This window comes from Physcomitrium patens, chromosome 4 (assembly GCF_059467195.1).
Source record: "Physcomitrium patens ecotype Gransden chromosome 4, ASM5946719v1, whole genome shotgun sequence".
Classification (NCBI taxonomy): domain Eukaryota; kingdom Viridiplantae; phylum Streptophyta; class Bryopsida; order Funariales; family Funariaceae; genus Physcomitrium; species Physcomitrium patens.
Genome location: NC_143413.1, coordinates 9,148,971 through 9,221,059, shown reverse-complemented (window position 1 = coordinate 9,221,059; position 72,089 = coordinate 9,148,971). Strand labels below are relative to the sequence as shown.

Here is a 72,089-nt window from a genome sequence, read left to right as displayed (position 1 = left end):
AAGTTGATGGAGTTTTTAAAAATAAATGTAAAAAAAGAAGATGTCATATATAAAGTAGTAGTTTAATTACTCAAGTATATAATGGTAGGTATAAAAGTTGATATTAAATATGCATATAACATTGTTAGTCAATTCATTTTTTAAATTAATTTTATATATTAAATAATAACAAAAAATATAATAAGGTCTCTAAAAGATATGTTAGATCCAAAATTATATCTTTGTAATAAGGAATATTTTTTTAAAGATATTTTATTGAAAATTTGATTGGAGATATTAATGATAGAAGGTCTATAATAAGTTATACTTATTCTATTACACTATATTCTATTTTATAAGGTATAAGCAAGATATAATCTCTTATTTTTTTTATGCTATAAAGAAAAAATAAATAGTAATAAGTCATTAAACAAAAAAAACTAAAGATTCTTGAAACTAGACTTAAAGCAAGAAAGGAGTTCATAAGAATAAAGAGGCCTTTTTCTTGCTTCTATATATATTGTCTAATAAAAAACTAGATGGTGGCATTCTATAAGACCTCAAACATGTATTTAACTTGCAAGACAAGTTCCATACATGTGTGCCACATGCCCAACTTGTACTTCAAGTAGCCAATATATGCAATATATGGCCAACTTTTTGGCTTAGTTTTTAACCTTCTAATTACCTGTAGATACATATAAAAATAAAACTATATTTATGTAGCTTCTAAAAAACTTTTTATAAGATATTATCAAGTTTATATATTATTACATAGTTTTATTTACTCATATTAGCTAGATTATAATTATAATTATAATTATAAGAGTAAGTATAGATGTCCATGACATCATCCTCCTTTTTAAAGACAAGTTCTACAAGTAACAATAATTACTTATTGAAGAAGTTGAAAATGTAATAAATTATATTTATTACATATTCTATTAATTTTTTTCTTTTTAAAGCATTTAATAAGTCATCTCAAGTATTGATAATATCTCATATTATGACAAAAAGACCACCTTTATATTTGATCATTATTAAAGCCTTTATAACTCCTTTCAAACAAAACATCTGTAATACCATCAAAGGTAGTTCCTACCTCAAATAATATTAGCAAACATTGAAAGTCTCTTCTAAGGTTGTAACATCAAATACTTTGTATTTCACTATCTATTTGAAGAAGAATATGCTATTCATGAGGGTCTTCATCTCTATTATGGCATCTTATAAGTTACAATCTTTTATTAAGTAACTTAGCAAATGATAGCTTTTAAGTTAAATCTATTGATTGTTGATTTTTTTATTATTTAGCTCTAATAATATAAAAAAACTAAAAACAAAGATAGATGATAGAATGTAAGTTTTTTTTTTTTTTTTTTTTTTTTTTTATTTTAAAGCAATGGTTGCTTGATTCTTTATCTTGATTTTGATAGATGTTTTGAATAAAAAACATTATTTTTTTTTTCATTTGCAAGATTGAATCACTGTTATTTTTATTTATTAATATTATATTTACATCAATGTATAAGATATTCCAACCTATTCCAGCAATGTTTTGAATCTAAGACTACTTCAACATCAAACTCTTGATTATTATCCACTTTTATAGAAGGATGTGGCATTTATTATTTTTATAATATATCCACTATCTTGTATGGCTAAAAAAAAAAGATATAAAACATATAATTAATCTTTATGGATTTTGATAGGTATAATCAATAAACAACTAGATTAGTCTATTTACAAATAAAAAATGATCAAAGTCTATTATAATTCAACTTGTTACAAGAGAAATTTGTCTTAATATTATAATAAAATAATTTATTTTATTATAATATTCAAAAATAAAAAATAATTTATTTTATTATACTTTGTTGCCAATGTGGAATTAAGGTTAATTTTTGTAATAAGTATTTTTATTGATTATTTTTTATTTTTGAACTTTCTTTAATTATGCCTTCATTGTTGCATATAGATCTAATAAATAATTTGCTAAATCTTTCGTGATAAGTTTATCAACTTTTGAGAAGTTAAAAGCATCAAGTTGTAGATGATAATCAAAATTAATTAAAAAAGATATTTGTTGAATTGAAGAATATATTATATTATTATAAAAAAAATTTGCTAATAGCAAAAGACTTATCCAATCATCTTTATGGTAATTAATGATATTTTTTATATATTGCTTCAAAACTTTATACACATGTTCTATTTATCTATCAATTTGAGGATGAAAAAACAAAGATAATTTAATGTTTACCTTCAAAATTTTAAAAAGAGTTCACTAAAATTTTAATTTAAATTAAATCTCTTCATTTAATATAATATTTTTTAGTAATTTATGATAATATTAGATATTATTAGAAAAAAGTTTATTTCTATTTTTACATATTATAGTTTTTGTATATAGTATAAAATATACTAACTTAATGAAATAATCCACTATCACAAATATAGAGGCATAAGAATTTGAGACTAAAAGATTCGTAATAAAATCTATATATACAAAAAATCTTAGTTGTTTTGGTATAGACAATGACTAAAAAATCTATAATATTGATGATGATGAGTTTCAAATCTTAAAAAAATATTACATGATCGTACAAAAGCTTTAAATGACTTTTACATTTGAAGCCATTAAAAAACTCTTGAGATTAATTCCAAGGTCTTTTTATATTAAAAATGTCATGCAATTAGAAAGTGGTGATGAGCTTGAAAAACATGTAATCATGCTTCACTTGCTCAAACATATGAGTATTGCTTGAAATAAAGTAGATTATTCTTAAACTCTAATTTAGAAGTATTGTAAGATTTAAATGAACTATTGTAAATATCATGAATAAGACGATTTGAGTACATATTTCATTAAAATTGTATAAGAAAGGTTGAATCAATAATTAATGTTTATTTCATTATTTAAAGATAAAATTACTTTAACTTCAAAAAAATACTTTATTATTGATTAAAATTTGTATTGCTTTCCTTTATTACTAGATAAGAATGTTTAAAATGAAGTATAACAAACCTTTTTATTTTTCCTAGATAATACATGATCTTAGATTAAAATCTTGATAAAAATATGCTCTAATGGACTTAGCAACAATATAAAATACATGTTAGCATAAAATATTTCAAATTCTTGTCATTTATATAAATAATTATCAAAATTAAAGTACCTTTTAAATAATGATGTCATTCTTGAAATACATCTGTAATTAAAAAAAAAAACTTTATTATGCATCTTGTTTTTAATCTTTGCTATTATTATTATTTTTTTTTAAATGAAAAGAAAAAGGATGAAGTTTATTATCTGCTCTAATTTATAAATCTATGAAAGTTTGAACTTTCTTAGACTCTATTATAAGACCATTGTTTGAAATAATATATTCTAAGAAGTCAATTTGAGTAGTATAGAATATATAATTTTCTACTATGGCATGGAATCATGCATTTCTAAGTTTTTGTAACACATGACAAACATGAAGTTTATGTTTTTTTTGTATCTTTAGAATAAATTAAATTGTCATTTAAATATTAGATGATAAAATCATTTAAAATTTCTTTAAAAACATCATTCATAAGATGTTGAAAAGTAATTGGTATGTGTGTGAGTTTAAAAGGCATAATATAATATTCAAAATATCCATATTTAATTCAAATGCAATCTTTTATTCATTAATTTTTTTTGATACATATGAGATTGTATGCTCTACATAAATCTATTTTTATATAGATCTTGACTTGATTCAATTGGTCAAAAAATTAAGATATCAAAAGTAGAAGATATGTATTTTTGATGGTATACTTGTTGAACCTTCAATAATCAACAGACATCTATAGTAATCCCTCTATTCTTTTATAAATAAGATTAGAGTTCTTTCTAGAGATTCTAAATGACTTATGAAATTTTTTGCCACATTCTCATTAATATATTTCTTAAGTCCAACCAACTCATTTTGTGATAAATTATAAATTAGTCCAAATGGCAGTTGAACTCCTATCACAAACTTATATATTTATATAAATAAGAAGTGCTAAGTAGAAAGTAAATATATGTAGATTTGATATTATCTTATGACAAAAATTCTTAAAAGCTTTATAAATACATATTTGACTTAATATATATTTATAATTGATTGATATGTTAGAAACTTGGCCAATAAATTAGCCATGTATGACATATGTAGGTAACTTGTAATACAAACTAACAATTTGGTGTACATATAAAAAACTTGCCTTCCAAGTTAAGATACATGTCATGCAAATTAAACACATAATAGAGATCTTATAGAATATTGTAACGTAGCTTTTAGTTAAATAATATAGATTGAGGCAAGAGTGAAACTTTCTTTACTTAAGACAATGTTTAAGGATTAAATAAATTGAACATCAATTTTTTTTACTTCATGTTATAAATTATAGAAAAATTTGCTAATAAATGTAAAATTATTCTACTTGATATTAGTTGTAATTTGTTAAAATAATAAATTATATAATATTATTGATTGATTACTTTATCACAAAATACAAATCTTATTAGTTGCTATACAAATTATATCATGCTTTCTATATATTGATCAAAATTCTACTAATAAGGTCTCAAAATTATCCAATTATTAAATCATATTATTCAAAAAAAGATAAAAACTACAATGAAACAAAACTTGAAAGTAGTATTCTAATAAACCTGACTTGTGGTCTTTACATTGTACAGATTGAGGTTGAAGTTCAATCACCAATTGTACTTGGTTGATGAATTTATAAAACTTTGATCTTAAGCCATCAAACTTCTTAGGCAAAACGACTTTTGATTCTCTAATAATTGAACAACGCTTTATTGTAAGAAAAGTAATATGATTTGGTACAAATATTAAAGTAGCTCTAGTCATCTCTAAATCTTCACTTCCTATCAATCTTATTATTCTTTGAGATGATAAATTGAGTTGATGTATTACATGCTTTAATTTCTTTATTTTCTTTTGCATTTGTACCATTGCACTCTTCATTTGAATAAGCTCTAGCATGATAACTCATTAGAAAAAAAAAAAAAAATTAATATCATTCAAGACAAGTAAAAAAAATAACTTAAAAAAAAATCTAAAAAAGAAATTGAATTTAGAAGTGGATAATCAACAACTTCTAATATATTTATGTCTTATGTAAAAAAATGTTTAATCTCTTCATAATGAAGAAAAGATAAAGCATTGATATTATAAGTATAATCTAATCAATCTATATTGATGTCTATAACAAAAAAATAATTTGACTAAATTAATTTTTTTAACATATTGGGCTTATAAAATTAGAGATAATTTTAGTTATATAAAATAATTATAAATACCTTAAATATTTAAATAATACAAATTTTTATTCTTATATAAAATATATTAATGTATGAAAATATTTTATTAAAAAATATTAAAAATAAAATAACAAATTTTAAGAGTTATATAATAAAATATAATATTATGGATTTATTAGCAATTTCTTTTAAAAGCTAAGTATCTTTATTTAATAGATACTTCAAAATTAATAAAGTAGTGTAAAAAAAATTACTTTGATTTCTATCTATAAGTATTTAATAAGATAAATTTCTATTATTAAGAAAAATCTAAAATTCTCAAATAACAATATGGTACTTAAAAAAGATAACTACATGATTTTTTTAATAAAAAATGGCCTTAAAGTAGATAATTATGTGGTTATTAGGATTTTAAAAGGACAATTTAAAAATCATTAAATAGATGAAATCTATCTATATAAATATGGAATAGCCATCTATAAATTATTTTATAGAAGTAAGATATTATCTAATTATTATTATTTTTAATATGCACTTCATGGTTTTTTAGTATTTTCTGTTATCTACTTAATTATATTCCATTCTAACCTTTAGTGGTTTAAGCAATTTATTAAAAAGTCTATTTATTGCTCAGACTATAAAAAATTTACCCTATAAAAATCTCTTTGAACTGAATTAAAAAATAAAAATTATAACTTAAAATTTAATCTAGTCTAAAATTGCTAATAGTTGTAAATAACTCAAGTATTAAATACTAATTTTAATAATATACTAATAAAATAAAATTTTAATAAAATACTAATAGATTTGTAACCAATAAAAATCAACCATATTCATTATAATTAACATATTCTTCATTAATAGTGGGTTTATTCAATAAAAACATGGATCTATATAAAATTCTCCTAAGTGTAATATTATAATATATATTATGTTAATAAAATATATAACTTAATTTATCTACAATAAGATTTAAATAAAAATATATTTTATTAAATTTAAAAATCACAAATTAACTTAAATTCTAATTAATTTTATATTTTTAATGATTATTAGTTAATAATTTTATAATTTTAGTGTTATAATTTAACCATTATAATTCTATTTTAACCTTATTATATTTGATATGACTTCTTTTTTAAATAGTCTATTTTTAATGATAATTACCATATTGAAAACTAAATTTGAGAAGTAATACATTACACATTTTATATTACATTCATAAAAATATTTATTTAAAAATGTGAATATATTGATAGTAAGTTTTAAAATTAGAATTATAACAACCTTTGATAAATATAAGTTGTTATTGTTCAATTTTTTTCTTCTAAAATTCAATTGAAAATTATATATGTATTTCAAATTAAAATTGAACTTTAAATTGATCTAAATACTAGATATAAAACTGTCTTATATATATATATATATATATATATATATATACCACATGAAATATTTTTATTCAAACTTTCCAAAGAAATATATAAATTATACTGTTGAATGAAATCACATTTCATTTAAATTTATATTATTATCTATTTTTACTATATATATATATATATATGAACTGTTGCCAAAAAGATGTAACAATTGTTCTTTTTTTTCTTTACATTACACATTGATAGTATTTTTGTTTCCACCTGTAACCAATACCCCCCCCCCCTCTATCAATAGTACAACATGTGAGACACAAGGTTGGGTTTTGAATGTTTGGATGGTTCCGGAATGGGTGCATGATGGATGAAGAAGGGCAATAGTGGGTGCCCCCCCTCCAAGGAGAGGGAAACTAGGGAGTAATTGCCAGTGGTCTTCACGGCGAGTCCACCTTACCTGATGAAGAAATGGCGGCTGGTAGAGAATAAATCATGCAGCAACTGATATAAAAAGGACATGGATGCGAAGTGGGTGGGAAATAAAGCAGGTGAATGTTATGCGTAGCCAACAGTGGTAGCTGCACCGCGGCAAGGCAAACTCGCCGCCACAGTGATACGGTCTTGGATCAGGGCCTATTGAGCAAAAAAGGAGAAGGGGGGGGGGGGAGAAAGGTGTAGTACCATGCATGCGGCAAAAGCCTGCTAGGGTGGTGGTAGTCTTGGTGCTGGCGTCGTTCTCATCGATAGGCGAAGATAGAGAGCTGGGAAGGTGACATTCTGTGTCCGACAGTGGGTGCAGTGGCACTCGATGTCGTTGCAGGGACAGTCCCATAAAAAGAGGGTCATCGAAGAGGAGTAAAGTAACGGGCAAAGACCTGGCCTGAGGGGTGGGCTTCGTTTGGAGAATCCCAAAGAGACAGTGCTCTGACCCGAGTAAAATCAAATCCGTAGGGAATTGCTTGCCAGGGAAATGGGAGGATTTTACCGCCCGAAGCTGCTGGAAAAAGCGGGCACAGGTCGCCTCCTCCGAGCTGACTCTGACGACATGCTGAAGATCCTGCAGTAGTAAAATTTTCTCATCACCCTAGGTCATGATCAGTGCCGATGTAATATATTCTTTACGCACAGATTATGCAGTATTAAGTAATTTTAATACAAATTCGTGATTTTCTAGTAGTTCTTTGAAGGAGTAGGCAGGAGTGGGGGGATAGAACAGAGTACCTGCGAAGAAAAAGCATTATCAGGGACAATAGCACAAGCGCTGCCATGTCCTGTTCTGACCTGGCTGGATCATATCCACGCACAGTGCAGGCAAATTGCTCGCAAACTGATTGGTGATATGCCAAAAACTGGAGCAATCGTAACTTGGAAAATTTATTATACCCATTATAAGGGAGCTGATAAAAGAGCAGTGCCTCTGCCACATTGCTGCATGCAGATATCCGGAAAATGCTCTCCAATCGAATACTAGTTTTAATTGAAACCATGTGATGACGTCAGATGTCCCTGGATGGAACCATGTGAATCAAAGAATGTAATGAGGAAAAGGAACTACCTCCAAAAATAGCTACCTCTGTCAATAATGTAATTAATGCGATACAGAAGGGTAAATGGGCTTAATATACAAGTTCCCACAAGTAATTCGGTAGATCCTGAAAAATTTGGCCTGTGGTCAATTGGCTGGAGTGTTTTCAATAAATTGAACTGCTGGCTAGAGTTTGATTAGAATGATTCTTATTGTCCTCAGCAAACACTCGGGAAGTGCATTTGCTCTTTTAGACTGTGACATGAGAAGTTTGAGGGAAGCAGCTTACGATTGGTGCAGCATAAGATTCTGCTCAGAACTTAATTGTATTAGAGGCAATCGATTAGACTAGACAAGATTGCAGTGGAAGGGCTGAAATGCCTCTGTAAGAATTGCGAGGTCCTCAAGGGGACTTGTCACACAGCCCAGAGCAAGTCCTACCACCCTTCGTACATCTGAAGACAGCCCAATATCTATGTCAATCTGGAATCAACAAAATTTAATGGGTTAGAGAAGCCATTTGTAAGAATCAGGATCAGGTAGATTCGCTACAGAAGCTTTCTTTGCCTTTTGTAGAGAAACACCCAAAGCATTTGGATCTGAATCACGCACTCAGCTCTCAGAGACAGAAGCGACAGTGGAAGAAGGTACCTCAATAAAGTTACCTTTCTGCAGATAATTGCAAGAGACAGCTTTACCCAGCAAACATACTTTTGTTCGAACATCGCGCTTCACCATCCAATAACCCTGGAAAACAAATGAAATGTAGGAACTCGACCTCACATCATTCCAAATGCAAAACAAGACGATGTTGAAAAATGCTAGAAAATTGAGGTACGGGCGTCGTTGTGAACGTAGCAGAAACCCAGTCGAGGCATTCAAAGGCTATGAACAATACAAGGTAATACGAAAGCATATTTCTTCATAACCGTGGCTTGCAATGAAAACAATATTTATGTATTTATCTATTGCTAATATATGTTCCCCTGCAATCCCCAAATCTGTCAGTACAGACCTCCACAACACTGAGTAAAAGTTTCAGCGGATAGTTCCACAAAGTATCATCTCCATTGGCAAATTGACTGAGCAATGATCCTAGTTGAATTGGCTAATCGGCAACGAAGTACACAGCCAAGCTATAGTTGGGCTTGACAGTAACCTTTTGATACAATAATATTGCACAGCATCTTCAACAGCAAAACAAACACGATATTAACTGTAGATTGATTACAAGGATGAAAGGTGCATGCTTTCCTGCTATTGATTGGAACGGAGCCCATAGGAGACACACCCCACACAAGCAGTACCTCTTCGCAAATTTACCAAACAAATTACCAGAACTCTTTAATAGAGCGTAAATTTCCCTACTATAACACGTTCATTCTAAGGAACATTCTTCAAATCACGTGCACGCAGCAGCTAGATTGCAAACCAATATGGTCGACCCCATGATCGGACTTCAGCCAAAAGAGGTTCCCTACCAGACGTCTATTTAGCAGTCACAAAAGTTTTCAACGTCAGCTGTAATTTATAAAGGAGTAACCAAACGTGGACACATCCTCAAACTTTAACCTCATTAGCAGAAAATGTGGACGAATGGCTTTAAAAGGAAAACAAAATAAAGACATTACTGTAAGCCTGTAGACTGTCCTCGAACTATGAATGCCTTACCACCATTATTAGACCATCCTTTGGCGTATTGCTAACTAAAATTCCTGTTCAATGATGAAGAAAATAACGTCTAGCCCCAAATCGATGCAAGCCAGTCAAGCTCTTGGTTTCATCTAGCGGCTGCACAACGAGGATTGACACGGAGCTTCCAAAATTAGTACATTGCGAGAGGATTGGCAAAGAACTCAGAAGCCGCAAAAAACTCAAGTTCTTTGAACCCCAGGAGTATCACAAACTGAATTTTCATCTGTGATGTTCCATAATGCCTTACGAAGCGTCTAAAAGGAAAGTTCAACTGGCAACTTTTTGATTGATAAATCAAGTACACCGCGAGTACATTCTTAAAGCTTCAAATTCGAAGTATATAAATTCATGCAGGAAGAGTTCATGAAGATTAAGGTTTACAACTAGAAGACTTGAAATGCCTCAGCTCTAGTCGAGAACAATCGGCGTCTGCTGGTGCAACAGGCAAGGGAAAGTGCAATAGAAACTCCAGTTGATGTGAAAACCTCAGAATGCCCATTCTCCATCTGGACTAAAGTGGGTATTGTGATTGTCATAACCATATTCTATGCAAAGAACAACCTCATTAAAAGATCTGCTGCCATCGAGGAATTGAATAACCACATACAAACGACACACCAGATGTTTGCTAGCAGGGCCGTTTTCTTCACCTTCGTCGCCTTCGTCTTCTTCTTAATCAAGCATCATCACTCATAATTGTCAAATCAAGCATCATCAGCCATAGATGGAGATGGATCACATTTATCTTGTGTCATAGCCCTGATGGCAATGTGCTCAACAAATACCGCATCTGCAGTGTTCAAACGTCCAGGATCAAGTCCAAGTTGTAGACTTGTGATAAATCAAGGATAAAATGGGTATCGATTCTTCGACCAGGCCATCTTTTGTTTATATTCGGATGCGGTTCCGGAGCTGTTTACAACATGGTGCACGTGGGTACTTCAAGGGCTGGCGTCACGCAACGCTTTCTCGGAAGGAGCAGTAGCTGGGATTCTAGCGCGGAGACAGGCACTCCCCGACATCCACTGCAGGCACATGCTTTGTTGACTTGTTTGGCAGTTGCTAAACTTGGTTGTGTAATGTTTTTCTACGGTTTTTTATTTGGTTGGGTTGCTATCTGATTCAGTTTTGCGTGTTTTTTTCTGGGTTGACAGTGAACAGCTTAGCCGTGGTCCAATATTTATGTCATGGGCAATGAGAAAAAGTGCCTTTCTTAATATAAGTGGGTATTTGTTTATTTGTTTTTGTTTTTGTTTTTTGTACCTTGGAGCACATTGCTACGATTGAGTTGAAGTGGTGGTTGTTTACATGCTTGAAAATATGAAAATATGTAGTGTATTGAATCATTCCAAAAAGTGTGTAATTTACACACATAGTGAACTGAAGTTGATGGGGATGAATAAATGCATTACATACATCATGATTAATATATATATATATATATATATATATATATATGTATGTGTGTGTGTGTGTGTGTGTGTTTGTATGTTGTAAAATAGAGTTATTAAAGGTATTAAAATAAGCATTAATTAAAATAAGTGATGGAATTTATGTGTATGGAGATTTTTGATGTGGAATGTAAAATAAGAAATAGCATGATTTTTAGTTTAAATTATGTGTGTTGAAACATATGGAAATTGTGTTTATTGTTTATATTAAAGATTTTCTTTTTAAAAAATATTGTGTCAAATAAGGTATAAATATGTTGACATGGCATTAACTGCTTTTTGAAGCTCTTTAGATATTTTTCTTTTCTATGCCTTGTGATTATGTATTTCAACTTTGATGTTAATAGCAGTTAAATACAACATGCCATAGTGTTGAATGAAAGTCATTAAGCTTGTCATTCTTAGAAGCTTTTAATGTGTTGTAAATATTTTGGTAAAAATATTGATTACTACTATGCTAACATTGATGTATTGAGACAATTTCCATTATTTTGAATAGTTTATTATACTTACACATGTGATATTTTTTTTTCTAAATTATTTTAAAGAATTAATATGGAATAAGATTAAAGCTATGTGGTAGCTTAAAGAAGTTTTGTGGATATTATAAGAATTGTTATATATCTCTATCTATTTCCAAACTTCATATTAATACAATCTTTAAGTATATATATATATATATATATATATATATTTTTTTTTTTTTTGTATTTTTTAATGAAGAAAGAAAAGAATATAAATTTATTATAGAATGAAGAAAGATGACTTTATTTAAAATTTTAGAAAGAAGATGCCAACTTTTAAAAATAATTGCAATAGAGATTATTCTACAAATTGGAAGTAGAATATGTTATATGCATGATATGAAGATAATACATTGTGATCTAAATTTTGATAATATTATTATAAATTTAATATAAACTCTAAAAATAGATAATATAGCAAATATATATGTAAAGTTACTTAATTTTGGTATTTTAAAGGTTGAAGTAAAAAATACTTTGTAAGTATGTATAAGAAGAAGAAATCTAGGTACTATTGGATTTACAATACTTGAGGTTATAAAAAAGAATGTAGTTGAAGAATCCTTGTTAAAGATAGATGCTTTGAAAGCCAATGTGTTTAATTTTGGCATAATATATACTAAGGTTACATTGGAAATAAAATCTTTTAGTGGTGAATATCTTCTTTGTATTTACCAAGCAAATATAAAAAGTGGTAACATATATAATTTTTCAAATACTTATTTTTAGAAATAAAATATATCAATGAATAATTTTTGGTCTTTGAATCTACTACAAAAGTCTATATTTCTTGAAATCTATACAAGATTGACAGTATTAAAAAAAAAATGCTCTATGGTCCCTTAGAAGTTAGAGTCTTTAAGCATGAAGCATATTTGTCATGGATTTGTATTGTTTTGGATCCAAAGCAATGGTGGACAAGTCTCAAAGAAAATTTGTAAGGTGGTTTATTCCGATGTTTTGCCTCTTTTGTTCAATGCTTTTAATTCTTATTCTAAAGTGGAGAATTTGATTCTGCTATCCCAATGGTAGTTTACCAAAAGAACTTTGGTTTTTTAAAACAAGTTATTGACAAAGAATATATTATGTTAAAATTATAATACAATTGCTATAGATGCTATAATGTAGTGAAATATATGACTTAAAACTTGATATATATGAAGATATTATTATTAAATAAATTATTATAGTATTCAAATTTTAAATCTTATAATTTATTATAGACCAATAAAAAAACTACAAAATATTTGAATTTAATTAGTATAGAGAAAATAAAGTGGTTGAATTAGAAAAAAAATTATAAAATTTTGAAATTTGGGAATCATTGAAATGAGTGGAATTAGTAAATAAACATTGGCTAAGGCTTTAAGTAGCTACATCTTCTATAATTTTAAAGCAACATGCTATGTAATTGACTTCAAGGATGGAAAATGTAGACTCATATTAAAGATTAAATTAGAAGATTTGCATGAACAATTTAAAGTATATTCTTTGTAAGAAAGATGAAAAAACTTAAAAAAAGTTTAAAAAATAAAAAAGGTTATTTTTTTTGGATGATAAGAAAAGAAAAAAATGATTGGATGAATTATTGAGTATTGATAAGTTTAAAATGATAATGGTAGTAAATTAATTGCAATTAGTTGTACTTAGAGCTCTTTAGAATAATATGTATCAACATATAAAAGAGCAGATATGAATATCTTTGATAGATTCAAATCTATAGTTTTTTTTTTTTTTTTTTTTTTTTTTTTTTTTTTTTTTTTTACATATATATTTTTAATGAAAAATATATATTTTTTGTATTTAAAAGAAGTAACTATTTTTATTTTTTCAAATAGAATTTTATTGAATTTAGAAATTATATGTATTTACTTGTATTAAAACCAAAAACTAACAATATAAGAGTACACTTTGTATAGATTGTTGCAAGCAAGATATGATGAAAGAAGTGATGAAAATTTTAAGAAAATATTAAAAATTAGCTTTGATGATTTAAAATTTTAAGATTTTATTTATTTATTATAGATATTTCTTTTTATTTTTTGTAATAATTTATATTACATATAAATATCTAAATAATAATAATAATTTATTATAAATAATTATGTTAAAATTTTTAATCAAAATTTTAATAATCTCAAAGAAAAATTATTTATTAATATTGAATGATAATAAAAATTTTCACATACACAATTAGTTGCATGATATAGTTAGTGTGCTTGTAAAGGGAGAGTCTTGAAGATCTTAAGATTGAAGTTAATGTTTGTTTATATTTAGAGATTGAAATAAAAAATTAAGTATTATAATATTAACTTATCATATCTTATGCTTTTCATATATAAAAATTTGTATGTTAATTATTTGTACTTTAAATATAGATTATTAATATTATTTTTTTTAAAAAAATATTTTTTATTAAAAGAATTTTAAAAAATATTAGTAAATCTAATTGCTTTAAAATAATTTATTATTATAAAATATATTAGCTTAAAGATAATAAATGATAGGTTTAAAAACTTAATATCTATAGAAAAGCTATACATATATGAATATGAAACATTGAAGGAGTTTCTAAGTGGCAATATTAAAAGACATAATTATCTTTAAAGACAAGAAATTAAAAAAATTACTTCAAGGATTTGAATGCTTAATATGTTTGAGGAAGTTTAAGATGTAAGAATCTGAGGCTTTAGAAGAGTTTTCAAGTAAATTAAAAGTTTTAGATGCATTAAAAGAATTGTGGTTTGAAAAGTATTGAAAATTGAAGAAGTTGTAAAAGAGATTTAGAACCTTCACATGTTTAAAGAAGCTAAACATATAGAAATATAAAGCTTAGAAAGAATTCCTAAGTAGATTATTTATTTATTTTTATTTATTTATTTTTTTATTTTTTTTATCTTTTAAGAATTAAATTTTTTAATATGTAGAAAATTAAAAAAGTTGTTGGAAGAATTTAAAGCTTGTCATGTTTGATGGAGCTAAACATAGAAGAATATAAGGCTTTAGAAAAAATCCAAGTATATTATATAATTTAGTAGTATTAAAAAAATTAGAATTTTAAAAGTTTAAAAAACTAAAGAAGCTTCTAGACGGTGTAAAATAAAATAAACCTCTACTAATTGAGAGCCTATTTTAATTCATATTAATTTTAATTATCTAAATCTTCAAAATGTTTTTCCTAAATATTGATTTAAGTCCAACAAATCTAGTAATTTCTTACTTATGAGCCAAAAAATTCTCTAGTTTAAGTGACTTATTCTAATTCACAACTATTAATTAATATGTGAATTGATTACATAAAATTTCTTCTTAATCCTTCATAAAAGAATTTAAATTAGTTGATTAATTAAACTCATATTCGAACAATTGTAAAACAATAATTTCAATATTTAATCAATTCAACTACATCATAATTGAAAGAAGAAATTTTTATATGGTTTTAATTTAATTTAATTTTTTCTTATTAATTATCATCCAAAATTAATAGTTCATCTAAGAAAATTAAAATTTTATCCAAGAATAAATGAATTTTCAACTAATAATGATTTCTAATCCATAAATAAAAATTTATCTATTTTTAATTAATATTTATTGATGTATTTTCATCCATAATTTCCATCCAAATTTAATTTATGAAATATGTTCATCCAATTATTATACATGAATTTTTTTCATCCAATTGTATTAGTTCATCTAAGATACATCCTAAAAATTTGAAAAAACTAAGAGCTGTCACCTCCCAGTCCTTGGTAGTAACCCCCTTGCACAAAAATAATCACCACTTTTTTGAAGAGTTTCTTGGAGCAATCCTTAGCTTTCTGGAAACTAGACTTAAAATTTCTCCTTTTTTGATAAATTTTGCCTTCAATTTTGGTTTTTTGCCTCTAATATTGCCTCTCAAAGTTAATGCTTTAATTTGGCAAGGTAGCACATTCTTTTTTATGAAATTGAGCACCACGTCTTGGTCTTTAATTTCCCATTATTAATTCACAGTATTTTAGAATCCTAACTTTGAATGGCACCTCCTTCTAGAATTTGAGCCCTTGGACTACTTCAAACCCTCTAATCTTGTCCTCTAAAGTTGTGCCTTTACTTAGTTGCTTGAATTTGGAAGCAACAAACCCCCTTCTATAAGAATGAATACTACTACCACTTTTTGAATATAATCTGGTTGATTCTTAGTTTTTTTAAAAACTAAACTTCTTCAATTATCTAACATAATAATCTTTATTACTTTTTAGCTTATGAACAATAAAAAAGAACTCTCTAAAATAGAGCTACCAAACCATTAAGGCAAAATACCACTCTTAACTAAATTTGAAGTTTCTTCATCATACAAATTCCAAATTCTAAGATATTTATGTGTAAAAAACTGCAAAAAGATACTATCTTTATTGAAACATTTAAGAACTAATTCTAGAAAATAAAAGAAAAAAGCTAGAACAATTAGCCACATGCAATTTCTAGGAAAAATTTGGCATAGCTTCATCCATCAATAAAGAAAAGAAAGAAAGAGCTTAGGCAACTAAGCCACTCTTATACAATTGGATGGGAGCTTGTAGGAGGGATGCCACATCTCTACTTTTCATTTCTAAGATCTTTAATCTAGATCTATGGCCTTCATTCATCTAAGAATCAAAATCCGAGATTGAAGTTGATGGCCATTGAATGAGCCCTAGAAATGACTTTTTGGCCAAGCTAACTTCACCATTATATTTAAAACACATTTTCTAGTAAAGATTGACTGCTTACATATCTTAATCCATAAGAATTTGAAATACTTATGAAGATTAAAAGTATTGCAATTTGGATTGAATTTAATTTATTCCTAAATTACTTCTAATTTAGTTCTAACTTAGTTCTAACTTACTTATGACATCATTATTAACATAATTTAAATTAAGGAATTACTATAACTAAGAATAGATAATAAAAATAATAAAGATTAATATTGAATCAATTATTGATCTATTATTTATACTCATAGTTTTTTTTTGAGAATAGAAGTTTGAATCTTGTACTAATACTAATTTTATTTCATCTAGAGTTTTTTAAACTGACCTTCACCTAATAATTATAATTTGGTATTCTAAATTCATCTTTTTGTTTTAAAACAACTTGTGAGTTGATTTAATGACTTACAAAGGATTTGAAAGCTTGACATATTTGAAGAATCTAAATATATGAAAATAAAAGACTTTAGAAGTTTATTTAAGTAGATTAGAGAATTTGGTTGTATTCAAGGACTTGGATTTTGTTGAATTGTAGAAGATTAAAGAAGTTTTTTTAAAGTATTTGGAAGATAGATATATTTGAAGAATTTAAACTTGTAGAAATATAAGACTTTAAAATGATTCTAAGTAGATTTGGAAATCTAATTGTATCAGAAGAGTTATAGTTCTATAAAAGTAAGAATTTAAATCTTTCAGAAGAAGGATTAAAAAGCTTTAAATGCATAAAAAAATGAAATAAATGTAATTATGAGATTTTAAAAATTCACCAAATAGAGTAAAAAAATTAGTTATATTAGAAGAATTAGGTTTTTTTAAAGTATAGAAAATTTAAAAAATTGCTAAAATTGTATAAAATCTTGATATATTTGAAGAAGCTAAATATTTGAAATTATAAGGATTTAGTAAATTTTCTAAGTTGATTGACAAATCTTAATACATAAGAAGAATTGTGCCTCTATTATTGTAAAAAATTAAAAAAATTAATCTAAAGAATTTTAAAGTTTGATGTATATAAAAAATATAAATTTATAAAAATATAAATTTATAAAAATATAAAGTTATTAAGAAATTTTAAAATAGATTAGAGAATGTAGTTTCTTGAAAAGAATTAAATTTTTTAAGCATGGGATTTAAAAGAAATTAACTTAAATATTTTTATTATTCATTTATTTAAAATAATTATTCATTAATAAATATAATAATTTAGAGGTATTTTTGAATAGCATTAGAAACTTTATTGCACTAAAATAATTGATTTTTTTTTAAATACAGAAAATAAAAAAATATTAAATAATTTAGAAACTTAATTTTTTCAATAAACATAAACATGTATAAACATAAGACTTTATAATAAGTTTTTAGTAGATTATAAATTTTGATTTCATCGAAAGAATTTAATTTTTTAATATATTGAAAAATAAATAAATTTATAGAAGGATTTAGAAATTAGAATTTAAGGTTACATGGATGTTTTTAATTTTTTTGTATCTTTAAATTTTAATATTTATTTAATCTATCTCATTTATCTTACTTTTAGGATTTAGATTTTCAATAATATTAATAACTTGCAATAATATTTTTGACCTTAGAAGACATAGTTTTTTTTAATTTTGACTTTGTATTTTTGATTTTTTAAGATATTAGGTATTTTAAAGTTTAAAGTAGACCATTATCTATCTTTTAGAATTACTAAATATAAATATATATTCAAATTATTCTACAAGTACATAGATTTGTAGATATTAAGATGTTTATCATTTTAATTTTTGAATTGAATATGCAAGTGATAAAGTTTTTACGAATTTTGATTTGACTTAATTATCTATTTATGGAATCTATAGATCTAGTCATAGACTTGAATGGTTTATAAGTTTTTTAATTTAAAATATATAATCTTTGACTTTTTATTTTTTCATCAATATTTTTAACTTTATCTTTTTTAAAATTTGAAGTTAGCTTAATTTTTTTCATTATTGATGCTTTTGATTTTAATAGTATGTTTAAATTTTTTTAGTAAGTCTATAATTTAAAAGATGTGTGGCTTTTAAAATTTAATTTTTTTATTTATACTTATTTATATTATAATAATAAAATAGATAGTTTATATAAGAGTATATTTATGCCATGGTTACAAACTTTTAAGTTGTAAGTAAGATTTGTTTATAGAATAGTTATATAAATTAGAATTTAGATTTATAAAATCTAAGGTAGATGGATAAAATAGTCTAGAATAATATTTGGTATTATATTTTAATTTTTAAAAAATATTATTTTAAATACAAACTACAACTTATATAAGTTAAATTCTTGAAGAAATATTAAAATAAGATAAAATTTTAGAATAATTTCTAAAAAAGTATATATAAAGTTTTTAGTTGTTAAATATTAAAAATAATTTAGAATAGAAATTTAAATTTGAATAGAATATATATTATTATTTTTTAATATTTTTTAAAAGTATTTTAATACTTAAATATAAATTGGGATTAGAATTTAAGATTTAAGATTTAAGATTCAAAATTTTGAATTTAAGATTTAGTCTTTACGTTTATAAGGGCTTCTTAAAGGATTTTTGCAATTTTTTTAAAATTTTGAATTGTCCTGTTTTTTTAAATGTTTTTTTTATTTTTTATTTTATTTTATTTTATTCTATTTATTCTTAAGGTCTAATTAAAATTTTAAACATGATTTTAGTTTTAAAAATATAAAACCTTAATAAAAATAAATAAAATTTCGGAAAAAAATTATTTAATTTAATTTTTATTTTTTAGACTTGTTCATACTATAAACACAAAATAATTATTTTGAATTTTTTTTTATACTAGCCATAAAATACTTAGTTATTAAGTGTATACAATTAAAATAGATATAATTTAATTAATTACGATATATATATATATAATGACATTGCATTTAAGTTTAGAATTTAAGATTATATGGATATTTTTTTTGTTTAGATAAATGCCATTTAGAGAATTATAAGGACTTATGTAAAGTTTCAACTTATATTTTTAAAACGTCAAAATCTCTTATATTTTAATATTTCTAACTTTATTGGTATACTTTGAAAATTAAATATATTTTTGTTTTAAAGGATATAAAGGTTTCAAAATGATACAATGGCTCTTTTCATACTATACTTATATAATAACTAATTCCAAATTAAAAGATTTGATACTGTAAAAATTAAAAAAATCTCATTTTGACTACTTTGTATTTTATTAAACAAGTTCTAGAATCTAAGTGCAAAACCTATGAAAATTTTAATGCAAAGGAAGAAAGAGGATGTAATGAAGCTACAAAGGTCTCAACTTGTTTGGGCTATTAATTTTTGTTGCAAATTACAAATCTATTACATTGAAATATGCATCAATTTCAATTCTTTCTTGTGAATGTACTTGCAATGCAATTTCACTACAAAATCTCTCTATTATAAAGGTTGTAGTACATAGTAGAGTGGAATAAATTTTTAGAGAGAACTTTTAGAGTTATATTTAAAGTACATAAATTTACTTTACTTTTGTACAATGGCAAGATCACTTTTTTATTTAAGTTTTGTTAAGGAAAAGTTAGGCCATATTTCTATTAATATATCTTAATAGATCCAATTTCTATTAAATTGGAGGCCTAATTGATTTTTTTAAAAATTGTAATAATATAGAAGTTATAAAATTAAAACTGATAGTGGTTGTCATAAATATGAAAAAGCATGCAAAACTTCACTCTAACATTCCAATGGCTAAAAAGGTTTTGCCAAAAAGATACATTTGCAACAACACAAGGTTTTTCTTGCATACTACCATATTGTGAGTTAAAATCAATTAATAGGTTATAAAACAAGAAACAATTTACTTACAAAAGTACAAAATTATAACTTGTTTTATCAAAAATAAACAACCTTCTTATATTTTGACTAGTTGGATTGAGTTAATTACATTGCAAGTTAGGACTTTGGTTATTTTGAGTTAGAACCTTTACAAAGAGTTTTTTTTAGGTGCTCAATTTATAAACCACCACTACTTAGAAACTATTGATGTTAATCTTCTACTAATGAAAGTGAACTATTTGTATCTTATAAACTTGGATTTTTGGATTTTACTATAATTATCATAGAAGCTTCAAAGTTCTACTATGGATTATGCTTTGGGAGTTTTCTAAAGAGTTTGTAAAAGTAACAACTCTAATATTCAAAGGATTAGAGATCCTACTTGGAAGCAATATTCATAATGCCTTTACTACATAATAATATTTATGAATTGCTAAAGAAGCTAATATAAGATGAAAAATGATGCTCTTAGTTACAAATGAATCAATAGAGGATATATCACAAATTTTGGTGGACTATTACAATTTACTAATTTGATATAGATTTTATTGTAACGCCACTTATTTAATCAAAGAGTGTAAGTGCACTTGATTGATAAAAGATTCTCTAAAAGAAATAGAGTTGAAGACTCTAATAATCTTAAAAAAATATATCTCATTGATGCAAATCCTACATTCCTATTGCCTACACCCAATGCCACCTTTAACAATCTCCTCTTCTTCCTCCCTCCATTTTCTTCTTTCGTCTCTGCTAGTGTCAAGTCATAATCTAATAATCCTAGTAGACTAGTCCGGATTATTATTCAAGTGCTTTAAAAGTAATTTGGATCTATTAAGCTAAGATAAAATTTGGTCTATTAACTATTATTTAAATAATAAATAAAGACTTACACCATAGTATAAGTAGAATGGGTCGAAAAAAAATTTATTGATAGAAAAAATCCTTGTGTAGAGGACTTTCTTTAAATCAAGCCTCAACTTCTCCAACTAACAACTAAAAAAGTTATAAAAATATAATAGTCAGAAGGGTTAATTTAAGCCATAATCCTACCATAGCACACACCCTTCTTTAACTCAAGATATAGTCCAAATCAAAGATGTCTTGGATAGTACAAATGACACTAGTTATGTGACTATCCCTCAAATTTTCAAAAAATATGGGCTGCATGATTCCTTTCTTATGAATAATGAAGAGGAAAAAAAGAGGTAAAAATATGGTATGATCATCTATACTACACAGAGTCAATAAATGCCATGAAAATGACAAAAGGCTAAAACTTCTTATTTCAAGCATTGCTCCAAAAATTGATCTTAATCCATCACAAAGACTAGTGACTTTCTTCCATGTAGTGAAATAACATGTGATTATAGAAATATTTACGCTACTTCATGAGAATCCTTTGATATCTTTGATAGTCATGCCAAAATCCTCTATAAGACCAAATATAGAAGCTATGATTTAGATCTTCTTTGTATATATTACTGTAGATATTACTATGCCAAATGAATAAGGTGTCCATTGCCTAGAGGAATTGGATGACCAAATACATCCACCTACCTTAATTTAGGCAAGTATTGTGGAAAAAGGGGATATAATATAGGTAATAGTCTTTCAATTCATTAGACCATTACTAACTCAATTGTAGTACCTTTGATGCCTCTATCCATATAACATAGATAGTTTCTTCCAGGGACTAGAAGTATCATATTGGAGCCAATACATTGTCTTTTTATTGATCTAAATGGTGTAGCTTCCTAGCCATTATTTTAATATACAGTTAACCTTAAAGATATATCATTTATATATTTTTTAAACCTCTAAATTAATATAAATGGATAATTTATTCCTTAATTTAGTGCTTCTACATGTGGGACATCTACTAGATTTGTGAATAGAATCTTAAAACATTTGGACTCTTAATTTTATCATTGGCTCAATATTATGAATATCTTTAATATCAATTGAAGATTCTACATACTATAATTATAACACTTAATTGATTAGCAATTTAAATACTATCAAGACATCTTAATATAGAGACATTATCAGAAAGATGTATTTTTATAAGGGCAAAGAATCCTAAAAGGTGGTACTACCACAAATTTCAAATCAATTCAACTTTCCTTGGAGCTGAGCAAGGTGGAATTTGTATATGGCTCGTACTTTAGTTCTAATGCCTAGTAGTGGACTTGGACTACTTAAGATGTCGCAAAGCAATCTAGATAAGATTGAAACATGTTATAGAAGGTGATGTAGTAGTTCTTAATTTCTATGTGTCGACACTATTTATAAAATGCTATGCAATGTAGGAAGAGCTAACAACCTCTTTTCTCTGAGATTATAGATAGATAATATATGGCAATTGGAACTTTGTAGAATATAGAAGCAATAAGTCCATCATATAGCAAGTTGATATTAAAAATTAAAAAATAGTCCTTCAAATATTTTATTAAGTTTCTTCAAATAAAAATTTATTTTTTAGTTATTAATTGAATTAAATTTATGTAGGATAATTATTGTTAAGAAAATATTCAAATTTTGGCTTGTCTTAACCATGTGTATGTTTTCAAATTGATTTGTAATAAAAAGAGCCTAACAATGGGATAATTCATTTGAAAGGATTGTATTCAAGTAGATCATCTCCTAATAAGTTGCTCAGTGTAATTGGTTGCTTAACAACAATAATATTTTTTATTTAAAATAAATGCCTCACATCTAAAGGATGTTTGAAGTATGGATCATGGTTTTTCATATATGGGCTACTATCAAGGATAAAAACTAGATGAAAAAAAATAAATACATGATATTTTTTTAAAAAAATATAACAAAATAAAAATAAAGAAATATATATATATATATATATACATTATAAAGAAATTAGAATGTCTATTGCCAAAAGACAAGAAAATTAAAAAATTCTTGAAACTAGAGTAGAAGTAAAAAAAGAATTAACAAAAGTAAATAAAGCTTTATTCTTGCCTCTATATATACTATTTATCTAAAAGATATGTAGTAATGTTATATATGGCCTCCAAAACATGTTGATTTTGCACTTTATGTATCTTAACTTATAAGAAAAGTTTTTTATATGAACACCATATAATTAGCTTGTTTCATAAGCTACCAACATATGTAACACATTATTAACTTGTTGACCAAGTTTCTAACCTACTAATCAATTATAAATATAATTAAAGTCAAAGCAATATTTATGAGGCTTCTAAAAAGTTGCTCTAAAAGATATTATGAAATTAATCTACTTTTATCTATTTCTATTTATTTATATTATTTAGATAATAGTTATAGTAAATATATATGTGTGACATTATCTCCTCTTTTAGGAATAAGTTTTATAAGGAGTAGTAATCACATATTAAGAAAGTCTAAGATGCGGCAAATTATATTTTTCATGTACTTTGATCTTTGTTTTCATTGAAGGTAGTTCATAGGTCCTCTCAACCATTAATAATATTCTATTTCAAGGTAAGAAGATTACTTTGTTATTTGATCATTATTGAAATCTTTGTAACTTCTTTTAAACAAAATATTTATAATATGATTAGAAATTATTCCTACCTCTAATAAAATCACCAAACATTAAGACCTTCATTCCAAATTGTCATACCAAATGCATTGTATTTTACCATTTATTTGAAAAAAAATATATTACTCTTGAAGGTCTTCATTCTTATTATGTCATCTTGAAGGCTATGATAATTACAATGTCTCATATGATAAGTCAACAAATGATGGCTCTTGAATTGAATTTATCAGATATTAATTTTCTATCTTTTTAATACCACAATTATATAGAAACTACAAACAAGGATAGAAGATATAATACAATCTTTTTTAAATTATATTTATTATATTGCAAAGATTTGCTATCATTTATCTCAGTTTTGATCGATGTCATTGATAAAAAGCTTTAATATTCTTTGATGTATTTGTAAGATTTTCTATTGGCTTCCATATGTGTTTGCTAATATTGTATCTAGCCAAATGAATAAGACATTTTAATCTAAGTCAGCATTGCCTTGAGTCTAAGATTTCTTTTACTTCAAATTCTTGTTATTGAATTGACGCTTTTAGATATTTAATATAAAATATTTACTTAATATGCTTCAAATCATAGATTTTATAAGTGAATAATATAATTTTTTTAAAAAAATAGAAAATAGATTGTCAATAGCGGATATGCAGCCTAGGGTAGAATTTATTAAGACAAATTTTCATAATGAATAGATCTTTTGTATTTAATATTAGATAATGGCTAATGAGAGTATCTCTTGTTGTCAAAAAGAAAAAAATATATTTTATTTATAATTTATAAAATATATATGTATATATGTTATAGAAAAATAAAAAAAATAAAAAAGATAAAAAAGATTAAAAAAGAGAAAAAAGTGAAAGAAAAAAAAAAAAAAAAAAAAGAAAAAAAAAGAAAAAAAAAGCAAAAAGAAAAAACAAATAAGCAATCAAGATGGGATGAGAGGCTATTTTGGAATGGAGGAGCTTCTTTGTCGATAAGGTTTTGGTCACCTAGATTCTTCTCTCTTTTGTTTTATTTTGTTTTGTTTTTTTTTTTTTCCTATTATTTGATTTATATGATATATTTTGGAGGCTCCAATCATGATAATATTTTTATTTTTATTTTTATTTTTTATGTCAATGTGTAGCTACAATTGTTTATTCATTCCATCAAAGTATTGCAACAACCATTGTAGCAAGTGCGTATAGTGAAGGTTGCCATGTTGTGGAAGTGGCAAAAGAAGACATGAGGCAATCTTCTTCTTTTGTTATTGTAGCGGATAGTGATACCTTATATATCAGGTATGAGCATAAGCGTCAAGGATGACTATGTTTATTTTGATTTTCGAGAGTGCAATGCATGAGCGACAACTAGAGTCACAACTATTGTCAATTATTTCTATTTTTTTCTTCTATTATATTTAATGTTATCAATGGCTCATAAGCGACATCAAACATTATTTATTTTTAATTAGGTGGACATGGAGGTATTAATTACAGAGATAGGAGGTATTCAAAAGGATCATATTGCTACGCGATTGGTCTTAGAAGAGCACCAAGAATCTTCTCACTTTGAATGTAAGCAAGGTCTTCTTCCATTACAAATTAGGTGTAATAAAAAAAGCTAGCAGTGACGCAAAGTGGCTATTAGATCTTGTAGTGGGCTTCATTGATGAGAGGTTCAAATTGGTAGTCATGTTCTAGGAATTCTTATCATTAATAGTTTTCCTACACTACAATCCAAGTACATAAGCTAGATGTTGACTTTGAAGAGCAATATATAAAGATTGATAAGACCAAGGCTCCTTCTCTTACAACAAGATGGTGCTACAATAATTGACCCTCCTCTCTTCTTCTTATTCCTATTTTTTTAGTATTTTTAAAGCTTTGTAATAGACAAATCATATCTTTTTGTTCTTTGGTTAAAGAAAAAAAGACTTATCAAATATTTCTATATTTGATAACAATAGCATGTTAGTTACTACAAACGCAACATGATATGTGTATAATATTGTAATATGTGATGTCTTCATTAAAAATGCACCAAACATCTTACTTTGAAAGGTAAAGTTGTATTTCACAAATATCCAAAAAATATTAATAGATTTTATCCATATAAGAAGAATGCAATTTTAATTTTAATTCAAAAGTCCTTAAAGCTAATAAAAAGTTTTAAAAAATACTCTTCTTAGTAACTTCAACCATACATAAATTCCAATTGCCTTATTAATTTCATAATTAGGCAGTTTTGATTTCTCTTTGTAAGCCCTAATCCTAAATAGTAAGCTTTGGTGAGCTGTAATTTCTAAGTTAATTACCCACTTGATGTAAAATTTTGCATAAAAATGCCACTATAAACCTTCTATATATTTTAAAAAAAATCAATCCAATCCAACTTAAATATTTTGAGAAAAAGTCCAAAATCCATATTGATATCATTTGGCCACCAACTTGAAAGTTGATGCAAATATTCTAGTAGTGATTTCTCCTTTTTAAAATATTAAATTTAATTATAAATTGATATATAGCTTAATCTTAAAGTATTCTAAGACTATACCAAATTTTACCTTGATCCGACTAGTAGATCTTTAGATATCATAGAAATCCTATCCGACTCCAAACTGCCAACTTCTAATATCTTCTTGTATCAAAACCTAGATATTTTTCAAGTACACCATTAGATTAATATAAAATTTTATATATACTTAATTCAATCAAAATTTGAATTATAGATGTTATACTAATTGCATATATTAATCAAGAGTACTAGTCGTAATTGTATTGCATAAATTCCAAATTACCAATATAAATTTTAATTTTGAACAATAATTGTAAAGCCATTTCAAATCCTTTGAAAACAAGCCTCATACTTCTAAAATCAACTTAAAGCTAGCTTGCCAATTTTAATTGTTGAACTTTAAATGCTCTCTCCTTACTTTATCTTAAATAGTCATTTTAGTAGCTAGAGGTCTAATTTTGACCCTGTCTTACAAACAGTCAATCCTTGAGTATCAATCTAATCTATCCTAAGGATTTTTTAATCCAACCCTACCATCAACTTAACCTTAGTATTAGCCATGTTAATTATTTAGCTCTTTCAACTTGTTTTGATTAATTTATGATCTTTTTAAGATAGTAAAAGAGTTTCTAGAGCCTAGAGGATAAAATTACTAATCAACCTTTAATCTATTAACTATTAAGTCAAGAAAATAAACTAAAAAGCTTTTATAAAAGCCAAATTTAAATATCTTGAATTATTATTAAATTAATATGATTAGATATTAATTTAAAATTTATTTTTGATTATATTTTTACCATTTAGTTATATTATAATATGAAAATGGCAAGGATCACAACATATGTATTGCTCTGATTAAGATAGAGCTACATTGAGTTGGCTAATTTTTATTAGCTTTAGCCTTTGAATTTGATTTTTATTTGTTTTTTTGTACCTTCTTTTTTCTTATTTAATGGCTATACCACGGTTGTGGAGCTACAAATTACTATTACATTGTGGCACTTCTAATTCAAGCATAGAAGTTGAATTGTGGAATATCCATGTTTTTACAAGATTGAATCTTACTTAAAATATTGAAGATCTAGTTGCATGTCAAAGTTGTGTATAGAGCTCAAGAACGGAAGTCTTCAAAGATCAATAATGCACACTTACTTCAATTCATCATTATCATTGTTGAATAAGTTCATTGAATATGTTTAAAGATTCTACAATAAACAATGTATAGATAATGGCAACATGCTGCAAGGCCATTGACTTCATGTTCTTATAAAGAAGAGTATAGATTCTTGATAGTGATTAAAAATTAGCTGGATATGAGATAAGTTTTTGCTTTTGATGTAGAAAATTTAAAAAATAAGGTAGTGATGGTTAAGGAGGTAGAATATGAATTAAAATCTATTGGTGAAGTTTCAACATTATATTTATAGAATTTGATTTAGATTTAGTAGTTGCAAGTGAGTAGAATGTAGAACTAAATTATAGTAGTTCAAAAAAAAAAATTAATCACAATTGGTAATTGAAGAACTCTATGTTGGAATAGCTTTCTAGATTGTCTAGTAAGAAGACCAAAGAATGAAGGGCTTTAAATGCTAAAAATTGAATAAGCAGCCATGCTTAGAGATATTGATACGTTGTTTGAGCATCAGCTACAAAAAATCTACAACTTATAAAGGAGGTGTTAAGTAGCAAAACCACCTTTACAACATTGGACAATGCTTATTATGTTGCAACTTCAATTCAAAAGAGTAGTCTTGCAGTTAACAATAGCAACTTTGTTTATCAAGTGGTGATCAAAACATTGATATCTTTTGATTTGGTGAGACTTCTAGACGGATGAAGCTATATTAAGTTGATTGAATAAAATGTAGATGAATTAGGTTAGAATGAAATTAGATTAAAATGGATGATTTTTATATTAGATAAAAACTAAAAAATTAGATAAATTATTAGTAGATGAATTTAAAAAAAGAATGATAAGTCATTTATGAATGATAAGTCATTTATAAAAAATAAATTATATTTGAATGATTTATTTTTTTATAAATAAAAATTAATATAAAAATTAATAAAAATAAATAATTAAATAAAAAATTAATAGAAAGTATTTTTAGGCATAAATATTGTTGATAGAATAATTTTGAAATTATGAGTTGATGATAGAGATTTTGCTTAATAACTTAAAATTTTAAGAAGATTAAAGAAGAAGTTGGTTAGGATTTAATTAATAACTATAACTTCCAAACATTTATGTAATTAATTTATTTTTAGTAAATTATAATAAAATTCCAACTAGTAGAGGTTTATTTTAATTTATATTATTATCCACTTCTATAGAAGGTAATGGTATTTGTTTTCTTCCTGAGATATTCGTTGTCTCATATGGCTCCAAAAGAGATTCGTGAAATATGGAATGGATTTTTATAAACTTTGATAGATATAATCAATAAGTAATTAAATTAATTATTTAAAAATAGAAATTAGTCAAAATCTATAGTAATTCAATTTATCACAAGGATGAATAATTCTAATATTACAACAAAGTAACTATATTTTATCACCAACATGAAAATAAAATTTTTTCTTGCAATAGGCATCTGTAATTTTTTTTTGTTGTTCTTGAGCTTCTTTTAATTATACCTTTATTGTTATATATAACTAAGATAAATGATTTGTCAAATTTTTTGCCATAGGATTATTAACTTTTAAAAAATCAAAAACATCAAGACATGGATGATAATCATAATTAACAAAAAAAAGTGTGGTTATATAGAAGAATATAATGTATTATTATAAACAAATTCTATTAATAGAAAAAATTATTAAATCATCTTATTAATAATTGATGGTATATATCAAATACTACTATAAAACTTGATTTACATGCTCTGTTTGTCCATCAATTTGAGGATAGAAAGTCGAAGATAGTTTTATGTCTATTTTTAGAGTCTTCAAAAGTTTTTTTCAAAATCTTGATACAAACTAAGTTTTTTTATTTAATATAATATCTTTTGGAAATTCATGATAGCAATAGATGTTATTAAGAAAAAACCTAGCCATTTCTTTATTTATGATAGATTTTGTACATTATACAAAATCTACCATGTTGATAAAATGGCCTATTATCATGAATATAGAGACATAAGAATCTGAGATTAAAAGATCCATGATAAAATCCATAGAAACAAAAGACCATAGTTATTCTAGAATGGATAATGGTTGAAGAAGTTTGTAAGGTTGATAACAAAGGATTTTTGATCTTAAAGAAATATCACACAATTGTACAAAATCTTTGACTGCCTTCTACATTTGAAGCCATAAAAAATCTCTAGATATTATATCAAAAATCTTATTGTATCCAAAATATCCTACTATTGGAAAGTCGTGATAAGCTTGAAGAATATGTAATCAAGCTTTATCTTTTGGAACATATAAGTGCTCTTTAAAAGATAGTAGATTATTTTTGAATTCAAACTTGGAATTATCATGAGAATTTGAAGGATTTTTTTAATATCACAAATAAAAGGATAAGAAGACATACTTGACTGAACTTACTTAATAAAAATTAAATTAATAATTAGTGTTGATTTCATTTCTTAAAGATGAAGATACTCTAATTTCATGAAAATTATCCATTGTTAATAAAAAATAACATGTCTTTCATTTGGTATAAGATAAAATTATCTAGGTAGTGTGTTTAATAAATTTTGTTATTTTTTAGCTTGATAAGTGATTTTGAATTTGAATCTTCACAACAACATGTTTCAATAGGCTTAGGAATGATACAAAACATGTATTGATATAAAATATTTAAGGATCTTGTGATTTATATATACAATGATTGAATTAAGAGTACCCTCTACATAATGATGCCATTCTTAAAACAAATCCATGATTGTAAGAAATTCTTTATTTTCAATCTTATAATTGATCTCGATTGCTAAAAAATTTCTTGAATGAAAAGTTATTAAATGAAGTTTATCATTTGATACCATTTATAACAATAAAATATCTAAAGCAAAGTTTGATGCATCATTTTCTATAAAAAATGGCTTAACAAAGTCAATACAATATAAGATTGGTACAGAAACAAAAGCTATCTTTAAAGATTTAAATGCTACTTTTGTTTTTTGATTCTATTAAATTTTTTCTTTATAAGTCAAATATATAAATAGAGCAATAACTTAAAAGAAGTCCTTAATGAAGATTTGATAGTAGTTAGCAAATCGCAAAAAACATTAGACATTACTTACCATTTTTGAGATCTTTCAACTCATAATAATTTGAACTTTCTTAAGATCCATCATAAGTTCATCATTTGAAATGATATATCCTAAAAAGTTGACTTGAGTAGTCTGAAATATACATTTTTTTTTAAACTTGGTATAGAATCCTGTATCTTTTAGTTTTTATAATATATGATAAACATAAAGTTTATATTTTTTTATATTCTTATAATAGATTAAAATATTATCTAGATAATAGAAAATAAAATTATTAAAAAATTCTAAAAAGACATCATTCATTAAATGTTGAAAAACTACTAATATATTTGTAAGTCCAAAAAGTATGACATTATATTCAAAATGTCCATATTTGGTTTGAAATATAGTTTTTTATTTATCTCCTTTCTTGATACATACCAAATTATATATCCCTGATAAATCTATTTTTGTATAAATCTTATTTTGATTCAATGATCAAAAAGTCTAAATATTAAAGATAGCAAGTACTTGTTCTTGATAGTGATCTTCTTGAATCCTTAATAATCAATATAAATTTGCAATGGTCTATCTTTTTTTTTTCACAAATAAAATTGGAACTCTTGCTAGAAATTTGGAAAAGTATATGAAGTTCTTAGCCAAATTTTTTTCAATATATTCTTTGAATTTAGCCAACTTATTGTCAAGGATAAGAACTCGATGAAAAAATAATTCAAATAAGTGAGCCTTCACTCAAAGAGAGGTAACAAAATATAAATAAACAAGTATATATATTGAAAGAGAAACTGGAATGGCTTTTGCCAAAAGATAAGAAAACTAGAGACCCTTAAAACTAGACTAGAAGCAAGAAAGGAATTGACAAGAGTGAAGAAGCCTTCACTCTTATCTCTATATATACTATCTAACTAGGAACTACGTGGCGACGTTCTATAGGACCTCCAATATATGTTGACTTTGTAGGACACATGCCTTGACTTACAAGGCAAGTTTTTCTACGTGTGGGCCACATAGTTAGCTTGATCTTCAAGCTAACAACATGTGTGGCACATGGCCAACTTGTTGACCACGTTTCTAATCCAAAAGGTCAATTAAAGACACCTATGAAGTCAAAGCAACATCTATGAAGCTTCTAAGAAGCTTCTATATTAAATATTATAGAATTAACTTACTTTTACCTACTTTTACTTACTTCTACCTATTTGTATATGTAATTACTAGCTTATATGATTATGTCCGTGACATTACCTCCCCTTCTAGGGATGAGTTCCATGAGGAGCGGTCATCATATATTGAGGAAATCTATGATGCGACGAATTGTATTCGCCACATACTCTGATCTTTGTTCTCTTCAAAGATGATTGATAGGGCCTCTCAACCATCGGTAGTGTCCCATACCAGGGCGGAAAGACCACCTAGTTATTTGATCATTGTTGAGGCCTTCGTAACTTCCTTCGAATAGAATATTTGGAACACCATCAGGAGTTGTTCCTACCTCTAGCACAATCACCAAACATCGGGAGTCCCTTCCCAAATCGTGATACCAAACGCGTTGTATCTCGCCATCTATTTGAAGAAGAACATGTCATTCTTGAAGATCTTCATCTCGATTGCGTCGTCTTGAAGGTTGTGACAATCATAATATCTCGTCTGATAGGTCAGTAAATAAAGGCTCTTGAATCGAATCCGGTGGTTGTTGGTTCTCCATCTCCTGAGAGTCACTACTACAAAGAAGCTACGAACAAGAATTGAAAGTAAAATGTTATCTTGCCTAGATGTTGTTTCTTTTATAAAGAAGGTTTTCATCTTGATTTTGATGGATGTCGTAGATGAAAAGCCTCCACCGCCTTTGCTGCATTTGCAAGATTTTTTATTGGTTCCCATGTGCGTTCACTAATACCATATCCGCGCCAATAGATAAGATATTCTAATTTATTTCGACGCCGCCTTGAATCTAAGACTTCTTCTACTTCAAACTCTTCATTATTGTCCACTTCTATAGGAGGAGGTGGAGCTTGTCGTCTTTTTTGTATGTCCATTGTCTTGTATGGTTCAAGAAGAGATACGTGGAATACTGGATGGATTTTTATTGACTTGGATAGATGTAAACGATATGCAACTAGATTGATTTGTGCAAAAATAAAAAATGGTCCCAGCCTTCGATAGTCCAACTTGTCATACAGATGAGTGGTCTTGATATTGTGATGAAGTAGCCATACCTTATCACCCAAGACGAATGATGGTTGTTCCTTTCGATAGACATCCGCATTAACTTTTTGTTGTTCTTGAGCCTCTTTTAACTACACCTTCATCGTTGCATGTAGCTCTAATAAATGAATTGCCAAATCTTTCGCAGCAGGATTATCAACTTTTGAAAAGTCAAAAGTATCAAGTCGTGGATGATAACCATAATTAACAAAGAAAGGTGTTTGTTTTGTAGAAGAATGTACCATATTATTGGAAGCAAACTCTGCCAATGGCAAAAGAGTTGTCCAATCATCTTGTTGGTAACTAATGGTACATCTTAAATATTGCTCCAAAACTTGATTAACACGCTCCGTTTGTCCATTAGTTTGAGGATGGAATGCTGAAGATAGTTTTATATCCACTTTAAGAATCTTGAAAAGAATCCGCCAAAATCTTGATACAAATTGAGTTCTCCTATCTGATATAATATCCTTGGATAATCCATGATAGTGATAGATATTGTCAAAAAAGAGCTTAGCTGTTTCTTCACCTGTGATAGATTTTGTACATGATACAAAATCTGCCATCTTAGTAAAACGATCTACTATCATGAATATAGAGCCATAAGAACATGAGATTGGAAGATCCGTGATGAAGTCCATAGAAACAGAAGACCATGGTTGTTCTGGTATGGATAATGGCTGAAGAAGTCCAAAAGGTCGATGACGAGGAGTTTTCGATCTTGAGCAAATATCACATGATTATACAAAATCTTTAACTACCTTCCACATTTGAGGCCACCAAAAATCCCTAGATATCAGCTCTAAAGTCTTATTATATCCAAAATATCCTACTGCTGGGAAGTCGTGATGAGCTTGAAGAATACGTAAACGTGCTTCTCCTTCTGGAACATATAGGCGTCCTTCAAAATAGAGTAGGTTGTTCTTGAATTCAAATTTAGAGGGATCATGAGATTTAGAAGAATTATTCTTGATATCATGAACAAGAGGGTCTAAAGTCATACTTAACTGGACTTGCTTAAGAAAAGTTAAATCAACAGTCAATGTTGATTTTATTGCTCGAAGATGAAATTGCTTCGGCTTCAAGAGAACCGTTCTTTATTGCTCAAAAGCTGTATCTCCTTTTGGTGCAAGATAAGAATGTCTAGACAAGGCATCGGACAAACCTTGTTATATTCCTGGCCGATAAGTGATGATGAACTCGAATCTTAATAAAGACATGCTCCAACGAGCTTGGCGACGATTTAATATGCGTGTTGACATAAAATATTCGAGGTTCTTGTGATCCGTATACACGATGACTGGAGTGGAAGCGCCTTCTAGATAATGACGCCATTCTTGAAAAGAATCCATAATTGCAAAAAGTTCTTTGTCGTGGATCTCATAATTGATTTCTGTTGCTGAGAATTTTCTTGAATGAAAGGCTACTGGATGAAGTTTGTCATCTGTTCCCATTTGTGATAAAACCGCACCCAAAGCAAAGTCCGATGCATCTGTTTCCATAAAGAGTGCTTTGGAAAAATCAACATGATACAAGATTGGTGCAGAAATAAACGCTGTCTTCAAAGATTCAAAAGCAACTTCCGCTTCTTGATTCCATTGGAGTTTGTCTTTACAAGTCAAACGTGTAAGTGGAGCTCCAACTCGTGTCACGGCCATAATCATGTAAGCTAATAATTACATATAGAAATAGGTAGAAGTAAGTAAAAGTAGATAAAAGTAAGTTAATTCTATAATATTTAATATAGAAGCTTCTTAGAAACTTCCTAGACGCTGCTTTGACTTCATAGGTGTCTTTAATTGACTTTTTGGATTAGAAACGTGGTCAACAAGTTGGCCATGTGCCACACATGTTGTTAGCTTGAAGATCAAGCTAACTATGTGGCCCACACGTAGAAAAACTTGCCTTGTAAGTCAAGGCATGTGTCCTACAAAGTCAACACATATTGGAGGTCCTATAGAATGTCGCCACGTAGCCCCTAGTTAGATAGTATATATAGAGACAAGAGTGAAGGCTTCTTCACTCTTGTCAACTCCTTTCTTGCTTCTAGTCCAAGTTCAAGAGTCTTTAGTTTCTTGTCTTGTGGCAATAGCCATTCCAATTTCCTTTTAATATACCTACTTATTTATATTTTGACTTATTATATCGAGATAGCCTTTTGGTGTATATTTTCCCTCATCGAGTCTTTGTCCTTGACAGATTGACAAGAGTACACTTACAATATCAGAGCTTTGTTTTTTCTTGAGTAAGAGTGGATTACCCCTTTCTCTTGACAAGACATAAGCGTATTAGAAGTTTGCGGATTACCCACTTCTAAACTAATATTGTTCTTAGTATCTTCTTTGTTATCAAGTCTTTCTTTTCTTTTGTCTTGAGCAATATCAAACAAATTTTTCTTCTTAGTGTCATTATGGCAGAGCTTGTTGAAATGAAGAGTGCAATGGCACAAATGCAAGAGCAAATGAGGGAGTTAATGCTTGCGATGCATCAACTCAATTCACCAACACAGGAAAGAACAAGAATAGCAGAAAGTGGAGATATAGAGATGATCGAAGCTGCTTCAACATCTACAACAAATCACGTTCCTTCTCCAATTGTACAACACCCTATAAGCACTAGAGAACCAAGAATTGCCTTACCTGAGAAATTTGATGGTACGAGATTAAAGTTTCGAGGATTCATCAATCAAGTACAATTAGCAATTGAACTTCAACCGCAAAGCTATCCAACTCCAGGATCACAAGTCAGGTTTATTGGCACTCTACTTTCTGGTTCTGCATTATCGTGGTTTTCGTCTTTTCTTGAACAACGAAATCCAATATTGGACAATTTGGAAGCTTTTTTGGCGGAGTTTCGATCTATGTATGGTGAACACGATGCAACTCGTGTTGCAACAAATAAGATCCGAATTCTGCGACAAGGAAATCGCTCAGTAACAGTATATGCTTCACAATTTTGACAACTTGCAATTGACATCAAGAGGGATGATGCTGCACTCATCAGTCAATTTCTTTATGGATTGCAATACGAAGTAAAGAAATTGATGCTCAACTTACTTGATCCTCAAACTTTGAGTCAAGCAATCGATTTTGCGGTAAAATGTGATAATCGACTTTTTGAATTTCGATCTGAGAATCATTCACGGGAACCTCAACGTTATTACTCAATGGCAACATCAACATCTTTGCCAAACGTACATTCGGAAGTAGAAGACATGCAAATTGACGCGGTACGTTTTAAACCCCTAACTGAGCAAGAAAAGATTTGTCATCGTCAAGAAGGATTATGTTTATATTGTGGAGAACCTAAGCACACTGCTCAACATTGTCCAAAGAAACGACGCAACTATAAAATGAGGGGTACGACGGTCAAAGAAGACAACATGTCAGAAAACGGATTCGTCCAGCTACAATAGGGACCGTGCAGCTGGAACCTTGTACAATTCCTAATGAAGGTCCTATCCTCTCCTCAGAACCCTCTCCTTGTTTTATAATAGACTTATATTTACGACCTAAGAATTACAAAGCCTCTGCTTTATTAGATTCGGGAGCCTCAGCATGTTTTTTAGATGAACAATTTGTTAAAAGTTGTAAAATATCCTTTGTACAGAAACCTAAACCAGTACATGTAGAAGTCATAGATGGTCGTCCCTTGTCTTCTGGAGATGTCACTCATGAAACTCATCCTTTAAAAGTAACAATAGACGGTCATGATAGCTACATAGCTTTTAACATAATTAAATCCCCGTCCAATCCAGTTATTTTAGGTTTATCTTGGCTAGAAAAATATAACCCTCGAATAGATTGGAATTCGCGTAAACTTGACTTTTTCCAAAGCATTATTAATAGTTCTACCAACCAAGTAAAAAATTATAAGTCTAGTATAGTAAAACCCGTACTGATAGGTGCAAAAGCATTTATACACGCAGCAAAAGAAGGATCAACTTTTGCTATTTATGCTGCACCTATTTCTGAAAACGTAAAGACTTCAATTGGCATTCCAAGTCAATATCAAGAGTATCAAGACGTTTTTGAGAAAAAGAATGCAGATATTCTTCCTGAGCATCGTCCATATGATTGTTCAATCGACCTCAAGGAAGGAACTCAGCCACCATTTGGACCAATTTACAGTTTATCGCAAGATGAGATGGCTGAACTCAAGACATATATTGACGAAAATTTAGCGAAGAATTTCATACGCCATTCAAAATCTCCAGCAGGAGCTCCAATTCTATTCGTAAAGAAAAAAGATGGATCTTTACGAATGTGTGTTGATTATCGATGACTCAACAAGATCACAATCAAGAATAGGTATCCATTACCTTTGATATCAGGACTCCTTGACTAGTTGAATCAAGCTAAGATCTATACAAAAATAGATCTAAGAGGAGCATATAATCTAGTACGGATCAAAGAAGGAGATGAATGGAAGACTGCGTTTCGAACCAGGTATGGACATTTCGAATATAATGTCATGCCCTTTGGACTCACGAATGCACCAGCTGCTTTTCAACATCTCATGAATGATGTATTTCGTGAATTCTTAGACAATTTTGTCGTCTGCTATCTAGACGATATCCTGATCTATTCTAAGAACGTCGAAGAACATGAAATATATGTTCGTCAAGTATTACAAAAACTTAGAGATGCAAGATTGTACGCCAAGATGGAAAAGTGTGTATTTCACACTATTCAAGTTGACTTTTTAGGATACATCATTTCAAATGATGGTCTCATGATGGATTCTAAGAAAGTCCAAACAATCATGGATTGGAAGATTCCAAGGACAGTAAGAGATGTCCAATGTTTCTTGGGATTTGCCAATTACAATCGGATCTTCATCAAAGATTTCTCATGAGTTGCAGCTCCACTTACACGCTTGACTAGTAAAGATAAATTTCAATGGAATCAAGAAGCGGAAGCAGCATTTGAAGCCTTGAAGACATCGTTTGTCTCTGCACCAGTCTTGTATCGTGTTGACTTTTCCAAGGCATTTTTTATGGAAACAGATGCATCAGATTTTGCCTTGGGTGCAGTTTTATCACAAATGGGAACAGATGACAAACTTCATCCGATAGCTTTTCATTCAAGAAAATTCTCAGCAGCCGAGATCAATTATGAGATCCACGATAAAGAACTTCTTGCGATCGTGGATTCCTTTCAAGAATGGCGTCATTATCTAGAAGGCGCTTCTAGTCCAGTCACTGTGTATACAGATCACAAGAACCTCGAGTATTTCATGTCAACACGCGTGTTGAATCGTCGTCAAGCTCATTGGAGTATGTCTTTCTTAAGATTCGAGTTCATTATCACTTATCGGCCAGGAAAATAACAAGGTTTGTCTGATGCCCTATCTAGACGTTCTTATTTTGCACCAAAAGAAAGAGATGCAGCTTTTGAGCAACAAAGAACGGTCCTCTTGAAATCGGAGCAATTTCATCTCCGAGCAATGAAATCAACATTGACTGTTGATTCAACTTTTCTCAAGCAAATCCAGTCCAGTATGTCCTCAGACCCTCTTGTTTATGATATCGAGAATAATTCTTCCAAGTCTCATGATCCTTCTAAGTTCGAGTTCAAGAATAATCTATTATATTTTGAAGGACGCCTATATGTTCCAGAAGGAGAAGCACGTTTACGTGTTCTTCAAGCACGTCATGACTTTCCAGCAGCAGGGCACTTTGGATATAATAAGACTTTGGAACTCATATCAAGAGATTTTTGGTGGCCACAAATGTGGAAGTCAGTCAAAGACTTTGTACAATCATGTGATATTTGTTCAAGATCAAAAATTCCTCATCATCGACCTTATGGACTTCTTCAGCCATTACCTATACCAGAACAACCATGGTCTTCTGTTTCTATGGATTTCATCACAGATCTTCCAAGCTCAAGATCTTATGATTCTATATTTGTGATAGTAGATCGTTTCACCAAGATGGCACATTTTGTGCCATGTACAAAATCTATCACAGGTGAAGAAACAGCTAAGCTTTTCATTGATAATATCTATCGCTATCATGGATTACCTAAAGATATCATATCAGATAGGGGAACTCAATTTGTGTCAAGATTTTGGAGGACCCTTTTCAAGATTTTAAAAGTAGACATAAAGCTATCTTCGGCTTTCCATCCTCAAACTGATAGACAAACAGAGCGCGTAAACCAAGTCTTGGAGTAATATTTAAGGTGTACTATCAACTACCAACAAGATGATTGGACAACCCTTCTGCCATTGGCAAAGTTTGCTTATAGTAATACGATACATTCTTCCACGCAACAAACATCTTTCTTTGCCAATTATGGCTATCATCCACGACTTGATACTTTTGATTTTTCAAAAGTTGATAATCCTGCAACAGAAGATATGGCAAATCGGTTGTCAGAGTTACATGCAATAATGAAGACACAATTGAAGGAAGCTCAAGAACGACAAAAGATAAACACAGATCTATATCGTAAGGAGCAACCACAAATCAACGTGGGTGATAAGGTATGGCTACTTCGTCGCAATATCAAAACTACTCGACCTTGTGACAAGTTGGACTATCGTAGGCTTGGCCCCTTTTCTGTTTCTGAACAGATCAACCCAGTTGCATATCGGTTACATCTACCGGAGTCAATGAAGATCCATCCTGTATTCCACGTGTCTCTTCTTGAACCATATAAGACAATGGATATACAAGGAAGAAGACAAATGCCACCGCCTCCTATAGAAGTAGATAATAATGAAGAATTTGAGGTGGAAGAGATATTAGACTCAAGGCGGCGCCGAAATAAGCTGGAATATCTTGTTCTTTGGCGCGGATATGATATTAGTGAACGCACATGGGAGCCATCCAGGAATCTAGGAAATGCATCAGCTAAAGTCAAAGTTTTTCATCAACGACATCCATCAAAATCAAGATGAAAATCTCTCTTATAAAAGAGACAAGATTGAGGCAAGATAACATTCAATTTCCTATCCTTGTTTGTAACTTCTTTGCATTTGTGACGCTAATTAGATGGAGAGCCAACAACCAGCGGATTCAACTCAAGAACCTTCGTTTGCTGACCTGCCGGACGAGACATTACGATTGTCACAACCTTCAAGACGATGCAATCGAGATGAAGATCTTCAAGAATGACATGTTCTTCCTCGAACAGATGGTGAGATACAATGCATTTGGTATCACAATTTGGGAAGGGACTCTCGATGTTTGGTGATTTTGCTAGAGGTAGGAACAACTCTTGATGGTGTTCCGAATATTCTATTCGAAGGAAGTTACGAAGGCCTCAATAATGATCAAATAACTGGGTGGTCTTTCCGCCCTGGTATGGGACACTACCGATGGTTGAGAGGCCCTATCAATCATCTTCGAAGAGAACAAAGATCAGAGTATGTGGCGAATACAATTCGTCGCATCATAGATTTCCTCAACATATGATGACCGCTCCTCGTGGAACTCGTCTCTAGAAGGGGGGGTAATGTCACGGCCATAATCATGTAAGCTAATAATTACATATAGAAATAGGTAGAAGTAAGTAAAAGTAGATAAAAGTAAGTTAATTCTATAATATTTAATATAGAAGCTTCCTAGAAACTTCCTAGACGCTGCTTTGACTTCATAGGTGTCTTTAATTGACTTTTTGGATTAGAAACGTGGTCAACAAGTTGGCCATGTGCCACACATGTTGTTAGCTTGAAGATCAAGCTAACTAAGTGGCCCACACGTAGAAAAACTTGCCTTGTAAGTCAAGGCATGTGTCCTACAAAGTCAACACATATTGGAGGTCCTATAGAACGTCGCCACATAGCCCCTAGTTAGATAGTATATATAGAGACAAGAGTGAAGGCTTCTTCACTCTTGTTAACTCCTTTCTTGCTTCTAGTCCAGGTTCAAGAGTCTTTAGTTTCTTGTCTTGTGGCAATAGCCATTCCAATTTCCTTTTAATATACCTACTTGTTTATATTTTGACTTATTATATCGAGATAGCCTTTTGGTGTATATTTTCCCTCATCGAGTCTTTGTCCTTGACAGTGACTTCATTTCTCTCTTCTTTAAAAGTGATATTTGATCAAACTTGATTAATTGGAGACCTATCACATTATTAAATATAGCCTATAAATTGTATGCCAAAGTATTACAAATATGCCTCCAACTTGTTCTTATGGAGATAGTTTCATTTCACCAATTAGTCTTTGTAACCATAAGGTTCATTCTAAACAATATTCTTTCCATTCATGAGACAATCAATTAGACAAATTATTCTAAGCAACCTCTTATCTTTGTCAAAGTATACTTTTTCATGGCATACGAAATGGTCAATTAGATTTTATTTTATTTTATTTAAATTATGCTAAAATTTGGTATTCTAGGTGAGTTTATGACTATGACAAGTTAAATATTAGAATACAAAAAAGGTAAATTCCATTAGTAGGACTATCATTGTCAATAAGATCTTCCTCTCTTCTACATTCTTTTTTGCTATTATTTGAGGTGGCACTATAGTAGGGATGGCTGAAGCACAATCTCAAGTTTAGAGCTACATGTGGTCGAAAAATCTCCAACAAGCTCAAACTAAGGTTTTATGGCTTCAATGTAGCCAACTTGAAGAACATGGAGAGATTGACATGATAAACCCAATAGATGCCTTGGTTTTTCTTATGGCTAAATGGATATTGAAAGCTTGTGAGTCATGGATGTCTAACCTCCATGCAATGCTGAGATTTAGACTTATTAATTTTCAGCCGTATGTGAGAGGTCGGTGGGCCCCTAGCCTAGAATTCTTCACAATGCCTCACTGCCAAGTTAAAAGAGGGTCCAAAGCATGGACTCAAACAAACATTGCCTGGCTCGAGTTGGTAAAATCCTTGCAACCAGTGCAGCCTTGGATAGCGGAAGAAGTGCTTAGTGAGCCTTTTTAGTAGTCCTCGACATTCTCAGCAATAGGAGGGTTTTCAAAGCTCTGGGCCTCATATCTTCACCAGGTTGGCCTCCGTTGCATTTGGGTTGCATAGAGGGATGATAGCTTCCTCTCTGCTCTGGAAGCCATGGTAAAGTTCGGCCTTGAACAGGAGGAAACGGGAGCCTGGAATGCAGTGATTAGCGGACTCACTCAACATTGGGGCTTATTGATTGTTGCTCCCTTCCCCCCGGCCGTATTCGGTGAATGGATGGGCAGATTCTACACCCTAAATGAACTAATCCCGGAATGGTGTGGCACAGAGCAGTGCCCGTCAATGCGTGGCGCGGGAGGATCAACCACACCTCGCCCTGCAGTGCCTTGTTTGTCCAAGAGGCTCCGACAAATCAGTTCTACACAAGTTTTGGGAGTGCAGCTCTGCACAACGCGCTTGGCAGAGGGGTATTTACGACAAATCTGACGATTGTAGGGGCGGGAGCCTGTGGGCCTTGGCAGTCCCTCTTGTAGCGCCAAGATCTCTTCTCGGATCGTATACGTAGAAAGTTCGACCAAGTTAGCTTGCTATGGTCTCTAATACGGACGGTGGTCCTGTGGTCAATATGGGTGAAAAGAATGACGTGGTGTTTAACGATGTCAAGTGGCATCCCAGTAAATTAATCCAAAATATTTGGTTAGGAATTCTCGACTATGACAGGGTAGAATGGGCTACAGCCTGCCATTCCAGGAAAACCTGAGCCAACCTCGGATCAAAACTGGTGCATTGTTTCACGCAACGTTGGTGTCGTCATGGTATTCTTTGTATGATGGTACCAGGACATCCTCATTGGGTACTCTTAGGTCCTATAGCAGGATTTGTCTTCAACCCACCCTAAAAGAAAGAAACCAACTGCGGGCCCCCTCGGCTGACACGCCGAGGAGTCGAGTCAGTCCAAACCAGTCATAGTAGGTCATGTTTTTAGCATTTACAGTGTCCAGTTAGGTCTGTCCTGTTCCGTTGAGGCCGCTTGCGGTTGAGCTGGTTGTATTTTTATATCCCTTAAGACAATGGAGTGCCTCTCCGTTTGTTTCAGCAAAAAGAAAAAAAAAAAAAAAAAAAAAAAAAAGGAAGAAAAAAAAGAAGATGTGACGATTTCATGGCGATCATTGTTGGTCACACCTGAAACAAATACGAGCAAGACTAACTAAGTCCAAGTCCTCCACTATCAATGTAGATTCATTTCGAAGGTGAGGCTATAATTAGCTGCATTTATCATTCTCATGCATCACAAGGACAAGTCAAGACAATTATCAAAGAGAATATTAATGGGTACCCGTATCTAAAACCAACGTGGTGACACTATACACCGAAAATAGCCATCCAAGGCCTCAGGTTTTGAAGCAATTCCAAAACATGCATTATCTCCAACTTGCACAAAACGAAGCCTAGTTCTATAGGTGACACAGCACATTGTCTTTCGACATAAAAATGGATGATAAAATTACGTAGTTTTTCAGGATCCTTGCATTTCAAACCAAATGATCAGGCTCATCGCTGGTGTTAATTGCATGATGATGTACTGGGCAATCATGCTCATTGGGGTAGAAGACTTACTTACTATCAGGAAGTGGGTTATGGACAAGATCCAACTGCTTGAAACAAATCTCTTGAGCTTGCTACAAGAAAACATATTTGATTCAGATTCAATACGTTAATGCTACTGAAATTCAAGAACTGATGTCGCAACTTCCTTCTTACATATACTCACTAGATTACAAGGTCCACGCTTTTTAAACATAAACCAGGAAAGAGCACAGCGGCTGCCTACAAATCCTGAAGCAATTTGAACACAAATTTCTCGCACAAATGTGCAGCATTGTACCCCGTCGCCTCTAGATTACAGCTTAGCAACATCTGCGGGAGTGAATTGAGCTGCATCAAGTACTGAAATTTGTGATCTGCACAGACAATATAGCAAATTAAGTGAAATATTCTCATAATATCAAAAAGCGACAATGGGACAGTGATCAAGTACTCGACTTATTTGCCGCAAATCCTTGCCAGTGTTACCACTATGTTTTTTTGACTTTCATGTGGCGAAGAGCAGAATAGTAAAACATATTGAGGCAGGTCTCCCTGTGAGTGAACAAAGTCAATGAGATGGTACAGTGCGTCAATCGGGACTGAGCAATCTATTTTATCTGCTGCTACTGCACCCAACGACGACGAAGTTCCCGCACCGAGCGCTTCGAGCACTTGGTCACAAATAGCCTGATCTACTCCTCAGCAATAAGTGCTTCTCTTGTCTATCCTTCAACAAACCGCAAGTCAGTGCTACTAGAAACAGCATCAGCGCTTGCATAGCGCACAATCCATTGCTGAAGAAATCCCTTCAAGAAAGTGGCCCTATTCCACACCTACTTCTTGAATGAATTCCTCTTCCAGTGGCTAGGATATTCTAAATCTCCCATGGGCACGGCTGCAAACTTGGAGTCTCTAAATGATTGGTCTGAAATGGGACCAGTATCGTCGTCATTGTCCTCCAGGTTGGAATTCTAGAAAGAAGGCTCCGCATGGAAAGGATCCTGAGTGTGAAAGGGAACACCGCTGCAGGCAAAAGACTGTTCATGACTCTAAAGATGGGCGCCAGAGGACAGAGTAAGAAGCTAGAGATTGAAGAAATCGAGAGCGAAGGAAGGAATGGAATCAAAGACCGCGCCATCGTAACTTACTCACCTGCCGATGAATTGGTGATCGAATAATGCTTTGCGGTAAAACGTAGTCGCACCTGGTGAGCGAATAATGCTTTGAAGTAAAACGTGATCGCATCAAAAAAGTCATGACGACATTGGGAGGATACCCTAATGCCAACGTTTCGAAACAAGTGGTGTTAGCAATGAGAAAGTCAGGTCAAATATTTACCAAGCCCACACAAGAGCTTGGCCAGAGCTTGCTCTGGGAATAACCAAGACGAGACAACCTCGAGTGCAAACATCATTACTTGCAAATTCCAGTTTCGTGAAACATGACCTTTTCCGGATGAACGTGTCCGCGTTTACACTCATGCGTAGACAGGCATACTAAAAGTCCATTGGACATCTCAAACTCAAATGCAATATCAATATCTTTTCTGCTGAAAACCTTCCATTGGACAACTGAGTACATGTCAAAACAGTATTTAGAAAAGAAGTTGACGTGTTCTGGTCCACTTGTATTATCAAACGTGAGCAGTCAAAAACGAATGAGCCAACTCACCTCGGTGCGAGAAACAGGCACATGTCTCGGAACATGTAGCCCTGAGTCAGTTGCAAATTTATGTGCAGCCTTAAGCTTGGTCTCAGTAAATCGAGTACGTTCTGCAAAAAGAGCCATTCACAAGGTCCCTGGGCAGGCATTCACGCTTGCCCAGAGACCACCCTGTGCTCGTACACACCAGGACAGACATGCTCAAAAGAGCACTATGTAATTGCAGCTCACATTTTAAATCCTAACAGATACATAACAACAACCACATACATTCACGTGGGGAAACAATACCTTCAAAACTTTGTCGTCTTTGGTCCAATCTCTTAACAAGAATACATATTCTAAGAACCACATGGACCAACCAATGACCAGAGGGAATCTGGTATGTAGGAAATTTCTACGTAGAAGTGTAGTATATGCAAATATACTACACATCAACAATCTAATGTAAATGTTATGGTTGGTATTAAGTCTTCAATCTTTCATTTCATGGAAGACAATGCTTACCCTATACAAATCAAAATATTATCCAAAAATGCGATTGACACAAGAGAATTTTTAACAATATTTTTAAATTTATAAAGAATGTTGAATTTCATCTTATAGCAAAATTATGTCATTGAGGATGACTCACAAGATTGATATCAACTATGTTTCTAAGTTTGATGGCACTTAATTTTAACATTTGGAAAGATTGATTATTATTAGATTTCAAGAAAAAAGATTGTAATCAATGGTCAGTGATAGTAAATCCATACCAATTGCTCCAATTGCATCAAAAATAGCTACTAATATCCTACCTTTTCTTGCCACAAAAGTAAGAAGTATAAGTTAGTAGGAAGATAAAGATATATTAGCTTTGTCTATTATCAATAATTATATTAAAAACCACAGTGTATGCCATATATATTCATATAAGACATCAAATGATGCATAGAAAGAATTGAAAAGTATATTTCAAGTACAAGATGCAACTACAAGAATGTATCCTAACAACAAAATACACATTCTTAAAATAAAAGAAAATGAAGGAATAACAAAATACATTCATGTGTTTAGATTACACCTTAAATAATTGTTTGCATCAAGGTATCTAGTTCTAAATGATAAAACAATTTTAGCTTTGATGAGAAGTCTGCTACCATCATATAGATCTTTTATTATTTCTCTAAGTTGCCAATTAGGTATTATTTTTTAATCACTCATGACAAATAGAATTCAAGAAGAGACTTTAATAAAAGATATTAACTTAGCTTCTAAAACTTTATCAATCTTTTATATAGAAAAGAAACCTTACAATAGTAAGAAGCTTTATAATAATAAAAATTATTTTTTTAAAACTTTTTTTTTAAAAAAATTGTTTAATTCAAAAATTGAAGATATTTCTTTTCAAAATTTTAAGAAGTACAATTAAACTTTTGACAAAAATTGTTACTATCATAAAAAACTTAGACATTGAATTTAAGAATGTAGAATAAGTTTTGTTGCAAAAAAAAGAAAAGAAAAAAATTAGATAGGCTTTATATACTTACCTTAATGGCTGAAGAAGGCTACACATTTGCTTGGTACATAGATTTTGGAGCAATCCAATATATATAGATATATCACCAGTATGATGTTTTTCATAATGATATAAAATATGACACTAAAAAACTTTTATATTTAGGTGACAAAACCACATCTTAGAACATGGAAGAACATAGTGATGTTATTATCAAACATTCAAATGGTATAAAAATAATTATATTTGAAGTTTTATATATACTAAGATTTACAAAGATTTTTTTTTGTATAAAAACTTAAAAGAGCCAAAGGAGAAATTTGAATTGAATTTGGCATTTTGATACTATTTTAAAAATCTAGCTAAATTATTGCCTAGTGCAAGTTAAATCCTAATCTATACAAATTAGATATCACTTTAATATCTAATTACAAAGCATTGACTATACCAATAACTATGCAATTGAGTAAAGTTAATTTATGGCACTTATAACTAGGCCATATAAATTAGAATAGATTAAGAAAACTTCAATTGATGCCCACTTATATGGATAATTTTGATTCACAAGACCTTAATTTTTATCACCCATGTGTTGATCATAAATAATACAAAACCAAATTTTTAAGATGAGTAGTACAATGAGCTATAGATCTTTTAGGCTTTATTTATTGTGACATACATAAGTTGCTACTTATTTTGGATCTACATATTTCATTAATTTTATTGATGGATTATCCAAATATTTTCATGTTTATTTATTAAAAAATAAATTTGAAGCATTTGATAAATTTTTAGTCTACAATTTTTTGTCAAGTTTTTTTAAAACCACAAAATTAAAGATATAAGATTTAATTGAAAATATGAATATAAATCATACATATTTGGTGACTTTTGCAAAAAAAGGCACCAAACAAGAATTCACAAAAATCTATATACTATAATAAAATGGTGTCTCAAAAAACAAATCAGGCTTTGGTGAGAGCAATTTTATCAATATTAACTTATGTTCATTTCTTTAAAATCTTTTGAGATAAAGAATTTGTTATAATTAACTATCTTCAAAACTAAAGCCCCATAAAAGCCATATTAGTCAACAAAATTCCTTTTGAAATATGATTTAATCAAAAATCTAATCTTTCATATTTAAAAATCTTTAGTAGCAAAGTTTATGTCTTTATTCAAAAGAAAATTCAAAAAATCTAGACTTTTATTTACTTGAGGTTACTTTTTTAGGTTATAGTAAAGAAAAAAAAGCTTATTGTTTCATAAGTTTACACAAAAAAATAATAATTATATCTCAAGATATTATTTTTCATAAAAATATTCCTTTATATCTAAGTTTCATCCTCAAATAAGATATAGAAGAATTTATTGATCTTGCTTTATTCAAAAATCTTTATATAATTCCTAGCAAGCCTCATGTACTTAATCTACTATAACTAGAAACTCTCAATTCACAATCAAACCCTTTGTTCTAAAATCATCATCTAGTATTTTTTTTAATAGAAAAAAATTATCAAATTTTCTTTTTAAGAATGATATTTATGGAGTTTTTTTTCAACTTTCATTAGATGATTCAACTAGATCTACTTCACAACATGCAAATGAAAAAGTGGATTTAGATATGGAGACTCTTAATTATGAATCTTTTAATTTAGCTAAATCTAAATAACAATTTAAATCCAAACAAAAGTACCTTGAGTATATTCAAAGCAAATCCTTTTCTAAAAGACAAGAATCTTATCTTCATCACCATCAACACCATGTAGCCAATATGGTCTATTCATCTTTAAACGCCCTTATGAAAATCTAAAAAGTTGTGAAATAATCTAATTTCAAAGAATGGCAAGTTGTAATTGATGATAAACTAAAAGCTTTAGAAAAAAAATCATATATAGAAGTTTATTCTACTTTCTCCTAATTACAAACCAATTAATTTTAAATAGATTATTAAAATAAAAATCCATGTTGATGGCATCATAGACAAATATAAAGCAAGATTAATTACTAAAAGCTTTATTTAAATCCAATAAGTAGATTATATAAAAACATTTATATCCATTGTTAATTTAAATTCTATCAAAGTTCTCCTTGCTTTAGCTACTTAATATAAGTTTGAAGTCCACCAACTTGATGTTAAAATAACTTTCATAAATGGATATATTAATAAAGAACTTTGTATGTTAATTCTTTAAGGCTTACTATTAACTATTAATATCAATTTAGTTTGTAAAATTTTTAAGATTATTATATGGCTTGAAGCAATCTTCTTATATGTAATATCTTTATTTTAGCCAAAATTTAGGCTCACATAATCATATCAAATTTAAAGTTGATCTTTATATATATATATATATATATATATATATATAAAGAAAAAAAATAATGGTGGTTCTACTACTCTAATTCTTTATATTGATGATTGTAACATCATTAGAAATATAATTTTTTTATTTAAGTTATTAAAAATAATTTTTATCAATAGTTTTCAATGATTGATAAAGAAAAATTTGTTATACTATCAAAAATACTATTAATAAAAACCAATAAAAAAAATAGATTATATTCTATAAATAAATATATATAATCTATAAGCTTAAAGAATATTATATTTTTAATTAAAAATTATTAAAAATACCTAAGAAAATTAATATTCAACAAAATAAATATGATTTTTTAAATAAAAATTAAGCTTATATCAATTTATATTTTTATTTATACATGGTTGATAGTTTAATGCATGCCATTATTAATTTTCAATAAGATTGTATATGTAAAGTAAGTAGTTTGGCTCAATATCTATCATGTCTTAAGTTATCACATATTCAAATTTTAAATCTTAATATATGGTATTAGCTAAAGCTATTATTAAAACTATATGGCTATAAATATTACTATATAAATAAGAATTTTATAATTTTTTACTATTCTTATATATAATAGTAATTAAAATACGATTGCATCAAGTATAAATCTAAAATATTATTCTTGCAACAAATATATTACTATATAGTACTATTTTATAAGAGAAAAGATTCTTAGTAAAGATATTCAATTATAACATATTTTTATAATAAATATGATTGCAAACATTCTTATAAAGTCTTTACTAACAAATAAACATCATAGTTGTATGCTATATCTTAAAATGTGCTTGTTTCTCATTTCATCTATTTAGACTAAACAAGCCATTTGACTCGTTAATGCTACCGTCAATCCTCTCTTATCTATAGTTGTATTATAGCATCATATCTTGCTGGATTATATTTGTTCTTTGTAATCTTTATGTCAAACTTAACCTTATCATTCTAACTTTGTTGCATCTTAAAGTAAGAGACATATGTGTACAATTGACTGTTTGTTATCTAAGACACAACAAACAACACATTTGTTTCTACAACAACATAAGTCACAATAAAGTCATAACCAACATCCATTGAAGATAGCAATCACAACAATCAAAATAATAATTGCAACAAAAGTCACAACAAAGAAATAAAAAAGTCACAATAACACTCAATTGTAGACATCATAACATTGATAAAGAACATTCATAATGATAGAAGTTGCAACAAAAGAATGATGTACTTATTTGCACTATGCAGTTACTTTAAGATCAATATGATAACATGGTGTATATATGATCCATGCAACATAATGCAATATGCATGTATTTGTGCTCCATATGGCCCTTATTTAACTCAATGTGGACTTTATATAATAGATCAATATTATAGTAACAACAATGAGCTTACACATATAATACAAGAATTCAATCACTACACAAGTTTAGTCGCAATTACATATCTTTATGCAACAATAAGTTTTAAGGCCGCCATAGCCAAATCATGACTTTGCTTTTAATGGTTCCTAAAACTTCAATTGCCTCATATGTACTAATAGCTGCTAAGAACTTAAAGTATTGATTTGAATAAAACAAGGCTTAATTGGTAGTGATTGTCTATAATGTAGACCCAATTGAGTTTGTTGTATACCTTCTTGTACTTTGCTATAAGATGAGTGTGTCTTATTATATTTTTAAAGAAAAATCAATGTTGGAACAAATTGTGCACTTAAAGACCACACCAACATTGAAAAACAAAGGCTTGATCAAATCAAATCAAAGAGTAAGATCAAATCACAATTATTAAATCAAATTATTTAAATAAGATGCGTCACTAAAAATATATTATATTTAGATTTAAGTGCACATGAGTAAATCACTTCATTTCAACTTTGAAACAACACTCTCTTCATGTTGGATTATTAATAAGACTTCATCTTTGTAACTATTGTGCATTACAACAACTTTAGTTGCCTCTAAATTTACAAAGTCATACATCTAGAGTTTATGGTTGCAAAAGCAACTTGATCAACTACTTTGTTTTTGAACTTCAAATGCAACAAGTTCTTAACTAACAAGATTGAATTCAACCATAAACCTTAATTACCTAAAAATCAATAAAAACAACAAAAGAAAATATACATGGATTCGATGCTACAAACATTACCTAAAAATCAACAAAAACAACAAAGAGAAATGTACATAGATACGATGCTACAAGCATCACCACTACCTCATATTAATAAGAGAGTTGCTACAAAAAATAAAAAACCTAAATCCTAACAACTAATATACTAGCGGGAATGTAAGAAACTTCTACATACATATATACAATTATTCAATTCAAACTTCTAATATACAATTATTCAATTTCTCTTCATCTCTAATGTTTCTACATGGTAGACGTCTTCCTAACGGCTCGACTCCGAACTTAACACCCCAATCTCTGCAACACCAAAAACGTCCCCTTTTCAGCACAAGCCAAACTTGAACGGCTACCATGTTCGAAATGATTCTATACCAAAATAGAACGATTACAACAAATTTCTGGTACAAGTTGGAAGCAAAACACAAACCTGAGCAATAATCCAACCCATGAGCCAATCAATATCGCTGGGGTGGTTGATAATCTCTAACTCGAGCTCCTTCCCTGCAGAACACAGGAAACCAAACCTATTTTCTCAATTATCAAGTATGCAGCACATCGTGAAAGCACCTCCGTGATGGCCGGCTCGAGGTTGTTTAGTTGCTTGTACCACACATTTTGGAACGTAGCTAAAATCGTAGTGGACATTAGATACCAAATCTTAAACATAGATGTCGAAGGGGGTGGAAGGAGATTGTCATTGCAGCGTTGCGGCAGATTTGGGAGAACGGAGGTTCAAAAAATTGTGCGAAGACAATGATCTTCCACTCGAGACGATTGTTCTCTGCTAATCTGAGCTTAGCGCTGTTACAAAATCCCTACAGTCGTCTCGAAGGTTAGTGATACCCGGTCTCGACGACTCAGAGCAGGTGAAGCCCACACATGATTCGGTGACAATGTTCGATTTTGAATACAACAGATTGTTCCCCACTGCAAATTGCAACACAAATTGTACTTTTAATCTGACCGCGTGGAGATTGTGGTTCAGAGAAAGAGATTCCTCAACCACGACTTTCTCATCCTGGAACTCCAACCCCGTAATCAAGACGCGCTAGCATTGCACATTTGGGTCGAGAAGTGGTTGAAGGCCACAGCACCTGCGAAAATACAAAAACCTTCAGTAAGACCTACAATACAAGTAAAGCATCAGCTGCAACGTCCAAAATAATTCAAAAAACAAGCACATGGAGTGCTCCAAAGACTTTGCAGCTTCGAGAAACGACGGCAATAAGACTCCACCGACACGTTGGAGAACAATTTCAAACGATAGCGCCCAAACCTACCAGGCATTGATAAATTAGCCAGGAGTTCCAAAGTCCTTTTCATTCACAACGGTCTTTCACAAAGAATGGAGTTTCTGCAGACTTTTACAAGTACTTCCATTTTTCTACTTCATGTAAATTTATTTCATGAAATCGCCAAAATAAACATGTGGTATCTCGTGACCCTGTCATTAGAACACTTGCATCAGGAGACAGTGCTTAGCAAGTAACTGGAGCACAATGACTCAATGCACTCTCAACTGCATCAGCAGTATCTGTCGTCACCAATTTGACATAATTGTCTGCGTGTCGACTTGCACAATATGTGAGGACAGGGTGAGGGCGGTCAATGCAAAGGCAATATGTCTTGAAAATCCATACTGCCGATATTGATGCGAGTGAGGATCTTCTTCGACAGACTCAACTGGAAGCAGACGATTCTTGTTTCGCGAAGTAGCACGATTCTGTGCATCAATTCCATATTGAAGCAGATATAATTGCAAAATAAAAATAGATGAGACGCGCTCACTCCACTCTGATAGAACGGAAATCTTACATGGTACTTCATAACTGTGTAAACTTGTAGCAATATCAATATTTTGAAAGTTGGGGTCTGCAAACTATTTGTTTTGCATCATCAAAATATGAGTGGTTCGAAACAATTGAGTTCAGATTTCAAGACCCAGTCACATTCACAGCCAAGAAATTGGTGCACACCTGATAATAAGAAACGGCCGTCTGGAGAAATTGCAACAATAGAACCCAGCTTTACACCCGCAGGAGAAAGATAGACTGCTCTTCGAAAACTTTTCTCTTCAGCATCACCCTCACCCGCGCCGTTACTCCTACCCTGTCCGGCCCTGCATAAGGTTCTCGCACGCGATCCGCGTTGCGTCCCCGCCAGGCAGGCTGCTGCTGCCCTATATGGCCGAGTTCATCTTGTAAATCAAGCATAACCGATTCCCTTGACGGCTTCATCAAGATTGAAGAGGCTGTCTCCAACACTGAGTCAGATACACCTAGCACCATGTTTACCTGTTTAGTTCGCCTCATTTGGCTCGGGCTTGCTTGGTAACCAGCTCTCGAAGACCTGGAATACCGGGTCCAAAGTCTCCATTTAAAAAGTAATAAAAAAAGAATCCATTCCAATTCATGCCCTTATAAAATTCTCAACCGAAAAAATCAAGACAAATTAGAGGCCTACCTGCCTTGAGGTAGAGCATAGTGTAGGGAACAGTCTTGTGAAATTCTGAATAATGACGTCAATTCCATCGACCCCATCCTGTGGATTTCACTTCCACTAGTTTTGTGACCAAGGACCGAGGAGTTCCAGACCTGGATGAAAGGGTATTTTCTCCCAAATGCCTACTGCGTGCCCGCACAGATTTTATTCAATAAGACCTTTAGTGCTCAAACTCGTCAGTAAAATCCAAAATGATAAACGGTCATTAATCAAGAGTTAGGTGACCTGCCAAACACCACATCATGAACCCCTTGAACATGGTCCACAGAGAGAATTCATGAAATCGAGACTTACGACTCAAGCCAATCTGTTCGAAGAATGTTTTATCTGGAGGGCGTTTGTGAGTGCTTGAAACTTGTGTAATAGCTGCAACCATCACATCTTTAATCCTACTTGAATCCATTTTCCCTGACTTGAATCCTTAATGTTTTTTTAAACGATTTGGACAAAGCAGCAGTAAAATCTCTCATTCGGATTAACAATCAACTTGGGCAAGTCAGATCATCACCCGACACATTCATATAGTGAGCCTCATGAATAAATTCATCAGACATATAGAGAAATGCTCCTCAAGTGTTGGACCAAGGAATATTGATTTGAACCCTTACTTGAAAAAACATTTTAAAGAATATCGCATAGCATTGGAGCAAACAGCTTTTAATGGCGTCAAATTCGTTTGTGCAGAAGAGATATTCACAATAAGGTCTTTCTTGGTCGCACGGCCAATTCTGCTAGAAATGGATGTCTCGTTTGTCACGAAACCTGCACAATTTAGCATCAAAAGTCTACTTCTTGTCCTAACCATTCCATCGTGCAATACTGGAAAATTTGGAAAGACATTATCAACAATGAGGCAGCCTCGACAGTATCGTTGTTGTGCAAGAAGTGACGACATCGACTGGGAAATTCTTGAGTCTGTTTCCAGCCGATTTTACGAGTCCACATGATCAATAAGTTACTTTCGTCTTTTCTTTTCGCTCATTACTTACCCGCCGCATGCTCCAGGTATGCACCTCAAATATAATTGATGATAGGTGTAAACTACCTAATACAGAACCATTTTTTGGCACTAATCAACAACTATTATTTTCAAATGAAACAGCTGCAATGTTTAGCAGTTGGTATCGGATAACATACTGGTGTCGAAGGGTAATGTCCAAGATCATTATCTGCTAAAAAATTGCTGAGAGAGTGGCTTAAATGACACCAACCGCCTTCTCTCTTGTGTCTTGCTGCGCCTGAACTCTCAACAGGCGTGTGTCAAGCTGATAGGCACTCAAGTAATTGGGACTTGGCTCTGATGTGTGAATAAACTAAAGCAGTACTTGGGTTAGAAGCACATGTCACCTTGGAGGCTGTGATATCTCTGAAAATTTGAATACCTATTTACTCAAAAATCCGTCAACAAACCAGTAAGAAAGCTGATTACTAAGCAAATGGATGTCCATGGAATAAAGGTTTCATGGAACAAAAATTAGCACATGAAATGTCCTGACTTGCGTGCAACTGTTGGGAATTGAAACTTTCTACAATGAGATTTATCATACAATTTGCATGTAACAAGTTGATAAGGATCAGGTAATATCACCATTAACAATACAAATGCATCTATAGTCAGCATGTTCAATTGTGCCACCTTCTCGACAATAGTAATGTCCATCAGAATCAGGTTCCTGCAGTGAAACCGTTGGCGGCCGCCTCAATAACGAACATCGTCCTATCCCAAGAGAGAATACAGGTGTAAAAATTCAGGGACACATTTCCGATCATTGTGAAAAATACAAGAGTACACGTCAAGTCAGTATAGATTCTCTGTTTTGTGACCTTACCTCTGCCTTTTTTGATAAGATTGCCAATGCGTCTAGTGATGGACCTTGCATGAGTTCAAGGCCCATTTAAGTCAAACCTTTCAAAGTATGCAGAACTAATGGACGTTTCTCTGTAGACAAACAGATTTTCATAACATGTGTGGGAATTCTACCGATTGGTCATTACAAAGTCACAACCAAGAAGACAAAACCCAAACCAAATGTGTAAGCTTCCAAGACTCTTTTGTCGTTAGTGTTGATGATTCTGCGGCTGATATCAATCTACTCACTGGGAAAATCAGCTCGTACAACAAAAATTCACAAATTTTCTCACATGTATCAAAAACGAGGTTTCTACTGATATATAGACTTCCTATAAGCATCAACTATGAAATGTAGCGGAGGAGAGGGAGATAAAGAGGCAAAACCAGTGCATAGAGAATATTCACCTCTTCCCTGGCATGCTTGAATGCAAATACCCATTTGACAACTTCCTTGGCAATAATATAAGCAGAAACCGCAGAAACGAGGTGATAATCAAGTAGACAACCGTTCATACTACACACAAGGTTCTGAATTTTTAAAACTTAACTGAGCGACCCTCGACATACTAACTAATTACCCAACAAACATGTTAAAAATGGAATTAATATCATGAAATTTGTGCTGATTAATTACCTTTCCATGCCTGCAATGGTGCATGAGATCTAAAATTTGCATAACATACTGAGCCTCTTATATCACAACCCATGCAGGAAAACTTCATACGCTATTGATGTACATATCACAACCCATGCAGGGATATCAGGAATTGTGCGAAAACACAAGACAACTTAGAAGTTCGACGTTCAAAGCGCAACCTCCATATTAATTATGATGACCTAATTCCTCCACCATCAACAGCGTGCCGACAATACCACTTCTGATAGGGACCTGGCAAGCGCCACCCGAAAAAACTCCTCGAGCGGCTCATATGTCGTCGGCTTAACCATTTGAAGTCCTTAAGCTAACTAACTTATGTTTTGCAGACAGCCGCCACAATTCGAGTGCCTTCATTGTCACGATGCCAGGATTCCTGTTTGTGAAGGTACGTATATGCAGAATTGTTGAACTCTTACAGTAAATTCTGATTTATTCACTTCATCCGAAGTTGTTTCCAAATAGTCTAGAGTTTGTACAACGCCTGATCACCTCAGGGAGGCCTTTGTAGCTCCAATTCACGAAATAAATCTCTGAATATGCTATCACATCTCTAGGTATTGCGCCAGGTTGAGAAGCTGGCTCAAAAATATGTATTTTCCTAATGTTTGCAATCAAAGAACTATACAACCAGTTACAATAAACAATAACCTCAAAAAAAAAAAAAAACCTGCCCTCAAACTGAAGACCTTGTGAATTCATATTAGAAAAGTGGCATACGCAAAAACCAGACGCCATTTCCTAGCATGCACCTAAATGATCTCTGCATGCGAGAACCTCAAAACACACAACAAAACCAGCACTGCGACCTCCGAACGGCTCACAGTTAAAGCTGCAACATGTTATCTAGCGCATTAAGAAAAGAAAAAAAGCGACAGCACACTCTTCAAAGTGTAGCACAAGTGAGCAATCAGACGAGGACCACAATTGCCAAAATGCAGGTGCAATGATCTAACCCCCCGCGTGATATCCTGCCGACGCTTGAAGACTAAATACTGTTACTGTGCTCAAGGAAGACGATTGCAGAGATCGGACATGAAGCGTCGAATTTGGTCGTTTCCTAGAAACTCACAACTCTTTTATTGGAACCAGGTTATCAATCGTCCTTGCTGGAAAAGAACTTAAGGTGATGATGTGGATGGTCAAAACAATGTGGCTGAACATTAAGATCTTTTAAGATCTTTTAAGTGCACATGGTTGCTACTATATTGAAATATCAGGGTGACTACTTCAAAACGTCAAGAAAGGAGTCTAACCAGTTACTGTCTATATTTCAAACTGTCAAGGAAATAAATATATATATATATATATATATATATTGACATAATTACATATGTCATTAGTCCAATTTGGTAAGAAACCTAATATCTACTGTAATATTATTCCTCCCAAAGTTTTTTTTGTGCATTCTTTCTCACTCCAAATTAGAAAGGTTTAAAAGAGTAAGGTTATAAAATAAGGCATGATTGAGACCTAAGGCAATTGAAGAAGGTGATTGGATTTTGGTCTATGATAGTAGTTTGGACAATCAACATAGTACTTTAAGAAAGTTTTCTAAACAATGGTTTGGACTAGATGTAGTAACAATTGTTCATAATAATGTGACTTATTCATTACAAGAACTAGATGGAACAAGGTTAAAAATACCAATTGTAGGGAAGCAAGTGAAGATATTCAAACAAAGACAAATGGAAATGAATATAAAAGATCTTGTTGAAGACATAAATCTTTTAAGACAAGAAGATGATTTTGACTTAGATAGCAAAATTGATGAAAAAGAATTGGATGAAGACATGGAAAACATAAAATGAATCAAACAAGATTTGAACTATTTTGTGCATATCAGAAGCTGTACAGGTATGTCATATGATAACATGACTATATGGTGAAAAATAAAAAATAAAAATAGATGTTATTATAGAAGAGGCTAATAGAAAGATGTACTAGAAAAATCATGATAAATTATAGAAAGATAGTAAAAAGTTTAGTCTTAATACTTCTTTTTGTAGAAGAGACTTTTATTTACTTTGTAAAGGCATAAATGAGCCAAATCAAAGTAAATAAAATAGAAAATTAATACAAACATATTTAAAAAAGAGTTAAAAATAAATTAAAGAAAAACTTACCTCTAATTATTGAAAATTGATATCCAAAGAGGACCAATTGTCAACTTGGATAGAAATCAGACCTTAAGGCACAAAATTGTACACCTACAATGACTTTAGGATTCTTTTACAAATCAAAGAATGGAATTTTAGAGTAGACTTGATAAGAGATTTTTAAACTATAATTTCATGTCATTTGGATCAATATTGAGATTCTAAGGGATTTTCAAAATTATTTGTGTTCTTAGTGGATTTAGATTTTGAGAAATAAAAAAATATTTATAAATTTGAAGATTTTTTAAATTTTGTAGTATATATAGGTGAAATTTGGATAATTTATTGGTATGCTTATTATGAATATGTGTGGAAAATTTAAAAATCAATCGAGTAATTAGATTGAAGCATATGAGGGTTTTTGTGGATTATGGTCTTGGAAATTTGAAATTTATGATTAATAAGTGATTTTGAGATCTAGCAGTATCTACTAATTAGATTGAAGTAAAATTTAGAGAATTCACTTAAGACTTGAATATCTACATACAATCCAAAGTTTGGAGTGATTGAATGGTTTAGCAAAGAGAAATTGGTATTAAAAGATTAGCATTCAAGTTAAAGAAGGAAGATGGCTAATAATCAAGAGGTTTTGGCAGTTTTTCTTATAATTGATAAGTCTATTTCTTCTCAAATTTTGTATGCTTATTAATTGCTTGTTGATTGAAGTTTGGATGAAATTCTACTTAAGATCTATAATTCAATTAATATTTATTGAGATTTCAAATAGCTATAGTAATTGATTGAAATTTATTTGAGATCTTTTTAGAATTATTTAGGATTTTGGATTTCATTAGGATTTGATCTCAAATTAGAATTTAGAACTTTTTTAGGATTCAAGATTTGTTTAGGATTTGGAATTTCATTAGGATTTGATTTAGGATTTATTTAAGGTTTATTAAGATTTCAATTGAGATTTCAATTCAAATTTAACTTTAGATTTAATTAAGGTTCATTAAGATTTTAATTAAGATTAAATTAGAATTTATCAGGACTTAATTAAAATTTATTTAGATTTTATATTTTTAATTTTTTAAGGATTCTTAATTATTTATTTATAGAATTTTTATTTTTAGAATTTTAAAAGTTTATTATTATTTCTTTAAGGTTTTATTTTTATATTAAAAAAAATTATTATATATTTTTGAGATTAAATTATGACTTCTTTATGTTTCTTTTGTGACTTCTTTTAAATTTATTTTGATTAATTAAATTTTGATTGGGATTAATAAAGATTACTTGAAGTTTATTTAAGACTTTATTAGACTAAGTACAGTTATTGTTGTATTTTTACTTACCTTCTATAGTTATGTGCTTAGTATATTTTCAAGCAAGAACATATGTAATACAATAGCAATGGCATTTAACTTCTTTTTAAGATATTTTTATATCTTATATGGATTAAGAAAAGACATATAAAATATAAAATAGATCTTCATAGATTCAAGTAGATGTAATCAATAAGTAATTGAATGAACTTATTCATATATAAGAAATGGTCCAAGTCTATGATAATCCAACTTGTCACAAGGATGAATAGTTTTGATGTTATAATAAAATAATCATAATTTATTACCAATATAGAATGAGGCTGTTCTTTGTAATAGGCATCTGCATTGATTTTTTTTCATTTTCGAACTTCTTTTAGATGTGCCTTTATTATTGTATGTAGGTCAAATAAATAATTTTCCAAATTTTTTGTCATAGGATTATCAACTTTTGAAAAGTTAAAAATATCAAATTATAGATGATAATTATAATTAATAAAGAAAGATATTTATTGAATAGAAAAATATACTACGGTATTATCAACAAACTTTGCTAATACCAAAAAAGTTGTCTAATTATCTTGTTTGTAATTGATAGTATATTTCAAATACTACTCTAAAATTTTATTTATACATTCCATTTTTCCATCAATTTTAGAATGGAAAGCTAAAGAGAGTTTTATGTCCACCCTTAGAATATTAAAAAGAATTTTTCAACATCTTAATACAAATTGAGTCCCTTTATCCAATATAATATTCTTAGATAATCCATGATAGGAATAGATATTATCAATGAAAAATTCAGCTATTTTTTTATTTGTGATAGATTTTGTACATACTACAAAATGTGCCATCTTAGTGAAATGATCTACTATCACAAATATAGAGGTATAGAATTTTGAGACTTGAAGATTCATAATAAAATCCATAGAAATTGAAGACCATAGTTATTTTAGAATAATTAATGGCTGAAGAAGTCCATAAGATTAATGATGAGGAATTTTTTATTTTTTAACAAAATTCTCATGATTGTACAAAATCTTTGATTATCTTCTACATTTGCAGCTACTAATTTTTTTTGGATATTAATTCTAAAATCTTAATGTATCTAAAATATCTTGTCATTGAAAAATTGTGACAAGCTTAGAAAACATGTAAATATGCTTTATTTTCTAGAACATATTTGTGATCATTGAAATAAAGTAGACTGTTCTTAAATTCAAACTTAGAAGTATCATGAAATTTTGAAGTTTTTTTTTAATATTACAAATAAGAATAAAGGACATATTTGATTAAACTTGCTTAAAAAAAGTTGAATCAACAATTAATATTGATTTCATTGCTTGAAGATGAAATGACTTCAATTTCAAGAGAATTATCTATACTTTTTAAAAACCACATTTTCTTCTTTTGGTATAAAATGAGATCGTCTTAAAAGAATATTTGACAAAACTTACTATTTTTTTAATTAATAAATAATTTTGAATTTGAATCTTATCAAAGGTATACTTTAATGGACTTGGTGATAATCCAAAATACATACAAACATAAAATATTCAAGGTTTTTGTGATCTATATATACAATGATTGGATTAAAAGTGTCTTTTAGATAATGATACTAATTTTGAAATAAATCTATAATTATAAGAAGTTCTTTATTATTGATCTTATAGTTGATTTCAACTTCTAAAACTTTTCTTGGATGAAAAGCTATTAGATGAAGTATCAGCTATCCCTTTTTGAAATAATACTACATCTAAAATAAAGTTTGATTTATTTATTTATATAAAGAATGACTTAAAAAAATTGACATTATATAATTGGTGCAAAAATAAAGATTGACTTCAAAGCTTCAAATTTTATTTTTGCTTCTTAATTCCACTAAAATTTGTCTTTATAAGTCAAATGTGTAAGTGGAGCTATAATTTGAGAAAAGTTTTTGATGAAGATCTGATAGTAATTAGCAAATTTCAAAAAACATTAGACATCTCTAATTATTTTTTGGATCTTTCAATCCATAATAGTTTTAACTTTCTTAGAATCTATTATAAATTTATTACTTGAAATGAAGTATCCTTAAAAGTCAATTGAACAGTGTAAAATATACACCTTATTATCTTGACATAAAGACCTATATTTTTTAGTTTTTTTAATATATACCAAAGATAAAATTTATGTATTTTTTTTATTTTTAGAATAAATTAAGATGTCTAGATAATAACAAAAAAATCATCCAAAATCTTTCAAAAGACATCATTTATTAGATGTTAAAAAGTTGCCAGTACATTTGTAAGTTCAAAAGGCATCACATTATATTCAAAATTTCTACACTTGGTTTGAAATGCACTCTTCTATTCATCTCTTTTTATTAATGTGTACTAGATTTTATATTTTTTGTAGATATATTTTTATATAGATCTAAGCTTGATTTAATTGATTAAAAAGTATGAATATCAAAGATAGAGAGTACCTATTCTTGAAAGTGATTTTATTGAGTCTTCAATAATTGGTATACATTTACAATGATCCATTTTTTTTCTTTATGAATAAAATTAGAGCTCTTGCTAGAGATTTGAAATGATGTATGAAATTCTTGGCTATATTTTTTTTAATATACTTCTTAAATTTAGCCAACTCATTTTGTGATAAACTATAGATTGGTCTAAATGATAATTTAGCTCTTTTTTTAAGTTCAATTGTGCAATCATAGGAATAATATTTAAAAGCAAATTTACATTCTTTTCCTCAAAAAAAAATTGAAAATCTTAATATTAGCTTGAAATGCCACATGAAGTCTTTTCACCATTAGAAAAATATGTGGCATAAATAATACAAGGCGATCCTTCTTTTGTAACATGTAGGAAAGCTCTTATACCTATATATACGAGTTTGGTTGCAATAAACTTATGTTTTTTTTACTTGCTTAATAATACTCTCAATTATGCTTTTAGAAAAATTAAGACTATATGAAATTAAATAAATTTGAGGATTATACTTTTTTAGCCACCAAAAATCTAAAATGATTGGATTAAAAGAAGATCTAATAGTATTAAATATTTCAAAGCTACTATAAAGATTAATTGTTATTTTTATAGAAAGGATTTTATGAATAATATTTCTAAAAGACAATAAACGATTATCTATGACTTCTATATAAATATGTTTTTTTTACTAAAAATATGCTATTTTTTTAATAAACTCTTAATCTAAGAAATAAGCTAAGATTTTTGAATCTAATAAGGCATAGGCTTTGTAATATTTAAATCCTAAACTAACATCTATTGTGAAACAAGGAGAGGATTTTAAGGAGAGAATAGGACCTCCACTAAGTGTTGTATAAGATTCCAATTGTACAATCTATATTATAACTAGAATTTTTTTTTTCTAATATATTATCTTTTTTGACAACAATATTCCTCATTTTGTAGTTGCATTGTTATTTTTGAAAATATTGAGTAGTATGTTTAGGTTGTCTATAATATAAGCACAATCCTTCTTAATGACAACAAGTCTTTTCTTCCTGAGTGAAAGATGTGAAATGTACCACATCAATTTGCATATTCTCTACTTCCGAATGTAAGTATTGAAAAGTTGTTGATATTGCCATGAAGTTATAATAACATTGAGTTGATGCATAACAAGCATTAATTTTCTCAATTTCTTTTATATATGAGTCATTGCAGTCTTTATTTTAACAAGCTCTGCTATGATTATATAATAAAAAAAATATATTTTTAATATTTTTTAAGATAAATACAAGAGAGGATTGAAAAAAAAAAAAGAAATTCTACAAAAAATATCAATTTAAAAGTGGATAATCCATAACTTCTAATATGCTTATGTCTTATTAAGAAAAATGAATAATCCACTCTTAATGAAGAAGAAATAAAGTTCTAATATTATAAGTAGACTCTTACAAATTTGTAAAGAATAAGAACTTGATGAATACTATTCTTATAAGAAAGATAAAAAAATTAAAAATAAATTAAAAATAAACATATATATATATATTTAAAAAAAAGAATGGTATTTTAGTAGAAAAAATTACCTCAAAAAAGTACTAGGCCTTTGGCTACCAGTAATCACTCAAATAAGTTACAAAATTATAAAAAAAAATATGATTTATAGCTTATCTTGAAGAAGACAAATACATCAAATACATAATTTTAGGATGCACAAGAGTACCCAAGATGTGACTAAATATCCTAAATTCACTTCTATTTCTAAAGGGATCTCTTTTATAGATGTATCATTTAATAACTTCTAGTCTAATTGTCTAGTTGGATTCAAAAATTTTCAAAAGTTAACTTATATCTTAAACTACTTCTACACAAAAATCCAACCATAAATTCATTACAAGTCTTTGGATGTCGCTTAATCTCTAGCAAGTACTAAACATGTTAATTTCTAGGCACCCATGTACTAATTCCTTTATATTTCAAAAATTCAATACTCAAACACCATAAATTTTTTATATATAATTTTTTAATATAATTATCTATATTTATAGAATTTTGAATAAAATATTTGTCCAAAAACTCAAGATATGATAATAATCAAAACCATTGTGAGCCATTGAATTGACTCACTTTGATATTTAGTATAAAAAATACACTTATTGTACTTAAAATACAAATTTTATGAGTTAATATTAAAATTTTAGGAAAAAATAAAAAATAGATTACTAATAGTGGACATGTAATCTAGGATAGAGTTTAGTAAGAAGAAATTATAAAGAATATATTTTTTTAGTTAGCTAGTAGTAGAGAAATTATAAAGGAAGTAGTCTTGATATCAAAAAATAAAAATAAAAATAAAAATCTAATGAGGTTTAATTATGATGGGTTTGAAATTTTTTTCCAAATTCAACAAATCCAAGTGGCAAAGTGACTCTTCTAACTTATGGAAGCCTTTCAAATGCAATGGAGGCATCAAATGCACCATGTGGAGTGAAGAAAACAAGATCAGCATTCTTTCCTTCAAAGTACAAGTAGAGAAATGAAATTCTCATTTTTTGAAGAATTTTACAAATATTGCCTAAATCCTTGTAAGTAAAAAAAACCTTCATAAAAGTTACAAAGGAGCATAGATTGATGCATGTGAGTAGTCAATCTTAGCATAAAAGGTGTTTTAAACACAATGGTTAAGTTAGATTTATCAAAAAGTATTTTTTCCCCACTTACAAGAGCCATCCACCTTGGTCACAAAATTAGCTCTTGGATGAAGGAAGGCCATAGATCTACATTAAGGTTCTTAGACGTCAAGGGTAGAGATGTGGCTGCCTTTCCACAAGCTACCACTCAATTGTATAAGAGTGTCTTGGTTTCCCAAGCCTCTATCTCTCTTTCTTTTAATGAGGGTGAAGTTATAGCAACTAATGGTCTCAACCCTAACCCTAATCTTATTTTTTTACTTCTTTCTTGATCTTAGATCTCATTGTGAACTTTAAGAACATATGATCATTGGTTTTTTGTCATAGGTGGTGCTTGTTGTGGTTTAAAAGGTGCCCCTTTGCAATTAGTGGTTACTAATAATTTCCATAGTCAAAAGGATTTGAGGGGCCTCATATTTTTCTCAATCAGTCTGAGGTTTTTTATGATTTTTAAGTGAAGATTTATCATCACATAGACCTTATTATTAGCTTTCCAACAAGCTAAGGCCTGCTCAATTTGGAGTTGAACCGAAGCTTTGGTGAATTTTTGAGTGCAAAGGGGGCGGCTGCCTTGGCAGTTTCAATAACCCAACTTTGAAAAGGAATTCCTCATTGCCACTTCATGGAATCATTTTGAAATTTTGGTAATACAAGATCCTTCAATTTGAGCTTTTACTTGCATAAATTGCATTAAATTTAAAGTAATTGTGAATTTATAACGAATTTTTATATGAAGGAGGATCGGCCACAGTGACAAGCCCAATGATCCAACTTTGAAGAAGCATTTCTCGCAGCTCGGCTACTAGATTCCCACGAAAATTGTAGAGCAAGAGCGTCTTAAAGTTAAATTTCCAACACAAAAAAAAAAAAAAAAAAAAAAAAAAAATTACTAGATTTGGAGCTAATTTTGATTTTCGGCAAATTTTGGAGTAGAAGGGGGTGCTTCACTCAATCCTAGGGCATTGTCAAGGTACTTCCGCTTGTACCTCTTTTCAATTATTTTTTATTTTATTTTATTTTATTTTTTATAGTAACTTATAACTTCTACATTCATTTTTGGCTTTAATTTTTAACTTTTAATCTTGTTCCTTTTATTTTTTATTTTTATTTTTACTTTTTACTTTATTTTTTATTTTTTAAACTTAACTTTTAACTTTTAATCCAATCTTTAAAAAATTTATAGTTACTATGGATTAACAACAATAACTTAATTAATTACTTTTACCATCAATTAATTAAGAAGTAAAAAATTATATATTTTTAAAAAATAATAAAATAATAAAAAGTAATAAAAACGACCTAATAAAATAATAATAATAATAATAATAATAATAAAATAAAATTAAAAATTAAACCAAATTATCTAATTAGAAGTAGATGAAAAATTTGTTTTGCATGAAGTTAAGGAGTGAATTATTATTGTGAATGTGAGTAATGCTAGAAGATTTGATTGATAACTTGGTGTTTTCAGAAGAACAAATAATAAGTGGATTAGAATTTAAATAATAGTTTTATTTTTAAATTCACATAGTTAATTCACTTATTGTGAGTTAGAATAAAATTCTAATTAATGGAGGTTTACTCCAGCTCACAACCTCCATTAAAAAAAACTTACTTATCAATTCTAGATTTGAACACTATCTTTCAATAGCTCTTTCTCCTTTTTTCTAGACTAAAATATATTGATGTTTAAATAAAACATAGTTTTTTAAGTCAGCTTTCAAATCTCACTTTTCAATTCTTCAAAGTTTTCCTACAACTCTCAATATGCTCAAAAAAATAGTAGCAGTAGGTATCCAAAATCACATCCTAACTTCAAACAACCATAACTCTCTCTTTGCAACTTCAAATCATCTATTTCTTTTATCCAAAATCTAGTCCAAAATACAAATTTTTTGAATCCCACCTCTAAACTTTGAATTCTACATCTTGTCTCAAATGGTCTGCCTTGTCTTGAATGGGTCACCCTAAAGTGGTTCAAAACTCCAATGTAGTCCCAATTAACATCTCAAAATCTATTAGGCATAATTTCTTATTAATAGAAATGAAGTCCTTTGTCACTTATCTTATCTACTCACATAGAATGATTTAGAAGTCAAAATATTATACTTTTGACTCCAAAACCTTTCTAAATTTCTTTCTAATAAATCTTACATTTTATATCTTTAATTACAAAACTTAAACTATAAACGTAAATAAATTATATATTTTTTAATTATATTTATTTTTTATTTTTATTTTTATTTTTAATTATATTTCAAACTTTCATAATATTTTACACTATTTTTATATATTATGCTACTTTTCAGTATGACAACGACTATTATCAAAAGACAAGAAAATTAAAGATCCTTGAAACTAGATTAGAAGCAAGAAAGGAATTGATAAGAATGAAGAAGGCTTCACTCTTTTATCTAAATATACTATCTACCTAAGAACTATATAGGAACATTCTATAGGATCTCCAACATGTGTCCAATTTATAAGATACATATTTTGACTTGTAAGTTAATTTTTGTATATATGCGCCATGTAATTAACTTGTACTATAAGCTTCTAATATGTTGTCCTGTTGTAGTTCAGCTATTATATGAAAATGATGGATGTAAATATATATATATATATATATATATAATTTATTATAAAATATGATGAGAGCCACATTATTATATTTTAATTAATCACAAAATATGATTAAATTACTACTTTGAAGTGGTTGTTTAAAACGGCTATTATTGAGGTTGATTTTATATTGATAATAGTTTTTATATATTAAGAGCCACCTTTATGAAACATTGGTGACTCTTGAAATTTTATTTTGTTTTATTTATTTGGTGTTTAGGACATCTATTATATAAATCTTATAAAAAAAAAGATTAGAGAAAGATTTTGATGGCAAAATGAATATTTAAGATATCCATATAGATGAATGGAGATGGATGATAAAAATCTCTATTGCTATTGGCCAAAAGGCATGCCCAATGGACTTCAAGGAGGCTGCTTGAGGCCTTATTAGGAATTAGGATTATTCTTTAGAGGCAATTCGAACTTAGGAAGCTAGAATCAGAGAGTTTAGATTTTTTACTATGGTTTTGGTGCAAACTTTGTGTAATTTGGAGTTTTTATGAGAAAGATATAAAAGCTTAAAGTTAAGGTATAGGTTTTGTAGCTACTATCACTCTTTTGGATATAATATGTGCATACAAAATACAATGAAAGTTCAAAAACTAGAATTGGAGAGCACATTTTTTACTATACTTTTTTTATAGTATTTGATAAATTTTAAGCTATGATGAAGTAATTATAAGAAGTTGAAGTCAATACTTGCAATCTAAAGGCAATAAGTGATACAATTTACTAGTGGTTGTATTTTGAGCCATATCTTGAGCAATTTGACAAGTTTTTGGCTAAAACTTTCTAAAAATGTGTATTGTCATGTTAATAAACTTTATATGCAAATTTGGTGGCACTTGAAATTTGAGTTTTTGAAATATAGAGAAAATAGTGTTTAGGTGCTTATAAATTAGGATTTGAAGTATCTACTAGGTATTCTAAGATGCCAATCAATCTATAGTAGATTTCTAATTTGTTATTTTATAATAAAGCTTAAGGATAAATTATACATTATCTAGAAATTTGAAAAAAAAATGAATAGTTGGATCAAGAGATATGAATTTTTAAAATTCAAAGAAAAAAAATCTTTATGGAAGAAAAATATTCTGAAGGGATTTTACTACAATTTGGATATTTTATGAAAAATAAAGGGATTTTTGGAAGCTAAGACTTTATATATATGTTAAAAGTAGAGATTTAGAGCTATGAAAAAATTATAATATAAAGATGGTGTCACGGACCAAAAATACAAACAAGAAATCTAAACAAGATGTTCAAGAAGAAATGACAAGAACTAGATTATCAGATGAGTACAAGAGCAACGCCAAGAGAATTGAGCTAGAGCTTCAAGAGATGTGTTGTGGAGACTGAAGAACTCTTCAGCCTCGACTCCTATATATACTACTGGCCTATGGTTCTAAGGAAGCGCATCAAGAAGCTTCCCAAGAACTATGAAGCTTCTCGAGCAACTACCCAAGAGCTAGGAAGCTTCTCAAGTAACTTTCTAGAATCTACTAGAATATTCTAAGAATCTTCTAGAGCCTTCTAAGGAAATCTTTAGGGGATCTTAAAAGAATATTTAGGGAATCTTTGAAGAATATTCTAAGAGAATATTCAAGGAATCTTCTGGAAGTTTCTAGAGACTTCTTTCTAGAAGGTTCTAGAAACTTGTCTCTAAAAAGGTCTAAGGACTATGTCCCTAACATCACCTCCTCCTTTAGCTTCGAGGTCTCCGAGAAGCAATGTTATCGTTAGTCAATACCAACACAAGAAAATGAAGATCTGTCGCATAACCTCTGCTATGAACTCCAATTGTTGTTCAAGAAGCAAGTGATTCAATGGTCCTTGAAGCCAACGGTAGTGGCCCACGCCTTCAACTTCTGACCAAGCATGAACCTCCGTGTCTTCATTGTGAAATTGTCCTACAAACACTCCTTCTGGCTGACCATTGTAGGCAGGCTCGACCTCAAATACAATCACCAGCGATCTGTTGCTCGGAATCCTTCGACGTCGTCGTGGTGCAGGCGGTTCTTCATCTCGCGGTCGTCTTCGTGAGCTAGTTGCTTGAGATGACATGACAAGTGTAGTATCTTGGCTATCCATATTCAAAGGCTAAAACAATAAGAACAAACTTGGGCTACTAACAAAGTTCTACGCTATCTTGGAAAGAATGACTACATCAACTATGGATTTTGGTGGTGCTCTCTCCTCTTTTCTGTTTTCTGGATGAGCAAGCTTCAGTAAGAAGCTATCGTCGAACCGGCTTGGGTTTCTCAGGATATCGTCGATGAAACTCCTGTACCTTTTGCGGCGCATTCGCGAGATTTTCGGCCGGCTCCCATGTTCGTTCATTAATATCGTAACCGCTCCAATGCACAAAGTATTCTAATTTACCCCGTCTTTGCCGTGAATCCAGGACCTTTTCCACCTCGTATTCTTCGTGGTTCTCTATTTCTATGCTAGGTGGTGGACATTGTACTCTTCCAAGAAAAGACGATTCTCGATAAGGCTCCAACAAAGAAACATGAAAGACAGGATGTACCTTCATAGTAGCTGGTAACTCTAGACGATACGCTACAGGATTGATCTGCTTTTGGATAACAAATGGTCCCAATCTCCGATAGTCCAATTTATCACATGGCCGCTTGGTCTTAATATTTCGTCGAAGCAGCCAAACTTTGTCTCCAATCGTGAATTTAGGTGCCTGATTCTGAAATTTGTCCATGGACGCCTTGTAAGATTTTTGGGCAGTTTGCAATTGAAGCTTCAATGTAGTTTGAAGCTGCGAAAGCTCCTTCACCAATCCTTCAGCTGCCGGATTGTTAATCATTGACGAATTCCATAAGTCAAGCTTCGGATGGTATCCATAATTGGAAAAGAATGGCGTTTGTTGAGTTGACGCATGAAGGGTGTTGTTATATGCGAACTCGATTAGTGGTAGATATGCAACCCAATCATCTTGTTGATAGTTGATGGTGCAACGTAAATATTGCTCTAAAACTTGATTCACCCGTTCTGTTTGGCCGTCCGTTTGAGGATGAAATACCGAAGAAAGCTTGATATCCACCTTCAATATTTCAAAAAGAGATTTCCAAAACTTTGACACAAACTGGGTTCCTCGATCCGATATGATATCATCTGGTAGACCATGATATCGATACACATTATCAAGAAAGAGTCTTGCTGTGTCTTCGCTTGACGATGTGTTCTTGCAAGGAACAAAATGTGCCATCTTTGTAAGTCGGTCTACGACAACAAAAATGCTGTCAAATGAATTCGATGGTGGTAGATCCGTAATAAAGTCCATGGAAACCGAAGACCATGGTCGGCGCGGAATAAGCAATGGCTGTAGAAGACTATAAGGCCGATGTCGAGGGTTTTTGGATCTTGAACAAATGTCACAAGATACAACAAAATCTTTCACATCCTTCTACATTTGAGGCCACCAGAAGTCGCGGGAAATAAGTTCCAAGGTCTTATTGAATCCAAAATGTCCCGCAGCTGGAAAGTCATGACGAGATTGAAGAACTCGGAGTCGTGTTGGCCCTTTTGGAATATACAACCGCTCTTCAAAATATACTAGATCTCCTTCCATCTTGAATTTATCATCACTAGCATGTTGCTTGATATCAAGGGCTAGAGAATCTTCAATGGTTGCGGCCCGTACCTGGTCGAGGAAGTCAGCATCAATTGGTACAATAGCTGCGTTGAGTCGAAATTTCTCTGGCTTCAACAATGTCGTGCACTGTTGATCAAATGCTGCATCTCCAGCCTTTGGCGCGAGATATGATCTCCTTGATAATGCATCGGACAACCCTTGTTGCTTCCCAGGCCGATAAGTAATAACAAAGTCGAACTTGGATAGTGACATACTCCACCGAGCTTGACGCCGATTCAAAACCCGAGCCGACATAAAATACTCCAAATTCTTGTGATCCGTATATACGGTCACTGGATGTGCAGTTCCTTCGAGAAAGTGGCGCCACTCTTGGAAAGAATCTACTATAGCAAGGAGATCCTTATCGTGGATCTCATAGTTGATCTCAACAGCAGAGAATTTTTGAGAATAGAACGCAACTGGATGGAGCTTCTCATCTACGCCCATCTGTGAAAGTACAGCTCCCAAAGCAAAATCCGAAGCATCTGTCTCCAAATAAAAGGCCTTTGTAAAGTCCGGATGTACCAAGATTGGAGCTGTAGTTAATACCATCTTCAAATCTTGAAATGCTTTTTCTACGATAGGTCCCCATTCGAGCTTGTCCTTACACGTTAACCGAGTGAGGGGGGCAGCAACTTGAGAATAATTCTTGATGAAGATCCGATAATAGTTAACAAATCCAAGAAAACATTGTACGTCCCTAACCATCTTCGGAACTTTCCAAGACATGATTGCTTCCACCTTCTTTGGATCCATCTTCAATCCTTCCGTAGTCGCGATGAATCCCAAAAACTCCATCTCAGTTTGGTGAAATAAGCACTTCTCCAATTTGGCATAGAGTCCTCGCTCCCGTAGTTTTTTGAGTACCAGACGAACGTGCTTCTCATGTTCTTCCTCGTTCTTAGAAAATATCAAAATATCATCTAGATAGATGACAACAAAATCGTCTAGATGCTCTCGAAAGATGTCATTCATCATGTGTTGAAAGACCACTGGAGCATTAGTAAGACCAAATGGCATGACATTGTACTCAAAATGGCCATACCTTGTTCGGAACGCTGTCTTCCATTCATCTCCTTTCTTAATTCGCACAAGGTTGTAAGCTCCCTTTAGGTCAATCTTTGTAAAGATCCTTGCACGCCCAAGTTGTTCTAGAAGACGAGAGATCAAAGGCACTGGGTAGCGATTCTTTTTTGTCACCTAGTTGAGACCTCGATAGTCCACG

General features: G+C 30.2%; 1 protein-coding gene and 2 long non-coding RNA genes across 23 annotated transcripts; 1 reads left to right on the top strand and 2 right to left on the bottom strand.

The window, feature by feature from the left end:
* Nucleotides 1-43,261: 43,261 nt before the first annotated feature.
* On the bottom strand, nucleotides 43,262-44,761 carry LOC149989383 (uncharacterized). Its single transcript, XR_016502778.1, has 2 exons — nucleotides 44,505-44,761; nucleotides 43,262-43,726 (listed from the first exon to the last, which is right to left on the bottom strand). It is a non-coding gene; the product is annotated as an uncharacterized LOC149989383 (long non-coding RNA).
* Nucleotides 44,762-51,058: 6,297 nt separating this feature from the next.
* LOC112281043 (uncharacterized) lies at nucleotides 51,059-56,968 on the bottom strand. 21 transcript variants are annotated; one of them, XM_090249676.1, is made up of 8 exons: nucleotides 55,340-55,350; nucleotides 55,099-55,227; nucleotides 54,648-54,748; nucleotides 53,472-54,272; nucleotides 52,985-53,357; nucleotides 52,289-52,731; nucleotides 51,436-52,102; nucleotides 51,059-51,305 (listed from the first exon to the last, which is right to left on the bottom strand). In XM_090249676.1, exons 4-5 carry the CDS (start codon nucleotides 53,546-53,548, stop codon nucleotides 53,036-53,038), a joined length of 399 nt encoding a protein of 132 aa, XP_090105802.1. In that variant the 5' UTR covers nucleotides 53,549-54,272; nucleotides 54,648-54,748; nucleotides 55,099-55,227; nucleotides 55,340-55,350; the 3' UTR covers nucleotides 51,059-51,305; nucleotides 51,436-52,102; nucleotides 52,289-52,731; nucleotides 52,985-53,035. The 21 variants fall into 21 exon arrangements, with proteins under 21 accessions (XP_090105802.1, XP_090105806.1, XP_090105809.1 ...); XM_073533220.2 differs by lacking the exons at nucleotides 51,059-51,305; nucleotides 51,436-52,102; nucleotides 52,289-52,731; nucleotides 55,340-55,350 and adding an exon at nucleotides 55,768-56,968 and having other exon boundaries at nucleotides 53,048-53,187; nucleotides 53,303-53,357; nucleotides 53,476-53,635; nucleotides 53,805-53,876; nucleotides 54,119-54,238; XM_090249680.1 differs by lacking the exon at nucleotides 55,340-55,350 and having other exon boundaries at nucleotides 53,472-53,635; nucleotides 54,119-54,238; nucleotides 54,500-55,203.
* LOC149989382 (uncharacterized) lies at nucleotides 55,147-56,259 on the top strand. The gene is made up of 2 exons (XR_016502592.1): nucleotides 55,147-55,248; nucleotides 55,464-56,259. It is a non-coding gene; the product is annotated as an uncharacterized LOC149989382 (long non-coding RNA).
* Nucleotides 56,969-72,089: the final 15,121 nt, after the last annotated feature.

What these genes read in the sequence shown, in the direction of transcription:
- LOC112281043 (XM_073533222.2), bottom strand. Translation starts at nt 55,801, where the DNA reads ATGGGTATTTGCATTCAAGCATGCCAGGGAAGAG. An exon ending in ATGCATTTGTATTGTTAATG is followed by an intron (nt 54,749 to 55,098) that starts GTGATATTACCT and finishes TTGAGAGTTCAG; the next exon opens with GCGCAGCAAGACACAAGAGA. An exon ending in TCTTTAAAATGTTTTTTCAA is followed by an intron (nt 53,877 to 54,118) that starts GTAAGGGTTCAA and finishes TGATGGTTGCAG; the next exon opens with CTATTACACAAGTTTCAAGC.